This window comes from Adiantum capillus-veneris, chromosome 16, assembly GCF_014529385.1.
Source record: "Adiantum capillus-veneris isolate H3 chromosome 16, ASM1452938v2, whole genome shotgun sequence".
Lineage (NCBI taxonomy): Eukaryota > Viridiplantae > Streptophyta > Polypodiopsida > Polypodiales > Pteridaceae > Adiantum > Adiantum capillus-veneris.
Window position 1 is genome coordinate 130,027,679 of NC_140946.1, and position 72,089 is coordinate 130,099,767.

Below are 72,089 nucleotides of genomic sequence, written 5' to 3' on the forward strand. Positions count from 1 at the left end.
CCAAGGGAGGGATTCATAAGAGTTGGACACCAAACAAGACATCCATGTAAAAATGATTTTGAAGAAGCAACATTATATCTTTATTTCTCTTATGAATTCATCAAACTTCTTTTTTTTTTAAAGATTTGCATACAAGAAGACACGCTTGCGGCGGACTATGTCCCTCGTGCACCACAGAGACTAGCCATCTATTGTGGGAAGGTGTGTAGGCTAAATGTATGGAAACACGCTTGCGACGGACTATATCCCTCATGCACCACCTAGACTAGCCATCTCTTATGCATTCGTTAAAGTTCTTTTTTTTTTAAAGATTTGCATGCAAGAAGACGCACTTGTGGCGGACTATGTCCCTCATGCATCACATAGACTAGCCATAATATTGTGCAAAGGTGTGTAGGCTAAATGTACAGAAACACATTTGAGATAGACTATGTCTTTCAATCACCGAGTAGAGTAGCACCTACTACAGAATTGATGTCGGTGCTCAAATGAGAATCCTTGAGCACCACATCTCTATTTTCTTTAAGATGACTCATAGTTGAGGATGACTATGATGTAAGGGCAAGGTAATGTTGTCAAAAATATATAGGGCTCCATGGAAAACTTGAGTTACTGGAATTCATTTTCTGATATCCTACAAAGTTTCAAGAGAATTAAAATAAATTTTGAGGTTTAAAACATGATTTTATATTTCTAGGCTAGACGGTACTCTGTAAAGCCTAAATCGCAGATACAAATGTAATGGAATGCTTAAGTTAGACTCTAAATGAGCCATATGTTTTTGGAACATTCAAAATCTATAAATAGTATTGTATATCTATGTGATGTATAGCTAATTGGAGTTGAAGTATTAAATATTCGCAGTTAATGCTTACAATGAGTTGCATGAAAGTAATCATTGATGTAAATGTTGCAAAAAGAAATGAAAGAAATTTTTTTCTCTTGCTTGACTTGTTTGTCTAAGTGCTCTTCATTTATGTTTCAAATGTTCCAAAGTGTATGCATACAAAAGGACGCACTGTTGCAATAGGTATGTCTTAAAAATATTACGTAGACTTGCTATCTACTACAAAGTGTGCTAGCTATGATGAATAGATACACTTGTGACAGCTGGTCTCCCAAGCACCAAGTAGATTGATTGATCGTCTATTGTGGAATGGTGTCGATGTGCTAAAAGTGCATCCTTAGCTAAATGCCAACAGACTCAGTTCACCTTCTCTTGTATATGTGCATAGTCAAGGAAGACTATAATTACAAGAGCGAGGTAATGTCACTAAATTTAATTTGATCTACTTAAATGATTTTCTTGCTCTAAAATTGGCCATTTCAAAGAGAGGAAATAAAAAGAGTGGAAGGACCAAGATTACAAAGATGGTTGTAAAGTGTGTCTCAGGACCTTAGGCTGTCGAAAGGGTGAAGCAACCTTCAAACTTTCCAATGTAATCAATATAACATGCATCTAAGGACCTTAGGGTGCCAAAAGGATAATGCAACCTTTAGAAATTCCAATGGAATTGTTTTTGGAATCAAATGTGCTTTTATACGACTAAAATGAATTAAAAGTGGGTCTTGAATGCCTCCAAAAGTGTGTGGGAATGCCAACCAAAACATAGATGTAAGATAGTTTGGTAGTGGGTTAAAAAATAAAGGAATGTCCATAAGCAGCTAAATTGCCAAAAGGAGACAAGAATTTCAAAATATCTCATGATAGAGTTGATCTCTAAAGACAATCCTCTATCTAGATCAGAAATGGCTAGATCTACAACTTTCATGCTGAATACTTTTCAAATATAGGAGCAGGAGAGGATTGTCTTTAGAGTTGATCTCTAAAGACAATCCTCTATCTAGATCAGAAATGGCTAGATCTACAACTTTCATGCTGAATACTTTTCAAATATAGGAGCAGGAGAGGGTGAAAATTGCAAATTACTAACACATAAGAGGCTAATCATAGCTTGTAGAGAAAGGCTTCTTGTAACATTTAATGGCCTAGTAACTTGTGTGTAACGGAAAATAGCATAAACATAGTGAGCATTTCATTAGAATAGATTCCTAATGAGAATAACAAGAGTGCTTGGGTGGAGAGAGCAACAAAAAGCATAACACCTAGTTAGATAGCATGAACAATACTTCAAACGAGAGAGAAATTAAGCTATTGACAACAGTTGAGGACCGGATTTACATGGAGCCAGTCCCCCCTCCAAAGGCTTTGTATTATGGTTTCTCCCATCAAGAGAGACATTTTACAATACAATTCTTTGTGTTCCTTCAATACTAGCTAGTGCAATGAAGATGGAAACTTCAAGCACTAAGAAAAACACTTATTAAACACAACATCAATTCCCTCACGGTCTCAGACCCAAGACGTCACACACCTTCGAAGATGGTGAGAGCTAGCAAGGTATGAGAGTAGATTGAGAGGAAGAAGTAGTCTTACGAGAAAGATGTACATCTCCTCACATAATTACTCATATTAGCATAGCTTAGCTTAGTAGTTAGCATGGTAGAGGAGATGATCATGCATTGAAGCTTGGATCTTTTTTGGATTTGCATCACAAAGCCAAGAGTTGTTGGTGTAGGCCTCCCTTCTCCAAGCTTGGAGTAGGTGATAAGCTTTCCATCAAAGCTTGAGAAGGAGAGAGAGAGAGAGAGATAGATAGATAGATAGTTCTATTATCGTCCTGGGAGGTCAAATATGACATATGGGACCAAATGAACATGTCACGTGGTGTGAGTGGAGTTCATAAGTGACTCTCGATGCTCAAAAATGGCTGAAATGAGCGTCGCAATAGAGAGTCCACATCGTGGTTGGGAGAGGAAGGTATGTAGGGAGAGATCATGGCTGAATATATGGGGAAAAGAGGACCTAATGTGGTCAAAATCTGAGCACTCAAGTAGTGTGTGGTACTCACTCTCTCGCATTTGACGAGGGCATAAGGTGCAAAGTCGATGACACTCCTCGCCAGTCCCCCAACATCCTGTCTCGCAGCGTAGAGAATGGGAGCTAAGACGAATGGAGGCAATGGTGCGGATCGCACTCAACGGGATGGGCTCAAGGATGTAGGAATGGGTTCGGTAACCTCGTTCCGAGAAGAAGAGAGATTTGTAGTTTGGGGCAACGTGTGTGGTGTAATGGCTGAAGCGAGAACCTCCGGATTTCTCCCAAGCCGTGATACATTGGCGTTGTAAGAAGGCCTCATTAACTTGGGAGTCGATCGACGCATCTTTGACCAAGTGACATGCATCCCATCTTCCAAACCATTTTTTGATATCAAGCATCCACCCCGAACTTAATATTTTGCTCTTGCATGTCTTTTGAACCATTTGACTTGCTTCATATGCGATTCTAGGAAGTCGATGCAAAGGGCTACGTTGTGTCTTACGCATGTACTCCACAACCCTTTGCATGCCCAAGACCTCAATGGGAAGCAATCCGGACTCAAGAAGTAAGAGCATGTAGGGTGTTTGTGCCTTGACTTGGAGAAAGTTGGTGAGAAAACGCTTTTGGACATTCTCAAACTCTTTCCAAGTAGACTTCCCGATGCTTCCACCCCACACCTCCACTCCATAAAGAAGCACCGGTGTCACCAATGTGTCAAAGAGGTACTTTTTGAGAGCCCAACACTTGATCTCTCCTGCATTGCACATGTTCTCAAATGCATAATAGGCCCTCTTTCCGGCTTCCAAGCGACGCATTGCACAATCCTTCCATTTATGATTGGATGGAACCTCAAGGCCAAGGTACTTGAAGTGATCTACCACTTCAAGTTTCTCATTGTTATATACAATGCATAGATTTTCATCATTGAGGGTCTTTACAAGCATAACCTTGGTTTTGGATCCATTCACGATCAGCCCGCTATGTAGGCAAAAGCGTTCCAAGACACTCATAAGCTTTTGTGCATCTTCTAAGGTATGTGCCAAGAGCACTACATCATCGGCATAAAGCAAAAGCATGATCACCGCATTTCCGATCTTAACCTCTTCTATGCCTTCTTGCTGCATAAAGTCAAGAACCATGCATTCCAATTCATCAATGAGTAGCCCAAAGAGGGTTGGGGAAAGTGGGCATCCTTGTTTGACACCAATAGTGCTTGCAAAAAATTCTGAAATTCCATCTCCCATACGTAATCGACATATCACTTTTTGGTAGATGCGAAAGACTGCATGCATAAATTCTCTCGGCACTTGAAGGCTTTGCATACGTCTCCAAAGATTTCCTCGCGGTACCATGTCAAAAGCTTTCTTGAAATCCACAAAGCAACAATATAACTTTTTTTCTTTCAATCGAGACGCTTCCATAAGAACTCGAAGAGTGACAAGGTGATCAATAGTGCTATGATGCTTTCGAAAACCTGCTTGGCCAAGTGCACGTTTGCCATTCTTTTCAGCCCATTCACTTATCTTCATCTCCATGATACATCCAAATAACTTTGCCATTAAAAAACCAACCATTATAGTGCGATAGTTGTTCACATTGTTTACATCTCGTCCTTTGTGCAAAGGTTTGATCCAATTTGCACTCCAATCATGAGGCATGCCATACTGAAGTGCAAGGTCAAACATATCGCATATCCAATATCGTGTTTTCTTGCTTGTCCATTTAATCATTTCAGCCTTGACACCTTGAAGGTCACCTGCCTTGCGAGTAGCAAGTTTCTCAAGCACACGGCATACATCTTCAATGGTAAAGAAGGGAGACATAAACGGAAGGGAGCTACAACACTCCATCTTATCAACATTGGGTTGCTCATAGAGGTTCTTACAATGCATATACATATCCTCAAGGGTCAAGTCACCAAAGCTCTCAGCGCGCTTGCCTTTTAGATTTTGACTCTCTCTCTTTTAGAGAGAGAGAGAGAGAGAGAGAGAGAGAGAGAAAGAGAGAGAGAGAGAGAGAGTCTTCTTACTCCACACATGGACTAGTGTGAGTGTGTAAGTGATAATGCCTTGAGAAAATCAGTCCCCCTCTCTCTCTCTCTTGGTCGACCCCTCTTGCTATTTGCTCATACTCACACCCTATTGGCCCTTTCCAGGCTTAGCCAATGAGTATTAAGAAGCATAAGTGATATCCTTATGACATGTGTCCCCCTTTCACCTTTTGTGAGAGCTTTAGGTCATTAATTAATTCAACTAAACTCTCATTCGACCCCTTTGCCTCCTGGCCAATAGGAATCAGGCAAGCCATTGGGCTACTGAATGCTCATTAGACCCCTTGGGAGACTGTCCAATAGTCTTCTAGAGAGATTAATTCTTATTGGTTCTTTTATTAATTGTTTTTAAATTAATTAAACTAGATTTACTCTAGCCTAATTCTCATTGTTCCACCTCCAAGGCCATCCAATAGGATTTGAGTACACCTTGTGGGCATCTGGCCTAGGGAGCTGACATGTGTCCCTCATTCCCTTTGTGTAAAGGGAGCTTGTGTGTGTGTGTGTGTGTGTGTGTGTGTGTGTGCGCGCGCGCACGCGCACACACACACGTGTGCGTGTTTATCTCTCATCTCCTACTTCTAGGGCTCACCCCCTCCTATATAGGGATGCATGAAGACTTTTTGAGCACACACAAAGCATCCAATTTTCCTAGGCTTTTGACCTTTGGACACAACCTTTGAATTTTGGAACCTTAGCATTTTGGAAGTCTTAATGGGCTGAACCTTAGGGTCTTTTAAGCCCATTGTTGCACATTGCTCTTTTGCATATGGCCCCCTCTTTGGATCCCTATTTTCCCTCCTTTGGATCCCTACTGTGGCCGGTCTGCCAACTTAACCAATATTCTAGCTTTTTCTCCCCTGGCACTTCCCCATATTAAATGATCAGTTTAACATGAGAAAATCATTTGGGAGAATTAGATATTAGTTATTATGACACTTCTCCCTCAAAATTCTCTCTCTCTCTCTCTCTCTCTCTCTCTCTCTCTCTCTCTCTCTCTCTCTCTCTCACACACACACACACACACACACACACACACACATAGATCCCCATATCTACTATGCTTGACTATGGCTCTCTTCAAGATCTTTGCATCTAAGGTATCATTGTTGTGGTTTAATCATGTCTACTGGTTTTTGCAACACTATCTTTTCTTGCCAAGTATCCTCATCACTTCCGAAGAAGACAATGGCGAATTTATTTGTATTGCATGAGCCATGCATGGAATTTTGTAAGTAAAACTCTGCCAAAGAGAAGCATGCACATGTTTTTAAGAGCTTGGTATGTTTTTGTGATGCTTCTATAGGATGATGAAGAGATATTGAAGGACGAAGAAGATGATGTTTCTTCAAACAGAGGACTAAAGTGTTGGCTATAGATCAGAGAAGGCCATTATATTGGCACATGATGAAAGTGCCACCTTATGGAAAATTTGATGTATTGTGATTGTATTTAGCTTCATTGTAGGCTTCTGTAATACAAAACAAAAACTGTGGGGGGGTCGGCCATTCTGGCCCTCAATGCTATGTCATCTCTCTTATCCTCTATGTTTAAATTTCTAAGCATGGTTATGTGATTGTGTTATGAATCTATATTGATTATTTTCAAATGATAGAGGTAGTAGAGTACTCGAATTTTGTTACAAGGGGGTCAGAGAAATGGTCTTCAATTAGCTCTTCCATCAAAATCTCCCATCCATTTGGTATTTCATGTGATCTTTTAGACAATGCCTACATCATGACAAAAATGTTGTTAATTAAAATTCATTGGTTGATTTCATTGAACCTCCAAGCTTACCCCATGAACCTATACAAATAATGGGTTCTAACCAATTATAGAAATGACATCATGGTTGTCTTCAAGAGGACAACTAGATCTGAAGCATATGCCACTTGAGGAAACATTGGTGCTCTTAATAATAAATTTCCCATCTTTGTTTTTTAGGACAAAAAATTATTTGCAAGGGGGTAGAGTAGGGTCAAAACTTCTCTCCAAAGGGAGAGTAATCTGAGGATAAGGGTTTTGTGGAGTACAAGTCCAAGATGGTGGCACGGAGACCTCTATTGGTATAAATAGGGGTTGAATGGGAGGCGTGCAAGGCTATCCTACCTTAGTCCTCTCATTGTATATAGTTTATATAGAACTGTTTTCAATTTCTATACCTCCATTGACAGACGTCATGTAGAAATTTTGCAATCTACAACAAGATGTCATAGGACATACAATAATTTAGACACCTGAAGAATAGGGTGTCAATCCTTAATATTTCTCTAAGTGGAGAAATTCATGGGCCTGCATCCACTATATCACATGCATTCAAGGGGTATTATGAAAATTCCTTACGTGAATTTTCTAAGATTATAAGAAACCATTTTCTTATTATATCTACAATTCTTTTTGAAATTCCGTAGGAGATATCCCTTTGCAAGATTCTTTCAAGAGATATCCCTTTGCAACAAAAATTGAGAGTTTTTTTTAATTAAAAATATATTTTGTTGAACCCACATAATAGGCACCTATATTTTAGAGGACCATCACCTCAAGGGGAAACTGGTCATGGTGGAAAGTAGTCTTTGGATGAGGAGATGCTTGATCCAGGATCGATGCACATAGAGGGGTTGCATATGATGACATGAAAAAAGAGGCCTCCACCCCAAAGTATGGAGGAGCAAGGTTGTCTAGATTGAGATGTGCATGGTGCTCTTAAACATGCAAGCAAAGTCTAGGTGGAGTGATGCTACCATCATGGAGCTTTAAGGTGAATTTTGATGCCTTTCTCTCTTATTTTAAACAATGCCTATTCTTCAAAGTTCATCATTGCTTTCTTTTGCAAGCTGCTTGAGCAAAACATATTGCCCTTGACAATGTAATGTAGACTTGAGGGATGTCATAAGAAAGTTTCTACAAACGCTAAGCATGGATTATTATTTCATACATGCTTGCCCTAATGGATGTGCTCTATTCCAAGGCGATAACAAAGAACTAGAGATATGTTTTAAGTGTGGAGTAGATAAATGACCTCAAAGGACAACAAGTCTCATAGAAGGTGCTTAGATATATTCTACTTGTGCCTCACATTCAACGTCTCTTTCAATGCAAATCAAAGGTGGATCTTGAATTATCATCCAAGGCCAATTGACCTACAGATGGCGTGCTAAGAATCCTTGTAGACAGCATGGTGTGGAACTTCACATCGATGACACAAATGAACTTTGTGCAAGACCCAAATAATTTGCAGCTCGGCTTAGCTACGGACAGTGTAAACTCATTTGGAAAACACTCCATATCCTATGGTGTATGGATTGTTGTCATTGTTAACTATAGTCCCACCATGGTTGGTAACAAAGAAGGGACACATGGTTGTACCAAGCTGATACAAAGTGAAGAAGATGGATGTATATCTTCATCTTATGGTAGAAGCGCTACAAAAAATGTGAGAAGGCATAGAAGGAATATACATGAGCTAACAAGCAAGTTGTCTTGGCCCCTTGATAAGCTAATGTGGATAATGCATTGCTTTTCCATGATTTTGTATCATTTGAGAAAGTATACCCAAATGATGTGTGCATCTAATTCCACTGTTGTATATGTAAAAGAATTTAACACTAGACTTGTAATGAGCCACAAAAATGGCTCAAAGCAGGATTGTAGTGAATGGGACATAACTTTTGTATATGACATCCAAACATGAGGAAACTTCTACATATGGGTTTAATGTGGGAGTTAAACACTAGCTCTCTACCTACCTAGCCATGCAGGAGTGATCCCTAGAATTCTCTAGAAACTCACCTTTGAAGCCTACATAAGAGGCTCTCTTCTCATGGTTGTAACAAGTCTTTTTGCTCTAGTAATATAAGGTTTCTTTCCTTTTGTCTAGAGTGTTTCTCTCTCATCTACACACACACACACAAGTATGAATGCTTCACATGTGTATCCACCCTAAATCTCCCAACAACTGGTATCAGAGCATTAAAGACCCTCATGGGCCACTAGCTCACTTTTAGGTAGTGTGTGTGCACTCTTAGCTAAGTGTGGTAGGCACTTTTCTCTCTCTCCCTCTCTCATCCCCCACTTGTCAAAAACGTTTTTGCAATAGGTGGCCAAAAGTCAACAAAGGGAGGCACTTTTCTCTCTCTCTCTCTCATCCCCCACTTGTCAAAAACGTTTTTGCAATAGGTGGCCAAAAGTCAACAAAGGGAGGCAAGTGGCCAAGTGGGTGGCTCACTCTCCTAAGAATAAGGGAAGGAGAAAAAATTCTCTTTCACCTTCTTCCTCAGTTCCCCCAAGATTCCATGGAAAGCTTCTAAGCTCTCCTAAACAGCCCCTAACCATTCCCACCATTTCTCATCATTTTTGGTGCAAATTAGCTCTAGACTAGCTCATTTTCTCTCTCTAATAAGAGGCTTTTCATTTTCTGTTTTAACAGCCCATTAAACTTCATTAGATCATCATTAATCCACTCTTAATCTCGTCATTAGTCTTCTACAAGCTCTACACGACAAAAGGGCAAGACTCGCTAGCTTATGCAACCAAAACTAATCTATTTATACATGTTTTTAATTTTCTGTTTCAAAACAGAGAATTAAAACCTCATTTTCAGCCCTCTAAATCATTGTTCGAGGCTTCCTTAAGCTATTCCAAAGCTTGAGCTACAAGGGCGTTCAATTTGGGCACCATCTACATCGATTTCAGGAGGAAAAGAGCTCATTTCGAAGGCCGTTTTGCTTCAACAAGGACTCAATTTCAAATCAAAGAATTAATTCTCTGTTTTGCACTCATTTTCAGCTTTGTTCATCAAGAGAGAGCTTCTACAAATCATCTCGACACATTGGTATACTTCACGGCACACTTCGGTAACATTTGGAGCTTATTTGTGCATGTTTTGAGCCTTCATTCTTCATTACCGCATACATTGCTTTTGTAAAAGGGTATACACCATTTCGAGAGTTTTGAAATAGGACCCCCTTGCTTACATTATCTAACATTATGGGTAACAATGACGTCTCAATCTTCAATGGAGTTGGCTTCCATACATGGCAAGTCAAGCTCAAGGGCTACTTGATGAAGAAAAGGGCTATGGAGTATGATTACTACCAAAGGGGGGGGGGGGGGGGGGGGGGAAACTAACGGCACAACAACAAAGGGAATTTACACAAAAAGATGTGAAAGCCTTAGGTATTCTACTCACTAGTGTAGCGGATGAGATAGTGCATCACTTAGATCAAGCCACTTCCGCTAAAATTGCATGGGATACACTAGAAAGAACTTTTGGGGTAAAGAGTAAGCATTTTAAGATCTCCCTTAAAATGCAACTCTATTCATTCATTATGCATGACAATGAAACACTATCAAGTGTTGTCAATAGGCTTAAGAGTATTTGCACCCAATTAGCTTACATTCAATGCAACATAGATGAGGATGATAAAGCTCTGCTTCTTAAATCCTTACCTATTACATATGAGCACATAGTCACCGTGCTTAAGAAAAAAGAACCAGTTCCCTCTCTTGAGAGTATCATCCACTCTCTCCAAGAGGAGGAAAACAAGCACACACACACTAAAGAGGCACCCATATCTCAACCATTATACGTCTCTAATTCAAAGAAAGCATGTAAACATTGTGGGAAAACCAACCACTCTTCCAAAAATTGTTTCAAAGTCAAAAAGTGTGTTAAGTGTGGTAAAGTTGGGCATCCACCCCAATTTGGCCTAAAGGCGGCAACGGCGACAACAGCGGCTCTAATGGCGGCAACAATGGCGGCTCTCTCTCCAAAGGACGACACGTTCCGGCTCTAATGGCGGCAACAATGGCGGCTCTCTCTCCAAAGGACGACACGTTCACTACACTCATAGTGATGATGATGATAGTGATGAAAATCACAATATGGCAATGACGACGACAACAACACCAATGAAGGGATACATTTCACCACTTCTCCTCGTGCTTCCTCTTCCTCTTCCGCTTCTAGCACTTTCTTTTCTAATAAAAACCATGTTAAGGGCAGCCCAACTAAAGGCAAAAATGTGTACTACTATAATAGTGGTGATGACATTCTATGATGGGGATATGCTACCTTACCTCTTTGTTGAATCCTTGTTAACTTGTAGTACTTCTATGTGTGAACCGCTTATCACATGATGTTGAATCCTTATGAGAACCATCAATGTTCATAAAGTGATGAATCCCATATGTTTGTAATGTTGGACATAACGTTGAATCCATATGAGAACCGTTATGTACCACATCCTGTTTTCTTTGTGAACCTCAGTTGGTAGACGCATGTGTTTAAGGGGGCATTTGTGGGAGTTAAACACTAGCTCTCTACCTACCTAGCCATGCGGGAGTGATCCCTAAAATTCTCTAGAACCTCACCTTTGAAGCCTACATAAGAGGCTCTCTTCTCATGGTTGTAACAAGTCTTTTTGCTCTAGTAATATAAGGTTGCTTTCCTTTTTTCTAGAGTGTTTCTCTCTCTCATCTACACACACACACAAGTATGAATGCTTCACATGTGTATCCACCCTAAATCTCCCAATATTTAAGATATGAAACAAGTTTTCAAATGCACAATTTACATGAAAGTCTCAAAAATAAGAAAATATTTTTTCTAAAATTAACAAATCACACGTAAAATTGCACTTCATTACTTAACTTGGAGGAATAATAAATGTTGGAAATCTTTAATTTAGATCAAAAAAGCTTGGTATATTTGTCACATGCCAATTGAGGAAGTTTGGCCTATTTTAAAATGATTTGCTTTACTTTCAAAAGAGAATAGAAAAAAATTGTTCGTCTCCACAAATTAGTTGTAAAAGATGGCGCTAGACCTTCATTTAGCTTCGTACTATTTGTTATCAACTCATAATTGAGTGTTGGGCATCATTTCCTAAAAGTATTTTCTATTTAGATTACTTACATAGTGTTGAATTTTTTACAAAAGTCTCTAAAAGAAACAAAAGTGGCTATGTGTTTACAAAACTAGTGTGAATAATAGTGGCTGTAATGCATGGCCCATGTGCAAGCCAAGGTTGTTAAAAAAGCATACCCCTTGAATGCACGTTATATAGGGGAATTCTCAATAGTATGCCCCCCAAGCATCCATCAATCCCTCCAACAAAGTTTTTTAGCAAAATTTTAAGATCCTCCTAAAACTCTTTGAAAAATTCAGTTGTTAGTCCATCCCACCCGGGGGACTTTTCCTTCCCCATTGCCATGATAGTAAAGATCTTAGAAGCACCCTCCATGGGAGCAAAATAAATGTTTTATAGCCACTTTTCAAAAAGGTGAAGGGTGGATAAATTTCTTGGGTCTATCTAGAATGCTAACAAGAGGAGATGAGAATTGCATTTAGAAAAGGAGGCTCGACATATTTGCAAGGGGGGGGGGGGGGACTTGACGCAAGGCAAGGAGCAATACTCAATGAGAATGACTTATGGAACCATGAAATGTACATAAGCGGTTGTTTTTATAGCCCCAATGATGTGTGTCACTGACAAGGTCATTGAATAGTGGCCTAATCTGTTGTGTCAAGTAGAGAGAGCTAGGCTAGAGAGGTATCCCTAAAAGCTACCAATATTCATATTTGCTAGTAGGACCTACAAAGACAAGATGAATTTCAACAAAAATTTGGGGTATCCCATAGGGTTGCTCTAATGGTCTCAAAAAAGGAACTCACTCCTATCACAATCATTATCCACCTATCTCCAAAAACTTGCTAAAAGTTCAGTCAAGGAGACCACTTTATCTTATCTGACAATCTTTTGCAAATCTTGAACCTGAAGAGAATTCTCAACGCAAGATGACACCTTCCTTGGTCATCCTAGTGGATCTATAGGTTCTCAACACTTAAGGCTTTTTCCCCACTACTACACTAGCTCATCCTACATCAAACTATTTGGACTGCCAATAAAGCTAAAGGTTTGGTCTTGGCAATGGTCTTTGCTCAACCATTTCAAGCTAACTAATGAGGTAGTTCTGACTCAGGATATTGGCTGTTGTACTCTCCTAAGAGATTGCAAACACACCACTAGTTCTATGCAGCTCTTTACAAACGATCATAAGATGTTGCTTATGGAATCTACCTCATTCTCATTGGATCCTACTGCCTCATTGCTTATATGCACCGCTTGGCTCGGGAAGCTTACACTTCATATCCAATCACATCACTACCATTTGCCTAAAGTATTTGGTTCCCCTATTAACTATAGCCCCTAATGTTCGGACTTACCTTTGGGCATCTTGTCTCGTAACCTCTTCTTTTTCTTTCAATTCAATTCTGCATCCACAAACCTCATGTTAAGCCCTCCACATGGCATAATGCAAGGCTCATGAAATACATTTGATGAGAGGAAGTCCAACAAAATATTTTTGACAAAGCAAGCCATCCTCTTGATCAACAGAACATAGACTGGTGCTCACATTTTTCAACGGTTACGTTGAGGTGCACACAAGATAAAACATGTGCCCTTGCCGCTCACACATTGATTGGGCAGCCTTTCTTCCAGCTTTAGTAATCAGTAATAGTCACTTCATGCCAGAATGATATCATTCAACTTCAAAAACAGACTATATTTTTCTCCTGAGTTTGTTTTTCAACATTGGAAACTGCAATGGCAGAGGCAAAACTGCCTCATAAAGCCTCTGTGGGCTCTTAAGATCCACAACCCCTCTATCTGCTTCTTTCACTGTTTTGAACTTGCAACCCAACTCCATGTAATACCGTTTTAATGCTGAAATAGACTTTTTCATTTCCACTGCAAGATCATAAGGGTCAGCGTGAAAATTGTCTACCATCAGTCCAAGTACAATGATGTAGCTAATGAGTAGGTCTCTCTTTTCTGCACTTTGAGTCCTTGATGCTTTATCCCGATGAACGGTCGTAAAGCGCTTCAAAATTTTGGCAACCACTGCATCTGGAATATGTGCATAGCTTCTCAGGTCTATTGCATTGGAGCTTTCCAGATTGCCATGAGACCCCATAGGATCTACAATAGAATGAATCGCATGCTTTGGAAGGTTATAAAAAGCCAGAAGATGCCTCATGTACGACAAAATCATTACTCCTCGGTTTTGACGCTCTTCCTGCAACATCACGAGACAATTACTCAGAGAAAGACGAAGCAACAAAGAACACAACAAAGGCATGAATGCTTGATTCAGAGAAGATCGATCAACAAGAACAGTACAACTTGAGATGTTTTAGTTTTTCAGCCAGCTGAAATACTTGCGCCTCCATTTGTACGGAGCAGCAGGCCAATACTGAAGAATCGCGTGATCAGTGGTCTCACACAGTCCCCCTTCTCTATAGTCAGACAAGCAATCGTAATACTATCAAAACAAATCCAGATGAATAATTCTGAGTTCTGCAAAAAGGGTGAATTTATATCTATGTATGTGCAAGTATTTTCACCCTCTTTGTACTGCCACAACCTATCTCAAAGCCCCTTGGGCCTGACTTCAAATCCTACTCTAAAAGGTCTCTGGCAAGTACCCCAGTACTCCCAAATCCCCAAACACAGTAAACCCCGTCACTGTCTGTTTGCCCTAGCAGCCTCAGACAGATTATCTTTGACGTTTGGTCAGAACAGAAAAAAGAAACTGAAAAGTCTTTGTACTCGACTCGACCATCTCGACCAGGAAAGCTAATCAGAGGCAGTCGATATAAAATCCACAAAAGAGTTTAAAAACAAGAAACAAACCTCAATATTTTTCATTATATACAAGCGCTTCAGTACGAATTCTGGGTATGCTTTCTCCTCACGTAGCTGGCTGATCTTCTCTTCCTTCCCAATTGCTGCTTTTAGGAGCTCAATATCGTTGAGACTATTCTGCTCTTCAAGAGTAATAATTTTGTCAAAGATGTAAGCTCTTTCAGGCGTTGTTGCACTCAGATCATATGGAGGTATGTTGCGTTTGACAGCGGCATTAGCTTGCTGCAAAGCTTCTTCAGTGGTGAGCACAGAAGCATTGTCACCTGCTTTCTGGAAAAATCGCCCAATTTCCTCCTTGTCTCCCAAAGCTTCTTCTTTCACCCGACTTCTCTCATACCTGCTTTGCTGCATCCCACAGACCATGAGAACAAAAAACATGAGAGCATTCTTATAGATCGAAACAAAACTATGATGTTGGCAATGAAAAACATACACGCATACCTTAATACGGCTCTTATGAGTTCCAAATGTGGCTGTTAACAAATTTCGTTTCTGAAGCATCATTTCCTTTGACATTTCCACATCTGTAACACCTGATAAGGAGTCAACGTCATAATCTAATCCACGCACTCTTGGCTCCATTCGCAACACCTGACACATCACTCGAGCACACGTCCTTGGACATGAATGTGTTGCATGGGATGGGTGAGTCAACATTTACAATAACAATTCACACATGTTTTCATATGGCTGATGGCTGCCGAAGAAAAAGACGTTAACACAACCCTTTATAAACCAGAACCTGAAGCTGAATTGGAAACGACACAATTTTGTAAAGCAAATCAGTACAAGAAGGTAATACAGTACCAAACCCAAAGCTTATGTGATATTATATAAAAAAACAATCAGCTAACAAACCCAGAAAACTTTTAGCACAATGTGTACACCTTGCATTTGGCAAAATCACCTTTAAAAAAGAGTAGAGGAAAAAAAGTACGGAAAGAAAATACAGGATCCGGAGACTGCTTGTGCCAAGGTAAAGGAGGCTTTGCAGAAGTCTCAAGCACGGCATAAGAAAGCAACAGACAAGCATCGACACGACCTGCAGTTGAAGGAGAATGACTGGGTTTGTCACAAACTGGTGACGTGGCAGAGCCACCCGGACACAAACACATACACCCAGCAGATGGCTGACTGTATGGAATCCTGCTATTTGCACTGACAGGCTGACGTGGCTGTACGGATTTCCGTGATACGTGCTGACTGCTGGCATGGCAGTGTGTACGGACAGGAGGCTGAAGTGGTGCTGTACGGACGTCCGCTTTTTGCGCTGGCAATGTACGGATTTTCCGCAAATTACGCTGACAGCTTTTGACCAGTTGCTTTTGGAGAATGTTTATAAGTGGCCTTAGGGGCTCACTTCTCAGAGCATCTGGACGCAGAGTCTGAGAGCGAGCACCCGTGGGCTCATTTGTATTTTGCTCAAAGATTAATATAAAAATAAATACCGAAAGGGGCACCACTCTTTGGGGCCAGTATCTCTTGGCACGGAATTACGCCGGGCCGTGTCGACTCTCTTTTGTTCTGTGAGTTATTTTGAAGGGAATCTTTGCTGTGTCGTAGCAGAAGCTTGACTTGGGGTGTCCAAGTTTGTTACAGTCCTATCAGAGCACGGCCGATTTCTCTTCTATCGGAAAATCCGATCTCTTATTTCGCGACACTTGTGGATTCCGAAAAGAATCAGTCGACTTCTTCTGCATCCGCTGATGCGGGAAGAGATCACGCAGAAGATTTAAACAAATTAACAGAGGAAGAGTACGGGCCACCTTGGCCTACTCAATATGAACTTCAAGGGATGCAGCATCGACAGCAAGTTGACCACTGCACAAAGCAGATGATTAAATTTGCGAAAGACCCTCAGTTTGCAAAATTTTTGTCTCGGTAATCCATTGCTGAAGTGCACACTCAATGTTAGAAAGCCACCAAACCGCCAAACAAACCGGCAAATCAAGAAACCTCCTTCTCCGAGGATGTTTACAAAACAAGAACTTCAAGAGGTGGTTTAGACTCAGATCAGTCAGCTTTTGGACACGAAACATCAATCCAAAAAGCAATTGAAAAAGCGCAAGAAGGGGACTGACTACCTTGGTTATTTGGGCCGTCAATCTTCTTTTGCATATGCACAAAAGCAGAAGAAGCGTGTACGCTTTGAAGGACTGCCCAATTCTTATTCTTCCTCTTCTTCTCACAATTCTTCTAGCTCTTCTGACTCGAGCGAGAAGGACAGAAAGGGCAAAAAGCGAAGCAAAAAGCAAAGCTTCGGAAAGGGCAAAAAAAAGGCAAAGAAACTCAGATTCTGCCGAGTTTCTGATAGCTCTACGAAGGAGTCATCCTTTGACAATTCGGACTCCAATGACCGTATGTTTTATGCAAAGAAGAAGCACTTCTATAGAGCCAACCAATATGACTTCCTCGAAGACGAGCAAGAAAACAAAAGAATATACAGAAGGTGGACAGTCGATAAAATTTGAATCCTTTTCTTGATTCCGAGATGCTCCGAGGGCTTTGGCCTTCATCCACAAAAGTCGAACTCTATCCAAGAATTAATGGGTCATGCGAAACGGGGATTCTCCATACACTCGGGGAATTTGACTTACCCCATTGATGAGATCTTGACTCAGAGAACCAAACAGACCTCTAACAATGAAAGTAGAAGAAAAAAGAGTTCCCAAGAAAAGAAGGATACACAACCAACACTGACTCTTCGAGAAAGGGCTAACTATATCAAAGAGGGGAAGTGTTTTGGTTGCGGGGAACAAGGGCACATCTCCGCAAAGTGCCCCAAGAAGGCACAGCAAGGACAGAGACTGAAGACAGGCCAGAGAGTTCTAGAGCAACAGAGGAACGTGGTATAAAAAGCAAGATGAAAGCAAGACCGGTACCAAATTGCATGGGTACAGACCCAAGCCACATAGATGAAAGTACATAACTTTGCCGAGCTTGGGGCAAAGTGAAAGATCAAGAAGCCCTTATCTTTTTCGATAGAGGAGCCAAGGCCAACTTCATTTCACCTGAATTGGTGGCCCGGCTCAAGATTACACCCGCCAGGATGGGACCACTAGCAAAGGCAGGTCTAGCGGCGCCCGGACGGGACATAGCCATTACGCCTATCATTGGCAAACTTCGTTTGCATTGTCAGGGGTATTTAGGGCACGAGGACTTTTACATCATGCCTTTGGAAGGGTGTGACATCCTCCTAGGAGTCCCTTGGTACCATAAGAACAATTCCGTGGTCGACTATCGGGCTAAGAAAGCAACTTTGACTAATGAAAAGGGCCGAAAAATTGTGCTTGATGTAAAACTGAAGGGAGAGTCCATCCCTATTGTATCGGCTTCGGCCATTTCCAAATTAATGAAATCCGGTCTCTTTGTTTACTCAATTTTTTAAAAGAGTTAAATGATGAACACACAACGAACATGTCTGACCTTGACAAAGAGCACCAAGATTTTCTCCACACACATGCTGATTGTTTCTCTGAGGGCCTGCCAGGCGAGTTACCCCCCATCTCGTCCTGAGGATCACACTATTGATCTGATTCTTGGAAGCACACCACCGAAGCGGCCACCTTCCGTGTTAGCCGAGCCCAAAATGAAGAGATCATGAACCAAGTGAAAGACCTTCTTGAAAATGGTCTTATCCAGCCGAGTACTCCATCCTACTCCTCTCCGATGTTGTTGAGGCGGATCTTGGAGAATGTGCATTGATTACAGAGCTCTTAATAAAACCACTATCAAAAACAGATTTCCGATTCCAAGAATGGATGATATTCTTGACCGACTTTAGGTTCCTCTTGTTTCAGCAGGATTGATTTGAAAAGCGGATATCATCATATCAGAATCGCTCCGAGAGATGTCTACAAGACAGCCTTTCAGACAAGTTTTGTTTTGTATGAATTTTTGGTGATGCCATTTGGCCTTACCAATGCTCCAACGACTTTCAACCGAATGATGGATAGAATTTTTTGAGAGTATCTATCTTTTGTCAGCACTTTCTTTGATGACATTATAGTCTTCTCCAAGGATGAAGCAGAACATAGACACCATCTGCTACAAGTCTTTCAGGCATTGATCAATGCCTAAAAGAGTGAATTTTTCTTGCCAAAGACACTTTTTGGGACACATCGTCTCAACAACAGGAGTCCACATGGACCCAACCAAGATTGACACTATACGTGACTGGCCAAATTTGAAGAATGTTCATGAATTTAGAAGCTTCTTGGGCTTGTGTTCTTATTACCGGCGGTTCATTCGGAAGTTTGCAGAGGTAGCTTCCCCTTTGCACATAATGACTCAGAAAGGAGTCCCTTTCTTGTGGGGACCGACAGAGGTGACTGCCTTTCAGACACTTAAAGAAAAACTGACTACTGGACCAGTGTTGACTTTGTTGGATTTGCAAAATTCATTTGAAGTATATTGTGATGCTTGTGGTCGTAGTCTGGGAGCGGTCTTAATGCAAGAAGGCCATTTGATTGCCTATGAAAGCCGATTGTTTTCGAGGCCAGAATTGACAGCACAAATTTATGAGAAAGAGCTTTTGGCAGAGATCCATGATCTTACTCAATGGCGACATTACCTACTCGGAGCCGATTTCACGATCTTCACTGGTCATCAAAGTTTACGTTGCTACTTGTCTCGAAAAAGCAAATGCAGTGGACTAACATCTGTCACACTTTCACTTCCAGATTGTCCATGTTCAGGGACAAAAAAACTTGGTGGCAGGATGGGATGTTGCCATTACACCTGTCATAGGCAAACTACGATTGCATTGTCAAGGGTATCTAGGGCATGAGGACTTTTACATCATGCCTTTGGAAGGGTGTGACGTCCTTTTGCGAATCCCCCGGTTCCACAAGAACAACGTTGAAGAATGAGAAGGGTATACATATAGTACTTGATGTAAAATCAAAGGGAGAGTCTGTCCCACTTGTATCTGCTTTCGCTGTTTCCAAATTAATGAATTCCAGACTGTTTGTTTACTTGGTCCACTTAAATGACTTGGATGACAATAAAACGTCAAATTTGTCCGATCTTGAGAAGGAACGACAAGACTTTCAGCAAGCTCAAGCTACTTGTTTCTCTATAACGGGAGAGTTCCCTCTTCAACGCCTTGAAGATCACACCGCAGTATGCCACCAAACCGATCACCTTACCGAGTTATCATAGCCCAAACGAGAAATTATCAATGTCACGTGCACATCTAACCCTATGTGTGCGTGGAGAAGCTACTTCATGTCTTCCCAGCAAGGTTTCGGCACGCGCTTATGGCAATGCCTCTGGGGACGTGAGGGGACCGCTGTAGAGGTGATTTGGCACATTTTCAGGGCAGAAAACAGAGAATTCAGCGTGATGCAGATTCTCGCCAGGTTTTGCAAAGTGTCTGTATGCAACGGGAAAGTCATCTATTGCGTGGGGATATTGTCTGTGAAGCGTCCTAGTACAGTTATGCTGCCGAAATCGGGCAAGAACAGGTGGTTTTCAGCCTAGATTATGCGGCTCATAGGAAATCATAGGTTTTATTCCCTCTGTTAATATATAAAGAAATAGCGAAAGGGGCGCCAATTATGGGACCTACAGGTTGTCGGCGTCTGCTCGCAGCATTCTAGCTTCCGAGCCGTGTGTGCGCTTAAGTGTTAATTCCCGTCACAGGTTCCTTTTGCAAAGTACTCTTTCCCTCTCTATGTGTGTCTAAAGTAAAGAAATTCGGGTGAGAGCCAAAGCCTGCCGCCCCACAAGCCGGTTTCAAGGTTCCGTTGCCGGGACATCAATCACTTTTTCCTCAAGAAGTGTGCCTCGGTTGTTTGGGTAAAGACACAGAGTACAAGAATGCGGGATTACACTATGGCCGACAAAGGGAAGGGCATTATGGAAGAGGGTTCCTCTTCGAAGGACAAGCAGGAAACTCCTATGGTCTTCGAGATTGGCGAGAGCTCACGGCCACGTCAAACTGTACCTCCTGTTGATGTGAATGTCCCTCCAGTAGTACAGATCTTTATGACTGGGCAACTTGAGGATGATGCGTTCAAGACTCAGTTAGTTGCCGCGGTGAATGTCTTTTCACAACTGGTGCAAAATCCAAGGTTTATGTAGTTCTTGCAAGCGCCACCAGTGCAACAGCAAAATAGGCAACCTACACCGCATACAGAGCTTGTTGAGGCTCAAGCCCAAGTACTTCATGCGACTCAGCAGGATAGGGAACACTCGCATGTTGCGGAGTCAGGGGCTCCAAAACAGGTTCCTCCCGTGCTTGAACAGGTGGCTAGAACGCCTATTCCACAGGTTATGCCAGTTCAGCCTGTCACAAAACGGGAGCGTACACGAGCACTTTAAAATCTGAAAATTAAATAACTTTGCAAATGTGAGAGAAGGGAGAAGATCGACAAAGTATTGGGGACCAGAAGATGGGCTGGTCCCCCCCCCCGTCAAGAGTATTCTTTATTCAGGGAGAGTTCGTATACAAGCACAAGAACCCGAGGAAACCCCTCCGTTCTTTAGACTTAGACCCGAGGGTCGTTCCTTCCCGTGAGGGACTTAAGCGTAAAAGCCGCACTTCCCGTGAGGGACTTAGGCGTAAAAGCCATACTTCCTGTAAGGGACTTAGACGCAATGGTCATACTTCCCCTGAGGGACTTAGGCGCAAAGGCCGTACTTCCCGTGAGGGACTTCCCGTAAGGGAGAATTCCTGCAAAACAAACCACACAAAAAAGCGACAACAATTCGTATGGCGAATCCACAATAGATACCTATCGCTCTTGCGCGGGAAAAGCGACTTCCGTGCTTCGTAGTCTCGCGATCTCTTGCGGCAGAGTCTTCTCTTGCTGATGTTGGTACCTCTCGTGAGTGAGGGCATGTGGTGCTTTTATAGCTCCCTGGCCACGGCACGAATAACTGCTCGCGTAGAGATCGCGACCGGTTTTTTTTTTTTTTTTTTTTTTTTTTTGGCGATGTTCTACCCGACATAGAGAGAGAGAGAATTCGCTGGCTGGTTTTGTTGCTTTATCTTCTAAGTGGCTGCCCACTTATTAAGTGGGCGGCCGGCATATTTTAAAATTGGTCTGAACCTGCCTAAAAACTCAATAAAACCTTATAAGTTAAAACCAATGCATTTAACAACACTTCCCAGGCGTCCCTGGATGCAACCACATGCACGAATGCAATGCAAACATAGATTCCTCGCGGGAAAGAGTCTACCTTCCCGCGATTGTTCCTGCTTTTCGTAAAAAGCTTCATTGAACCCATCTTTATTCTTGTGCTTGCATTCTTACGCGTATTTTCTTGCTCAGTTCGGATTTCCTCCTTAGCCTACGGGATGCCCCCTTATTGATGCACCCGTCACCCATCATGTGACGCATCAGGGACACTCGTAACCCAGCCCTTTCCACCGAACTTACGGAAACTCCTTCGCGATGTTTACCGTCACCCATCAAATGACACATCAGAGTTGTCCGTTCCTGATGGCAGCTCCTGTAGCTACAATCTTTTAACAGTTCTTAGTGCACATAATAAAATATCCTTAAAAAAATTAATCATTAAAAATAAGAAAATAGTCCAATTAGCAACACAGCCCGCCACCTTTCAGAGCCCGCATGATGTCTTGAATGGACAAGGAACTGGATACCAAGCAATGCATCCAGTTTTTCCACCACCCACGGTACATCCTGGGTATTTCGGGGGTGGATCTGTGTTCCAAAGTATGGCTGGTTATGCGCCTGGAAGTCAGCCGTACATGCCAGAAACAGTGTTTGGGGGTATGCAAGGCATGATGCCAAACCCCATGTATGGTAGCATCGGCATGCAGCAAGGTTTTCAATGCAACCAGGGCCAGTTTGGGCACAGGGTCATTTTGGTATGGCTGGTTTTTCTGGACAGCAGCCAGATATCGCACCTTTGACGCAAAATGTTAATGGCCAAGATGTGCCAATGATGCCTACTACAATGCCCATGTTGCAGACTATTCCTTATGACAATTTGGGGGCACTGGAGGCTTACAAAGAAGGTGGTACAGCTGTAAAGTTCAACACTTTCAATGGCTTCGAGGATAAAGCAAAGGCTCTCACTTTTCTCCAACAGTTTAATACAACTTATGCAGGAGGGAATTTTACAGAGGCCTCTAAGGTCAGGACAGTTGCCACTTTCTTAAAAGACAATGCGCTTACATGGTGGACGACATTGTTAATGCAAGGACAGGCATATGCCACTTGGGTTTACTTTCAAGAAAATGTTTGCATCTGCTTGGCTGTCAAATGAATTTGAAGCCGCCGTCATGACAGATTGGCACCAGCTTACTTCGGCTACATGCAAGAGCTTGCTGGAGTACAATCGGAGGTTTTGTAAAGCGTTACTCTCAGTGACCTCCTACTGATTTGTGACATTGGCAGAGCAAATAGAGAAGTACTATTGTGGGCTGCCTAAAGGACTTCGGGACTACTGTACCAAGAACAGAGTGGCTACCCTCACTCAGCTTATGGAAGTTGCTAACACTGGTCTTGCCTTGTTGAAAGGAGAGGACACTGGGTTTTCGAGCTACAAAAAGAAGGGCAACAGAAGAAAAATTCAGCGAAGAAGCCCTTTGCGAAAAGGGCTCCTGAAGCGTCACAGGGGTCAGAAAAGGCCACCAAAGACAAGGATTCAACTGGGACTTCTAAAGCGCCGGCAAAGAAACATAAAAGGAAGCCTTTTGTGCGCAAGTCGCTCGAGGAAAAGAAGGTCCTAATGGCTGAAAATAAATGCTTTATATGCGAGCAGCCTGGTCACTTTGCTAACAACTGTCCACAAAGGAAAAGACCAGCTGACTCAGATGATAAAGAGGACCAGAAAAGCAAGAAGCCTAAACCCACGGCAGGTTTGTGCCAGATATGGTGGGTGACAGGCCCAGTATGTAACAGACTGGACACTCCAAGTCAGGAATCAATCACAACAGCACCAAATAACCACTTCAAAACAGTTCACAGTTCACAATAGATTTGCACTGGCCCGGCAAAGTTCCGTGCCTAGAGATATTGGTCCCAAAGACTAGCGCCCATTTCGGTATTTCTTTATGTATTAATCAGTTCAAAGTACAAGAGAGTGGTTAGGGTTTCACTCTCAGACTCTGCGTCCAGATGCTTTGCAAAGTGTGAGCCCTCACCACGTATTTAAATTACAAGGGATGCCAAAAGCATGGCCCCAAAAGCTTCAGATTAAAAGCCTAAATAAAAGCAAAGACTATTTTCTCTCTCAAACTCATCGAGTTTAAAGTAAAGCAAAATATTCTCTTTCCCTTCCTCTTTCTCATACTTTGCGTAGAGAAAAGCTGAAAAGCTGGCCTTTTTCCGTAATTTCCGCCACAAAAAGCGGGCAGTGCCGTACGGTGCCACGTCAGCGGGTCAACGCTTTATCCGGGGGTTCAGCTTGCTGCTAGGGTTAGGTTTAGGGTTTATGACAGCTTTTAGGATTAGGGTTAGGTTAGGTTAGGTTTTTTGGCAGATTTTAGGGTTAGGGTTTGCAGAATTAGGGTTTTCAGTAGCAGTCATGGTTTCGGCGCCCGGGTAGACACGTCATCACTTTGTGACATACCCCCCTCTTGAAAGCATTGTAATCGCCCTCGATTATGCCTGCAAAACAGACAGAGGCCATAAACCGTCTTAGCAGACACTGACTGTTAGTACCTACGTACTAGGAACACACATCTAGCACATGTACCAATCGACAATCACATCACAGGACATCACATGACATTCAACATTCATTCGGATCTTAGACCATGATTTATCTGCAATGTAGCTAGCAATCGCATCTAGATCCAATCGGGACCTCATCGATGACCAATTGACTAACCCCTATTGCAACCATGTCTATTCGAGATCAATCAGACCAAAATGCTGCAGTCATCCGAAGATGGTTCCAAGCAGCTAGTATATCGCATTCATACTCTTGCGTCAACCAAGAAGAAATAAAAAGCTTCTTAAATTTCAGTCATTTAATTGGCACAGTCTTGTTTAAAAGAAGCGTGGAACCAAGTTCGAGCATTCCCCTTAAAGTAAGAGGCAGCTCTCCGAATCTTGGAGTGCTCTGAGTAGCGTCCTCCCGCGAAAGCGATGTCAAACTGTTGTATAAAAGACAAAGCCTTCAAAGCATCTTTGTATCCTGAAAAAGTGTCAAATTTGGTCGACTGTCCACCTTGCTTAAACTCTCGGACTTTCTTGCTTTTATCTTCCAGAAAGTCATACTGGTTGGCTTTATAAAAATTCTTCTTGTTCACATAAAATTTTCCGTCATCGGAGTCTGAACTGTCTGTAGACGAGTCCTCTATAGAACTGTCACTCACTAGGCGAAAATTAGACTTCTTTGCCTTTTTCTTGCCCTTTCCGAAGCGTTGTTTCTTGCTTCGATTTTTGCGCTTTCTGTCTTCTTCGCTCGAATCTGAAGAGCTAGAAGAACTGTCAGAAGAAGAAGAAGAAGAACTAGATACTTCTTCAAATCGAACACGCTTCTTCTGTTTCTTTGCTTCATCAAATGTCGACTGACGACCCAAATAACCTGGGAAGTCGTGCCTTTCTTCTGCTTTTTGCCGTGCTTTTTGGCTTTCTTTTGCGCGTCAAAAAGCTGAGCAATCCGTGCATCAACCACCTCTTCTAATTCCTTCTCTGAATATTGCTTGTGATCAGAAGGTTTCTTGAGAGCGGGTTTCGGGGGTGGTGTTGTGGTTTTCTGCCACTGCGCATGCACTTCCTCAAAAAAAGTCTCGCTCATATATTTTGCCAATTTCGGGTCCTTCGCAAAACTGAGCATCATCTTTGTTGCATCGCCGATCAATTGACGACACTTCATCTCTCTTTGCTCCGCCTGAGTAGGCTGAGGCGGGCCATACTCTCTGCCGGAAACTTCGTTGTGATCCCTGCCCGCATCTCCGGATGCAGAGGGAGTCGACTGATCCTTGCGTGAAGCCATAGGTGCCGTGGAAAAAAAATTGGGGATCAGATTTCCCGTAGAAGAGAAATCGGCCGTGCTCTGAGACCACTGTAACAAACTTGGACACTCCAAGTCAAGAATCAATCACAACAGCACCAAATAACCACTTCAAAACAGTTCACAGTTCACAATAGATTTGCAATGGCCCGGCGGAGTTCCGTACCTAGAGATATTGGCCCCAAAGACTGACGCCCCTTTCGGTATTTCTTTATGTATTAATCAATTCACTCAGACTCTACGTCCAGATACTCTGCCGAATGTGAGCCCTCACCACGTATTTAAATTACAAGCAGAGCCCCAAAAGCTTCAGATCAAAAGCCTAAATAAAAGCAAAGGCTATTTTCTGATGAGCGCGCGGCGGTGTGTGCAAGTGATAGAGCACGCGAAGATGTGCAGGCCTTGAGGCTTGAAGCGGAGGCACTGTGCTGCAGAAGGGAAGCACTAGCAGAACGAAGAGGGAGAGAGAGAGAGAGCTCAAGTTTTTGGGGAAAACTCAATAATTGAGTTTTGGGTTTTCCCACTTTTATTATAAGTGACCTTTAAAAAATGTGTCCAGGTTCAATATGAACCTGGACAAAGTATAAAAATGTACAAAAAGGGGTTATTTAGGCCTTTAACCCAACAACCTCCCACTTGAAGGCATAAATGATGCCTTTAGGTTAACCAACTCCCACCAGCTGTATGCAATGCTCATGTTAAGCCTCAGCAAGACTCTTGGTGAGAACATCTGCACGGTTATCCTTTGTATGGATCTTAGTCAAGCTGACTAGACCATCCTCCAATACTTGTCGTATGAAGTGGTACCACACATCTATGTGTTTGGTACGCGCATGAAACATGGCATTTTTTGCTAAATAGATAGCACTCTGGCTATCACAACCCAGCACGGGTGTATGAGCAGGCATGCCAAGTTCTTTTGCAAGTTTGCCCAACCAAATGGCCTCTTTTGAAGCCTCTGTGGCTGAAATATATTCAGCCTCAGTAGTACTCAATGCCACAATTTTCTGTAACCTAGAACACCAAGAGACTGCACCACCAGCAATGGCAAATACATATCCACTCGTAGATTTCCTGGTATCCATGTCACTTGCCATGTCTGCATCACAATATCCCTGCAACTTTAAGTCACTTTTGCCATAACAGATACACTTTGATTGTGTACTTTTCAAATATCTCAGAATGCATTTGACAGCTTCCCAATGCGCTTTGCCAGGATTCGACATGTATCGTCTAACAACTCCCACTGCATAAGCAATGTCGGGACGAGTGGCAACCATAGCATACATAAGAGAACCACAAGCTGATGCATAAGGGATTCCCTTCATTGCTTTCAATGCCACCTCATCCTTTGGGCAATCTGCTTTGCTAAGCTTAGTGTATGGAGATAAAGGTACTCCAAGAGGCTTAGCATCAGCCATATTAAACATGTCAAGTACTTTTGCAATGTACATTTCTTGAGATAAAAACATGTTTCCCGACAAGCAGCATGTCATCAACATAGAGAACAAGTATGATGGGACTACCATCTTCATGCCTTTTCGTATACAAACAATGATCTGCATGGCTGCGTTTAAAGCCTTGAGACAGCATAAAAGTGTCAAACTCCTTATACCACTGCCGTGATGATTGTCTCAAACCGTACAGAGCCCTTTTCAGTTTGCATACAAGTTCCTCACGTGTAGGAACTACAAAAACTTCAGGTTGTTTCATGTATATGTCCTCTTCAATGTCACCATGCAAAAACGTTGTCTTTATATCCATTTGATTCAATTCCAAATCAAGCACCGCAACGACAACAAAAGGACACGTAAAGTTGTGAGCTTTACAACGGGAGAAAAGATTTCTTGAAAATCAATTCCTTCTTTCTGAGCATATCCTTTTGCAACCAATCTTACCTTGTACTTGGGTTTTCATCCACAATCTTAATCTTATATACCCATTTGTTAGGAAGAGCCTTTCTCTCTTTAGGCAATGGCACAAGATCCCAAGTATCATTTGCATACAAGGATTTCATTTCCTCTTGCATTGCAAGCTCCCACTTACTGCTTCACTCACATGTCTTTGCCTCTTTATACGTAAGAAGCTCTCCCTCATCTGTCAACATAATGTAATGCAAAGAGGGATCATATCTACTCACAGTCCGCCTTGGACGAGTAGACCGCCTCACCCGATGATCCACATTATCTTGTAATGGGTCTACATCAGGTGGCATAATAAAATCATCAATAGTGGGCTGCTGTACATCATTTTCAGCATTGTTTCGTGGTTGCAAATGCCCTTCAGGAGCCTCAATTTGCTGTCCAACATCATCTAGCTCAAACACCACTGAATCATCTACATTTTCAGCCATAGGTGGTGCATCCTGGGAGTCAAAAATAGGCCTAACAAGTGGCTGGTCATGCTGAAATTTGACCCTTTTATGGTCATGATTTGAGGCACAATTGTTTTGAAGCAGCCTTACCTCATTAAAAACAACATCCCGCCTGCGTACAACCCTTTTGAGCTGAGGTAACCAAATTCTATAACCCATTTCGCCTTCTTCACCATATCCCATGAAAAGGCCTTTAATGGATTTGGCATCTAGTTTACTCCTCAACTCGGGTCTGACATGCACAAAAGCCTCGCAACCAAAAATGTGTAAGTGATCATATGAAGCAGGCTTGCCAGACCAAACCTTTTCAGGGATGTCACCTTTCAAAAACATGTGAGGGGATCGATTGCATATATGCACTACAGTTTTCAAAGCTTCTCCCCAAAATCCATGAGAGAGATTAGCTGTGGACAGCATGCATCTCACCCTCTCACAAAGTGTCCTATTGAATCTTTCAACCACACCATTAGAAGAGGGGCTGTATGGCACAGTAAGCTTCCTCTTAATGCCCAAATTTTCACAAAATGTCATAAAATCTAATATCTAATATCTAACCGACCCAAATAATTCTCATATTAAACTGATCACTTAATGTGGGAGAATACACGGGAACAAGGGTTAAGATATAGACATGTGCTTATAGATCTAACTCAACACGGGGCCAATGGTAAAGGGGCCCAAATGAGAGATGGTCTATCAAAGAGCAAGGCTAACCAATAGAGTATAACACCTTAGGGTTAGCTTCATTGAAGACCTCCAATAATGTGTGTAAAAGTCCTTTGACCTTAGGTAAGCTAGGGCTAACCTTGAGGCGCGGAAACCCGACCCAGCTCGAGGTGCTTGTCATGCTTGATGATTGAGGTGCTTGAGATGCTTGAGGTGCTTAATGATTGAGATGCTTGAGGGGCTTGAGGTGTCAAAAAGTCAAATATTCAATCCCTACAAGGAGGGGGCGAGCCCTACATGAGGGGGGATGAGAGAGAACACCTACACACACACGAGGCATGCATGGTACAAAGAAAGCAAAAGGGACACTTGTCAAGTTCCTCCTCATGTTGCCCTCATGGTGTGCCTGAAGCCTATTGGTTGGCCACCCAAGGGGTCCATGATAATTTAGGAGATTTAATTAATTTGATTTTGCATTTATCTAGCTCTCTCTCTCAAAGGGGAAAGGGGGACACTTGTCTCAAGGCTACCCTTGCTGCTTGTAATGCCTCCTGCTTATGATTGGCTAGGCTTGGAGGGGTCCAATGAGCTTCACGCATGAGCTACAAGGGGGGGTCGACCCAAGCAAGCTAGGGGGTTTCTTAGGGGGTATACTCACTCACACACATTCACAAACACTCTCATTGTGTGCTATGCAAAGTGCAAGAGCTCCCTCTCCTTCTCCAAGCAAGTAGAGGTTGAGAGCCTACACCAACACTCTTGGCTATGGAGTGCAAATCCAACCAAGAGCCATGCTTCAATGCTTAAGCTTGTCATCTCCTTCTTCTTCATTACTATGCTATTCTGTATGCTAGCAACAAGAGTTATGATAAGTGAGGAACTAATTCTTTCTCCTACGAAATGTTTCTTCTTCCTCTTCCCTACCCTCATTCCCTGCTAGCGCTCTCCACCTTCGAAGGTGTTTGAGGTCTTGGGACTGAGGCTTGGGATGGTTAAAGCTTTCCTCAAGTTTATGTTATGTTTGTGATGCATGAAGCTTTCCATCTTCATTGCATCACCTAGGTCACAAGGAACACAAAGATTGTATTGTAACAAGTCTCTCTTAATGGGAGAAATCATAATACAAATGCCTATTGGAGGGGGGGACCAGCTCCACATAAATCCGGTCCTCAATTGTTGTCATGTTCTCTAAATTCTCTCTCTTGCAAAAGTATTGTTCATGCCAAGTTAACTAATTGCTATGATTATGTTGCTATCTTCAATTATGTACACCCGCTATGCTTACACAAAGTCATTTCTCAAAAGTACTCTCATTAATTTCCGCTACTCTCAAATTAAATAGGCCAATTCCATTACACAAAATTTGTTAAATTCAGCACTTGGGAACTCCCCCCATTGTCCGTACGCAAGCAGTTTAGCTTTCTACCTGTTTGGGTGGTCACAAATGCATGAAATCTCTTAAACGTAGCAAAGGCTTCATCCTTAGATTTAAGCAAATCAATCGAAATTTTTCTAGAATGATCATCAACAAAGGAGACAAAATAGCATGCACCTCCCATAGACTTAATAGGCATGCTACATATATCAGAATGTACAAGATCAAGCACACAAGATTTGCGAGACACCGGAGTAATATGAACGCTTTACTTGCTTGCCATATTGACATTCATTACAAAAGTCAAGCTTTGTGCCTTTAGCATCAAGCTTGTTCAAAGTACAAAGCTTAGAAAAACCCTTTTGGCTCATATGGCCAAGCCTCTTGTACCACAACTCCATGTGTGAGTTAATTTCAGCCAATGCAATAAACTTGCCCAGCACGGCCTTTCCATGCATGCAGTAAAGTGTCCCTTTCTTTGTGCCCTTTACAATCAGCCTTGAGTCTTTAGTCATTTTCCATGATCCTCTCTCAAACAAGATGTTGTAACCATGCATATCCATCTGACCAACAGAAAGCAAACTCTTCTTGATTCCCGGCACATATCTAAATCATGCAAGACAAGCTCGTTTGTGCCATCTATGGAGAGATGCACAGTGCCAATCCCTTCAATGGAACATGCATGATTGTTTCCAAGGTATACATGGCCACGCTTGCCTGCATCAAAAGTAGAGAAACATCCTTGGTAGGAGTCACATGAAATGAAGCACCGGAATCAACGATCCAAGTCTGGGATAATGCATCATTGACAGTCAACAAAGCATCAATAAGATCACTCTTGGTGATCTGCATGTCCTATGAATTTCATCGCCAAGGACTCGTCCCCGGACACTAGAGAGCTCCCGGCAAGCCAAATTGACCTAAAACAGGCTGAAATCAGGTCAAAATCAGCAAGTTACAGGTTATGACAGCAAGTTACAGGTTTTGCAAATGATGTATTAAGGTGTGGGAACACTTTTGCTAAGTCCCCGCAACCCAAAAACGCTGAAATTGCCGAAAAATAGGTCCTAAAACATGTATTTTCGGCAAATTTCAAATTTACGCAGGTTTTTGCAAGTGTTTTTATGATGCGACTACATTGGGGAAAGTACAAATTGATGCAATCTACGCACGTTTGACAAATTTTGGCTATGTATAACCATTTGTGGCTCAATTTCATGCAATTTGATGCTACAAATTGGGGCTTTTGCTCCTACATGCTTCTAAAGGCAGTGCATTAGCCTTATGTATGTTTTGTAAGGCTAAAAACAACTAAATTTGTTGTTTTCGAGCACAAATTCGCTCGCTGAAATTTCCTGCGCATAAATTTCAGAAATTGTTTTTTGTGTCCAAATCGACCTGTTTTGCCCCAAATTGCTCATGTGACTATTTGGAGTTGTAGTGCACACCTCTGCGAGGCTATACTCCGGTTTTTGTGCATTTTGCCCAAAAATTCAATGTATTAGCCCTCTTATTCGTGCAACTATGGCCTCATCTTCTTCAGATGTGAAGAATCTCTTCGAGATTAGGAGGTTCGATGGAACAGGTTTCGACCTTCGGAAAGACAGGATCCAGGGAATCCTATTTCTTAAGGATTGTAAAGGGACACTTGAACAGGTAAAGCCACAGAATATGACGGATGAAGCATGGGTTAGCCTGAACAGGAAGGCTGTTACATACATTAAAATGGCCGTGACCGATGAGACAGTCATTGATGTGAAAGGTCTCACAAGTGCTTTTGATGTGTGGGAGAAGTTAAAGGGAATGTATGAGAATACAATGCATGTCAACCAAGTGCATTTGATGTGAAAACTTGTTGGCATACAACTAGATGAGTCCAAGAGCGCTGCAGAGTACTTGTCGTTGTTCGCAGGTACTTTGTCGCAGTTACAGGACTCAGGCTTGCCTCCTTTTGATGATAAGCTGAAAGCTATCTTCTTCCTTATGACCTTACCTGAGTCATGGGAAACATTGGTGGTTTCATTATCCAATAACCCCAATTTGACCTTTGATGGTGTTAGGGGTTCTATCTTGAATGAGGAAATCAAGAGGAAAGCAAGTGGAGAGGGAGGCAGCTCTGCCAACATGGTTAGAGGCATGATAGAAAAGAAGAATGCTTATGCACAAAGGAGTAAGAGTAAGAGTAAGGAAAGAGGAAATGCCAGCAAAGGCAAGGGTGATGTGACTTGCTATCAGTGTGGCAGGAAAGGTCACAAGAAACCCGATTGCAAGTACTATAAAACTGACTTAGAACGGAAAAAGAAGGGCGGAGACAAAAAGAAAGAGAAGAAGGAAGTCAAGGCAGATGCACAGGATAGCTCAAAGGACAAAGAGAAGGCCAATGTGGCTTCTAGTGTTGTGATTGAGGAGCTGTTAGATGTAGAGAACATCTTGTGTGCCACTTTGTCAGATGATGATGCTTATGACTTTGATGCCTCTCTTAATGTTCATTCACAGGACATGCAAATAACCAAGATGATCTTATTGATGCTTTGTTGACTATCAATGATGTATTATCCCAGACTTGGATTGTTGATTCCGGTGCTTCATTTCATGTGACTCCTATCAAGGAGTGTTTCTCTACTTTTGATGCAGGCAAGCGTGACCATGTATACATTGGAAACAATCATGCGTGTTCCATTGAGGGTATTGGAACTGTGCATCTCTCCATAGATGGCACAAATGAGCTTGTCTTGCATGATATTAGATATATGCCGAGAATCAAGAAGAATCTGCTTTCTATTGGTCAGATGGATATGCATGGTTACAACATCTTGTTTGAGAGAGGATCATGGAAAATGACTAAATGCTCAAGGCTAATTGTAAAGGGCACAAAGAAAGGGACACTTTACTGCATGCATGGAAAGGCCGTGTTGGGCAAGTTTATTGCATTGGCTGAAATTAACTCACACATGGAGTTGTGGCACAAGAGGCTTGGCCATATGAGCCAAAAGGGCCTTTCTAAGCTTTGTACTTTGAACAAGCTTGATGCTAAAGGCACAAAGCTCGACTTTTGTAATGAATGTCAATATGGCAAGCAAGTAAAGCGTTCTTATTACTCTGGTGTCTCTCGTAAATCTTGTGTACTTGATCTTGTACATTCTGATGTATGTAGCATGCCTACTAAGTCTATGGGAGGTGCATGTTATTTTGTCTCCTTTGTTGATGATCATTCTAGGAAAATTTGGGTTTATTTGCTTTGTCACGTGACACATCCAACCCTATGTATCCGTGGACAAGCTACAGCATGATCAGGGTTCAATCAATCTAGTCAATCTAGATTAGAAGTGATCTGGCACTTTTGTGAGTCTATTCGTAGACCGTGCATGCCCAGTCACTTAGTGTAGATGCATATCCTCTGGTTGCACACAGCATGATCATAAGCATTCCTATCAGAATCCATCAGAATCAGTCAGGGAAATTTTCCAGTGATTTTAGCCTATTTTCCTTATTTTTGACATTTTTCACTTATTAATTTAAGTGACTTTCCAACAAAAGTAGGTAGGGCAATTTTGCTAAGTTTGTATATAAGCAAACCCAAGTTAGCACTAAATGGTAGAAGAGGCAGCAAGAGCTCCACGCTCAACAGGCACCTTCTCAGCAAGAACCATCAAGGACCCATCAGACTTGGTGTTTTTCCAACAACCCTTCAAGCTAGCGTTTTTTGGACTTCGTCACCACCTCCCCTTGACCCTAGCGTTTTCAGTTTTCCCTCATCGCCGCAGTCCTATAGCGTTTTCAGTTTTCCCTCATCGCCGCAGTCCTATAGCGTTTTCAGCTTTGCAGACATCGCCAACCTTCACAAATCCCTAGCATTTTTGCTAGCGCTACACAAGGACATCAACGTTTTTCATTTTCAGCCTTAAGTGCAGTAAATGCAGCAACGTTTTCAGCCTTAAGAACAGCAGCAGATTCAGCCCTAAGCACCTGCAGATACCCCCATTTTCAGCCTCCCAAAAACGCAGCAAACCAGCGTTTTTTTGCAGTCTGAATCAGCCCCAAAATTCAGCAGATAGAAAGACCGCAGATTTCAGCCCTAGAGTCGTCGTCGTCGTCACCGGCATAGTCCCAAGTTGCGTCAGTTTCCATGCATCATCATTGTACCACTTTGTGCAATCATAAGTAGACCACTCTCGCCGACGAGAGTGGGGCCTTCGGAGGAGGGTTTTACGTCTCTGGTGCCGTATCTCTCTTCTCTCTCTATCTCTCAGTCTTATACACTTGCACGCACAGTGTCCATTCACTTTGTTTGTGATCATAGCATTTTCCATTCGGAGGACTCATCTTGAGCAAAGCGCAAACAATCATTCCGTTGCACCTAAGATTGGTGTCAGAGCTTTGGTAGTGTTCTGTATCACTCAAGGAAAGAACCACAAGAATTTTTTTTGTTAGTTGCGGTCGCACGAACCCAAGTTCGCTTGGGTGTGTCGATTCCTAATCGTGTTTTTTGAAGAGTGACAAGAATCCCAGGAAAGAAGGGCATGTCCAGCCTCCCCTTGTGTCTCTTTTCACTCATTGAGAGCGGACCGTGCACTTAGCGGCCGGCCAATCGACGTGAGGTGGGAAAAAGCAACCTTGGTGTGAGCAAAGGCCGCCAAGGGGTGCGCCTGCGAAAAAGAGTAGAACTCAAGTGAAGAGAAGATCCTTCTCAAACGCGATTTGCAAGCAAAAGAAAACCTCAAGAACTTCAAGAACCTCAAGATCCTCAAGAACCCCAGAACTCAAGAACCTCAAGACCCTCAAGAACCCAAGTTCCTCGTGAACTTAAGAACCAAAGATCATAGTGCACGGTCGTCACCCGAAGCGGAATGGATACTTTGCATACAGGTGATGAGCATGAGAGAGGCGGCAAAGATTTTTTCCCACCAGGAGATTTTTTCGACCCTCCCCATTCGCCATCTACGCCACGAGTTGTACTAACTCCTATGGAGATGATGGTCAAGTCAATGATGGACATGATGCTGGCACAACAAGAACAAAATGAAAGAAATGCAATACAACAACAAGAAGCGAATCGAGTTGCGTTGGCACAACAAGACACCAATCACCTTGCTTTCGAATACGAGCGCAATGAAAGAAATGAACGAAAAGCAAAAAGGGAGGCCGAGCGTGCAGCTCAAAGAGAGCTACGCACTCGAGAATTGCTTCGACAAGTGCTAGCCACGAAGACCGAACCACCCAAAGATCGTGGGAGTTCCTCAAGTGGCGGAAGCCACGATGCGGATTCCAACCATCCAGTCACAGAGAAGTTGACTTTCAATAAGTATGACGGTAAAATGGATGCTACGGTTACTCATTCTTGGTTGCATCAATTCAATGTTTATTTTGCGACAACTAAGAAGACACGAAATAGCAAAGTTTTGACGGCAGCTATGTACCTTGCCAGTGATGCCATCAATTGGTACCACGCATGGCAAGAGGCATAGTTAGTCGCGCACCTAGAGGAAGCCGACGAATTCACGCCCCTTTCTCTTAATTGGGCTGATTTCCAAGACAAGCTCAAGGCGCGGTTTATGCCACCTCAGTACCTCGCACGATTGAAGGACGATTGGCGCGCTCTCAAGCAAAATGGTATGCCGGTTATGTCTTTTTCTAATCGTGTTTTGCAGCTAGGTACCCAATTACGCAAGTCGGATGATGAGCGCAAGGAGGCATTCCTTTATGGATTGGATGCGTATATCAAGTACCATGTCGAGGTGTTCGATCCAATCGATCTCAACAAGGCGGTAGCGATTGCTCTCGCGCAGGAGATGAAGCACAACAAGGGAAAGCCTAAGGAGAACAAGACTTCCACAAGTACCTCGCAGACTTCTCATGCAAAATCTTTTAAAGTTGTTCTCAAATATTGATTGATTCTTACACGGGCTCAGACTCACGATCAACTAAAGATCCAGATTCCAGAATTTCCTAGCACTCTCCCATTATCCATGAACTGCAAGCTCCCCTCGAGAGTCCCTTGGGAAACCTCTAGGTTGTGAGTCCAAATGACTCCAGAGTTTACGATTGCAAAGGTCCTTCAAGCCTCAAGGCTCCTTCACAAATCATGATCCACATAGTGCTAGCCTCCTGGTTTGTTAGGCATGCTCCCAAAGCCTATTTATAGGAACCCCTACTTATCACTTCATCATTTTTAAGATGGCACCATGTGTAATGATTAGGATGCTATAGTTTATGTTGTTATATAATATTATGAGGATCTTATTTTTTGCCGTTGGTGATTCTTAGGCGACGAGAACGACTTAAGAGGGAACTTGGAAGCTGAAGTTTGAAGAGATGTCTACCCTAGCTTCACAGACAGAATAGTGATAGCAATAACTTCATGATCTCAAAATGGGAGGTTTGTAACTCGGGAGGAGACTCTTCATGGTTACAATTCTAGCAAACGGCAATCCCAACAAAAATCAAGATATATGATGTCGTCATTGCAGCTGCATTGCAGGTCATTTCAAGTTCCAAGGATTTGCATGTTCCATTTACAACTTACTACTTCTCTTGCTCATTGTGTATCTTGTAGAAAATGATTTTTTAGTACTGCTACGCAATGTTTCAAAAGTGCACCCTTTCTCATTGTCCTTTAAAATTTTCTTTACAAGTTACAGTCGTTCAAAAACACATGCGAAAAAAATTAGATTTTGGTAAAGATTTGATCGAAGGGAAGGAAAAATTTTGCCCTTCATTTTGAAGATCGAAATGCCAAACAACCCTTCCCATGGGACGGGCACTCTTGAAAATTTCCCTTCCCTAGGATGGGTGCCCTGCAATTTTCAGGCCTGGTGGTATCAGAGCATCAGGCATGTGCTTTTCTGAAAGCATACCGGTCCTACAAAAGAGCAGATAGAGCTATTGGAATTTTATTTGAGGCATCTTCACCCTCCAACCCGGACTTAATAGCCACCCCCACCGTTACTTCATCGCGCATCAGGCGCGCTCCCATCTTCACCGCTCATGTCTTGCAGGGGATAAGCCATTAAGATCACTTGCAAAGAAGGATTCAATATTTGTTTCGAGTCATTGTTTTTCTCAAAAGCAGTGCCATGTAGATGTTGATGTCTATAGCTACCAAGCCGCACACTCCAAGTACTTGGCAGCTTTCAAGGAAAAAAAAATGCCCGAAGTTATATCGTTTCTGACATCTTCCTTCGCAGTGCAACTTCTAGCAGAGTGGGGTATCCTGAAATTCCATGGAAACCCTAGCAGATTATATCTTGAAATTTCTCGACATCTCTCAGTAGATGTCTCTTCACGAGCAGATGACCTTGGAGGTTTAGTGCAATGCTATCTTGGGACTACCATCGCCGCCAAAGCAACACTTTTTATCCAAGAGCTGACGGACCATGTTGTGCTCGGCTACGACCTCATGGAAGAAACCTAACCCTAATTTTTGGTGCAGGTTTCAAGATGGAAAGTCAATCGACTTTTCGAGCTCGACTAATGTCGAGATTGCTTTTTAAGTTTGAGTTCTGTTTGATCATGTTTGGTGATCCTGCTTGGAATTTGTTTGAAATGGATGGTATCTTAAATATGAGGTTAGGGCTCATTCTCTGGCATGCTTCCTGGAGAAGGTGCAGAGTCTGGAGTACCGGCGTGTAATGTGTTGATGCAATATAAAGAAATACCGAAAGGGGCGCCAAGGTTTGGGGCCAATACTCTCTGGGATGAAATTCCGCCACTCCGTGTCGCGTGTTGTCTCTCTCTATTTCAGTTCAGTTGTTATTGAAGTGCTAAAAGTCTGTTCAATCTGTTCTTTTCTATTGGCACGTGGTGCCCGTTTTGTGACACTTTCACTCTCAATGTCAAAAGTGACTCTCCCATTGTCATTCGTGGAGAGGAAGTTGTTCATTCTCCCTCTCTCATTGCTAATGTGCAGGACAAGATTGAATGGATTCAGGAGAAGGAGACTCTCTCAGTCTCTTCTTCTCCAAAGCCTGACACAGGATTTGCATGATCAAGATGTGATTTCTCACAAGCATGATGATCAAGATGTGATTTCTCACGAGCATAATGATTTGCATGAAGATGATGTGATTGTTCACAAAGATGATGTGTTAGTTGCTACTTTTTCTAGTGAAGCTAACCTCATTGCAGATTCGATCAGTCACGAAGAATCGATCTTGGCTCTCGAGCCTAGGTCCAAAGACCCCTCACAGGAAGTATTATGTATTCGCATGATTCATCCGCACGCATTGTTCGAGTGTTTCATTCGTGATCGGTTCCTGTACTTTCGTAAAGGATCTTTATGTGATCCCTTTTACTAGGCATGACATATTGTCCGTTGAGCACGTTTCGCTCATGAATGAGCACGAATGTATGTGGATTGTTCATTAAAAGCTGAAAAGTATGCATTCAAGGAAGTCACATTTCATGTCCCTTCCTTGGCATGACACAGTCGTAGCAAGAGCACAAGAAAGCATAGGCATGTCCGTTGTGAATTGCCACAGTTGACTGCTCTAGATCATAAGAGAAAGATTCGATCTCATTGTTTGCGTGTGTGTGGTGAACGGTTTGGCACTCCGTCTCTTTGTTCATCTACATTGCATATACAGTCTTTGAGGAAGACAAGATTTTTTCCACTCACTTTACATTGAATAGGTTAGGTATGTTCATGGTTTTGTGTTGGAAATGGTTTCAGGAATTTTCAGCCATGGAGATTCTTGAAGAAGAAAGAAGCATGACTCTAGACGAAATTGAAGCATCAAGACGGAGCCACAGGAGACTTTGTGTCGCTTTCGGCGCGGCCCAAAGAAGCAAGCGTTGTAGACCTTTCTGAAGTTCAAGTATCGCACGACCCGCACATCAAAGTGGGCCGGCGAAGAGTCCCTTCTAGGATTCCGGATGCTATTGGCGATCTTCCTCGACGCCGTACAGTTCGGTATCAGTACCTCACTTTCAAAAGGAGGGGATGTTACGTGACACATCCAACCCTATGTGTCCGTGGACAAGCTACAGCATGATTAGGGTTCAGTTCAGTCAAGTCAATCTAGATTAGAAGTGATCTGGCACTTTTGTAAGTCTATTCGTAGACCGTGCATGCCCAGTCACTTAGTGTAGATGCATATCCTCTGGTTGCACACAGCATGATCATAAGCATTCCCATCAGAATCCATCAAAATCTTTCAGGGGAATTTTCTAGTGCATTTAACCTATTTTACCTATTTTTGACATTTTTCACTTATTATTTTTAAGTGACTTTTGTTGGAAAGTAGGTAGGGCAATTTTGCTAAGTTTGTATATAAGCAAACTAGAGCTAGCACTATTTGGCAGCAAAGGCAACAGGAGCCAAGCTCAACAGGCAACTTCTCAAGTAAGACCTTGGTGGTTCTCCCCTCCAAGCAAGAAGGACTCAACCTAGCATTTTTCTCATATGCATCAGCCTTGTGTTTTCAGCATTTGCATCATTGCCAACAAGTCCCAGTCCTTGGCATTTTTGCATCAGGATATCATCGCCACACCTACCCCAGCATCTAGCGTTTTGAAGACCTGCAGCCCTAGCGTTTTGGAGACTCTGGCGATTGCAGTTTTCAGCAGATACAACCTCAGCCATGCAACGTTTTTCAGCCATGAAGCACCTGCAAATTCAACCCTAAAAGAATAGCAGATTCAGTCCAAAGATTATCAGTTTTCAGCCCTACAGTAGATGCAGATTTTCAGCCCTAAAGACCCGCAAAATCAGCGTTTTCCTTAGCGTTTTCGGCAACATCAAATTTCAGCCCATAGCGTTTTTGGACAGTAGATAAAAGATTGCAGATTTCAGCCCCTAGGTCGGTGTCGTCATCCTCGTCGTCGTCACCGACATAGCCTAGATTTGCATCAGTCACATGCATTCCCATTGTACCAGTTTGTGCAATCAATAGTAGACCACTCTCGCCAACGAGAGTGGGGCTTTCTGAGGAGGGTTTTACAATAGTCACTGGTGTCGTATTTCTCTTCTCTCTCTATCTCTCAGTCTCATACACTTGCACGCACAATGTCCATTCACTTTGTTTGTGATCATAGTATTCTCTCATTAAGAACGGAAGGCTCTCCCTCCCATAAGAACAAAAGGAACCTTGAGCAAAGTTCGGAGCACTCATCTTGAGCAAAGCGCAAACATTCATTCCACTGCACCTAACATGTCTCCCAATAGCGCTCAAGACACAAGATCAATACCACATGGCATCAAAAGAACCCCAACAAAACCACAACTCAAAGACAAGTGATCCCTTGGAAATTTACAAGCACACGCCCACCCAAAAGACCACCATGGAAGCTAGGAAACACCTGCCCTGGCATGGATTTATAGCACACACCAACCAATGCACTTGAGGAATAGAGCTTCTCCCTTCACCAAATAACTCTTCAAAACCACAATTTTGAAGTGTAGACACACCACCAAACAAGGGAGTTTTCACAACCTACCATATACCAAACTGCCTGTGGGCTACCATATCCTATATCCTGCGAGAAATAGATAGTATTTTCCAAACCACAACTCCAAAAAGGATGCTTTCAAGCCTCAAAAAAATTCTCTGCATTTTTTGCAACAAAAGTTCTGAAGACCACAATTTCAAATCCATGCACCTCTATGTGCAAAATTCGCGCGAACGGCAAGCTGCCATGGCCCGAGTACACATAGGCAAGGCTAGTCGAGGGCAAAAAACTGCATGAAAGAGCAAGAAGAAGACATCGAGCAAAAACCTGCAAAGTTCTAATATTTGGCTGAAATTTTTTATGTTTGTACACAAGTTAAGTTATCTACAAACGACACTTCAAAAAACTCACTTGCAGACACCTAAGGCAACCCACAATTAGCGTTACACTAGCGACGTGCATTGCATGTGCATGTGCTTGCTCTTAAAAATGAACAAAAAGAAAGCCCACACAGCCTTCTGGCATTGGGCGTCAAGTCCATATGTACAAATTTACAAAAAACGGGGTGTTCGAAATGCGCTCAACGGCGTGAACAAACCATTTATGCAAGAGGGTTCCAAAACTCGAAAACCTAATCTAATGGACTACTTCGGGCATGTAGATCTTGCGAACAGGCTCACAAAATTTTCGATACTAATCCTCCTAGGATTCTAGACACTCCTATCTAGGAAGAAGAGAAAAACTGGCTCTGGAAGTCAATGAAGCATGTCCACGTGGCACACCGAGCTATGTGCACGTGACATGTGAAGTGGATTTTCAAGCTTAAGTTTCATTCAAATGCTCTCCGTTGAGTTCTTGGTTTCACAATTCTGACAACTAAAGCGGAAGTTATGCGCGTTTTAGTGAAGGTCTCTTCTATATTAAAAGGTTCTATGAGATGAGTCAACTATCAGTATACATAACGCCCTTTTTTATCCTTTTTTTAGTTTTTGACTTCTTTAATTAGCAACCACTCAATCTCTTTCGATAACTTTAGAATAATGCTTACCACACATGCCAACCAAACATGTGAGAACTTCAATTGTAAAAATCAAGCTTCTAGTCTACTCAAATGTTATATTGGATAGATTCTTGCTCGTAAAATCGTCCTTTTAAAGAGAATATTAAAAAGCACTCTCGCATTTCAAAACTGATCATGCATACTAAATAGCAAAAAAAAGAAAAGAGAGCTTAAACTGTAAAAAGCAAGCCTTTAACCTACTCAAATTTCACAGATTTCACATATGATAAATTCACAAAATCATCCTCTTGGAGAAATTTCAAGAAGCATGCTTTCTTCGCAATAGCACTTTCTACTTTTAAAAAGCAAATTTCTTTTACACAAAAAATGACCAAAGATATCATAAAATTCTGATAAAAAGTATACCATAACATGCATAATCGACAACACAAACAATCTCTGCATGGAACTCGGCAAGAAGCTGCACACTTTTCACAATCTAAAAAACCTTGAGTAACGAGTCCTATCCATTTAAGCGCTCTATATTCATAGATAATGCCTCAAGAAATCACAAGCTTCTGAACAATCATTTGCAACTAGCTATCCTGTAAACCAAGATGAGCCGGGAAAAACACTCGATTCACTTTAGTTGAATTGCAAGCTATAGAACTCATGGAAGTCAAATACAAGTAAATAATTACACATCTGCATCATGCATAGTATTCAGTATTTACTATTGACCTCTGCACGAACGACATCAATACCCAATAGTGGCTGTAGAACTATATATACGTTCCTTGCACGTGCACGTTCACATGCACGAGCATACGTTGACCAATATCAATGGAAAGGTCTGTTTATTGAGTTTGTAATGTGCTTACGTGTCCTGAACAACATCTTTTCACTTTAATATGGACATTTTTTACTCAGCAGTAACAACTGTCCAAAAATCCATTTCATTAAAAATACATTTTCTACTCTTTCCATTGCCAAAAATGCCCTAACATTCTAAGTGATCAAGAATATAACACACCTTGGTTCCTGATAGAGGCAAGAGCTGCAATGTAAGAGACTCCTTGTCAAAGACGCCAAGAACATAGTTACCAGGTTGCCACATTGCACCCTCGCCAAGATAGTTGGTGCCCACAAAGTCCAGAGTCGTATCAGGAGGGGTAACAACGACCTGGTGCTGTCTGGTCTTGTACTTCTCAGTATTCTGGTAAGCAGACACCTTCAACCTGCCAGGATCCTCTTGCTCGCTCTGTGTTTCATGCTCTTGTTTGAACTGCAAGGGGTCGAAGCCGGAGGGAAAATAGCCCACAAATGGACAGGCGTGCCCTTCTTTTGCTGGTACAAAATCTAAGGAAACATCCATCTTTTTCCTTTTCTTCCTTTTCCGGCTATGGTTAGGACTGTGTGGCGCTTCTTCCATTAGAGAGACCCCAAAGAAGCTCTGACTGTGAGAGAGGGAGAGAAAGAGAGAGAGAGAGAGAGAGAGACTGAGTTGTTCGTAAAATAGTTCCTTGTTTATGGGCATGGCTCGATGGGATCAATGGCCGACACCCATTTAGGGGATCGGGTGCGATATGAGCCATCCGATGCGACTCTTGTAAATTCGGAAGAACAGGGCGCACCAAAACTTGTAAATTCGGATGCCCCCCTCCTCCTCTCATCCCCTGGACTTGAACCCTGGACACCACCTTTGCAAGCCTATCACCTTAACCATTTCACATGTGCGTGCTCGTTGAAAGCAATGGGAGAAGGGGGAGTTTTATGATAAACCCGTCACGCTGTGTAAATTCGGGGCGGCTTTAGTAAATTCGGGCAAACTGGTAAATTCGGGCGCGCCGTGAGATCAACAGCCCACGATGCCCATGCTCCACAAAAAACTCTGTGGGCCATTGATCCCATCCAACCCATGCTTGTGTGAGATAGTGCTGAGGGGGGGTTTGGGGGTGTTTGGGTTTGTAAATGATGCTAGAGTAGTGGGATTGACGGAGAGAATCCCGGACACAAAAGGAGAGGCATGCGACTCTTCGATTCTAAAAAGTAAACTCGGACCCAAAAAGTAAACTCGGACATTGAGGCAATAAACTTGAACCACTTTTATCAACTTGTGAACTCGCTTATGAGGCAAGAAAATACACATGCTTGGGTGCTCAAAACACCAGATTATCATGCGCAAGGTCGCAAGTTCAAATCCTTGGTCACATGGGACAAGTCAACGCTGTTGAATTTTTAAAAATTGTTCACACACCGCAAGGTTACATGCTTCAACCACCACCATAGATCCCACAGTTGGGGTTCATTTAAGACCCCGTGGCACATATTGTCATGGCCCCTCTCCTTCTAGTAAATCCCTAATTTTCTTGGTTGCCTTTCCTCATTATGCATTTATATCATGAACTTTATGTCCAAAAACTTGCACTCGTTTGTATGCTATGATAATTTCTATGCCTACTAGTAAAGCTCTATCATCATCACTTTTCATTTTGGATAAAGCATGACCCTTTGTCTCTTTTGGCAAGCCCAATTTGTTCACACATAAAAACAGCACTTGAGCATAGCACTTTGCTTCCTTGCCACAGCCATGTTGGGCATATCCAACAATCAATGTGCTCCAAGAGATTTCCCAAAAAGGATAGCCCTTGCTAGGCATATACTCCTTTTGTAAGAAACGTCATTTCACATTTCATTAAAATAGACGGAGCTTCCTTTCCCTAGCCATGATCAACATATCTTGCAACCAACTCGCTCCAGGAGATGTTATCCTTGCCAAGCTAGGCATATCCTACAATCGACATGTCCCAAGAGACAACATTTCATATAGAAAGCCCATCAAGAAAGTCTTTTGCACTTTCATAAGGGCACCACATTTGGCGTACATATCAATTAGCACATTTCCATGCACAACATGCTTCTGCAATCGCCTGATTGATAGGTGATTGCATTTGAAGAAAGGCCTTTCCTTTGCACATGGTGAAAACATCTCAGTGCTTCCTTGCCACAACCATGTTGGACATATCTGGTGAAAACACCTTAGCCGTGAAGAAAGGCCTTTCCTTTGCATCGGGTGAAATAATCTTAATGCTTCCTTGCCACAGCCATGTTGGGCATATCTTGCAGCGAATACATTCCAAGAGATGACATTTTGAATAGAAAGCTCACCAAGAACTTTATGTCTTTTCATAAGGACCCCACATTTGACATACATATCGACTGAAGCATTGCCAAGCACATTTTTCTCCAATAGCCCATATGTAGGAATCTCATCGTGAATTCCCCATGTGAAGATCTCGCAAAAGGTTAGAGGCCTTCAAGGTGCAAGCATAGGAGATTGCATTTATAGAGAGGCCTTCCCTACCAAGAACAACATCTTTTTGAACCAACCTTGCCAAGTTAGGCATATCCTACAATCAACATGTCCCAAGAGACCACATTTGAAACAGAAAGCCCATCAAGAAAGTCTTTTGCGCTTTCATAAGGGCACCACATTTGGCATACATATCAACCATCACATTACCACACACAACATGTTTCTCCAACATCCCCTTCACATCATCTGAGGAGGAAAGGTGACGTAGGCTGAGGTTGCACAAGGCGGAGGGAGACTACGATCGCAGGCAAATATATCCAGAGGATGATGGATCTTCCACGATGGTTTGTGAAACCATATTTTGGATTCTGATTTACCATAACAACATCCTACAAGAGTCTAAAATAGTAGGAGCTATATTAAACAACAAATTGTTTGAAAAACTCTGCCACATGGGTTACTGAGAGGCCATAGTTTTGAATATGCATTAGGAAAAGTTTGGACTCAAAAATGGGCCTTGTAAGAAATGCCAAGTCAGCGTAGAGAGAGATAATAAAAAGTCCCTAATTTCATTTTTGATATTCACTTTCAAAAAAACTCGGATATCAGATTTGGGGGGTACGTTTATTAAAACTCTCAAAAAGTGCTCAGACAATGATAACATACGATGGCTCTGAATTGAACGCCGATTATCTCAATCTTTTGGATTTTTCAAAACTAAGATTTGGCACTCAACGAGGTGCATTGAATGTTATTCTTCTTCTCAGTTTTGCATCTCTCTTGCTTTCCGCCTGCGCGTAGTCTCTTCCCTTGAGCTCTCTTCCATTTGCTCCACTCTTGCGCTCTCCTCTGTTTTGAGCTTTCTCATTCACCAAGTCGTCTCAATGTCATTATCATCTTCACACAGAACTCAGACGAGGAGTCAAAACGATGTGTACTCATATGCATATCGAAGTGTCCAGAGAATACGAGCCCCTCCAGAAGAAGAATAAGCGAGGCATCCTTTCCGAAGCTTCAAAAGAGAACTTCAGACTTCAAGGTAAAAAAAGCGTCGATCTTTGGGTGGATGGTAGGATGTATCCTGAGCATCCTATCACCAACTCAACTCCACCGTTAAGAAACATAACATCATTGTTGAACTACGTAGGAGACGATTATTCTGGCAGACGACCCTAGAAACTTTAGCGTGCAATCCGAAAACAATATTTTCTTATTAGCCACATTCAAGGTTTGATATCAAGAAGTTTTTTCTTTAAAAATTGGTTAGACATGTTTCATTTGATTGGTTTGGTTTTCCCATTTCAGGTGCCTGCAGAGAATTTCGATATTCTTAACTCGGTTTTCCATCAAACAAGTATTCCTAAAGTCATAAGCGAATAGAGAAATGGAAAGACACTCGATGTATTAGGCATGGGTTCATACACAGTAGAGTGGCATATGGCTGGAGATCTCAAAACCCTAAAGTGTATGTACAACATCTCAAAAGGAGCAACAAGTAAAAGCCCTTGTTTGTATTGCATGGGAGGAGTCATTGATCTTGACAAAAGAAATTGGAGGAGAGCATCGGACAGGCACTTGCAGGACCTTACCTTCCGCCCAGTGTTGGATATTCCACTATCCAGAGTACATATTTGCACGATGCATGCACTCTGCAGAATCATTGAGAAACTTATGTTTCTGTACATTTGTTTTGCTTGGACCACTCGGCCAGCATCAGCAAAACAAAGGGCTATATTATCATTGGAAACAGTTTTCTCAGATATGGGCTTGCATGGAGGACATTTGAAAATAGAGCAGGACGAGAAGAGGTCTAAGAATGGTCGAAATGTGCCAAAGAAGTTGTCTATTGGCAGTTAGAAAGCCCGTCTCTTCTTGTCGATGCCAACAAGTGGCAGACAACGCAAAAGCCAAAGTGCTCAGGAAAGGTTGACATTGAGATACAACCGGTGGAGAAACCTGCACAATGCAGTGGTTGACCACGCAGACAATGGTGCAGCAAGGACTCGCAAAGCAAACGTGTGGAAAAGTTTGGATTCCATATTCAAGTTTTGTGAGGTCAATACTTGGAGAGATACTGACTATACATTGTTTCAAGACGCTTTGGAGACCTTCTACAGGTCTTTCATAGCTGCATGGACAAATCAACACATAACTCATTACATGGTATATTACTTTATTTGATAAAATTGTGATTATATATTTACATATAAACAATAGGCTGGTCCTTTTTGTAGCATATCATATGCAACCACATGCCTTGGTTTGCTAAGCAGTATGGTAGCTTGGCTATATGGTCTACACAAGGTATGGAAAAAACTCACTACCAAGCCCATACTGGCTATTTCAGCCACACTCGTCACACGGAGGTGGTGCAAACAAAGCCAACAGTTTGGAGGAACTACATCAATGGACTTATCAAAAACTTATGCATAGAACACACCGAAAGGAATGTGTCAAAGACAGTCAGATTGGCCAAGCAATGAGATTAGCAAGCAAACGACGGAAGAAGGAAATATGGGAGGCATCTGTTGGGGTATAAAGCCCAATGTGGTCGCCCAGGTAAGTGGGCGGGCCTCCAGGTATGTACACATATTCTTTTGTAAAAACCTAATAAGAACTCACTGTGCTCTACACATTACAGTAGAGCGAGTTCACCATATCGTCGTGCTCTTCTTCTCGAACTCTCTCTCGCGTCGCACTTCCGCTCGTACTCCTTCAACTGGTATCAGAGCTCAGATCGAGGCTCGGGGCAGCATTTGCAGGTAGCCAGAGTCACCTGCTCAGATTGGAGTGAGATTCGACGGGCGAAGACACGGCCCCAAATCTTGTGGGATAGTTCGAAGGGCTCGGTGTTCTCAGAATTTCATTCTGAGGTCATCTCGGCCACCGTTCGGCTTCGACAAAGTTCTGCGCATGCCATTTTCGACTACGTGGTCTCAGCGGGTGCAGATCCGACTCTGTGAATTTGGGGTTTCGGCCTACGACTGCAGGTGCTGAGGATATCGGCACTCCCAGAGTGTTGATTTGTGGCTGTCTACACATAGAAGGACGGCTCACAGCTCTTGGAGGCGTGTCACATACGACACGGGCGCATCTACACATAGACTGTAGGCGACATCCACTAGTTCATCAGGTAGCTTGTGTTTGCTGCTTGATATTCCAGATTTCATCCTGACATTGCAGGTACTTCCACATGGGATGTATTGTCAGAGATGATGTATGTCTGTTGAGGGTTTGCTGGCTGTGAGTCACGTAGCAAACAACCGCCGCAGCGGTTACAGCATATAGTGGGAAATTTGTGGATGTATGATTTTGTGGGAAGTCTATGTATTGTCAGATTCACTGCAGCCTTTGTTGAGGGTCGAGTGAGGTTTTATTGAGCTGGGGGATTCTCGAATGTTGAGATCCTTTCGGTGATACAGGTCTTGGAGCGATCCCTCGAGCACCCTTAGATAGGCAGCTAGGATGTATTGACTGTGAGTTAGACAGTTGGGATTGCATCTTTGCTTTACTGCCGTTGAGGCATTGTCGCAGTCTATGCTTACAGGACAGTGAGAGACAGTACAGGTGCAGGACAGGATTACCCGCAGTTTACGGTGTCAGAGAGACAGTGTTTTTTGAGCTGTTTTTTGGTCTATTTTTTAGTACACCAGAGCCATTTTACAAAGGAGACTCTGTCGAAATTTCTGCAGAATCAAACTGAAGCTTTCTTGGTTCATTTGACAGGTTGATATTGGTTCAGAGGTCAGTTTACAGGGGAAACTCTTTCGAATTTTTCCCAGGAAAGTAAACTACTGTGAAGCGTAGCTATGGCTGGATCACTACTGCTCTTTACAATATCAAGAAGCTGGATGGAACCAATTTCCCATTGTGGAAGAAGCAGATTTGGCACGTGTTGGTACAAAAGAAGCAGATAAAACCTATAAAGCTCAAGGGGATAAAACCACAAGATATGGACAAAGATGAACGGAGCGAAATGGATGAATTGGCACTTTCTACCATTATGCTGACTTTGGGAGAAAGCGTTTACTTCAATGTAGCGGACGAGATGTTGGCTTATCAAGCATGGACGAAGATGAGTGATCTTTATGAGAAGCAGAGTGCAGCTTCACAGGTATACTGGCTTAAGAAGCTTGTTGACTTGAAGATGAAAGAAGGGACCCTATGTCCAATTATCTGAATGAATTCGACACCATCTACAGTCGGGTTATCAGCTCAACGTGTCAAGTTTGATGAACCTGTTAGAGCTATGTTCCTATTGATCACATTGCCGGAAAGTTGGGACACTTTTCGCACAACTTTGAGTAATTCTACACCTCCAGATGGTTTGACCATAGCAGGTGTAGAAGGCAGTCTGCTTACTGAAGAAACCAACAGAAAGACAAAGGCAAAGGAACAGCCTTAGTTGTCAGGGGAAGGACCAAAGAAAAGTACAAAGGTGGAAAGAGGAATCAGTCTCATAGCAAGTCCCATAGTGCTAAAGGCAAGAGTGACATAGAATGCTACCAGTGTGGCAAGAAGGGTCACATGAAAAGAGACTGCAGAGAATGGAAAGCAGAAAAAGGCAAAGAGAAAGCTCAAAACCATGGTGAGAAGAACAAGTCCTCAGTGAAGATTCAAGAAATAAATGTGACAAACATTGTTGCAGAGGATGACAGTCTAGTGTTAGGAGACATCTACTTCTTGAAGAATACAATGGACTCAGCTCTTCTTACAGTATCTTATGCAAATGCACTGAGTGACTGGATTATAGACTCAGGGGCATCACTTCATGTGTCTCCAAACAAGGAGTGGTCTACCTCTTATGTGACCACTAAAGATCATGTTCGGCTAGGCAATGGGCAGACATGTGAGATCTTAGGTGTTGGAGATGTTCAATTGAAGTTTCAGAATGGCTCTTCTTTCACGTTGAAGAATGTGAGACATGTTCCCGCAATTACAAAGAGCTTGATCAGCACAGGTTTACTTGATGATGCTGGCTATGTCACCACTTTTGGACAAAACATGTGGAATATATCCAAGGGTTCGATGACAGTAGCACATGGAGTAAAGTCTGGAGGACTTTACATGATTTATGTATCAAATGTCTCTAAAAATGTAATCAATGTAACCGAGCAACCGAACGTTTCTTTGTGGCATAGCCAGTTAGGACATATGTCCAAGAAGGGAATGGAAATCTTGTCTCGTTCTGGTTATTTGCCTGGCTTTTCATTTAATGATTTTGAATTCTGTGAACATTGTCTGTATGTGTAAGCAAACACAGCAGCCACATAAGCATAGAAGCAGTACAAGAGATACACAGTTGGCACTTGTTCATAGTGATTTGTGTGGACCTATGCCTAACCTATCTCTAGGGGGAGCTTCTTACTTTATGACATTTATAGATGATTACTCGAGGAAAGTATGGGTTTACTTTCTCAAGCACAAGGATGAAGCGTTTAGTGTTTTCAAAACATTTGTGACACTTGTGGAGAATCAGAGTGGCAAGAAGCTTAAATGCTTACGCACTGACAATGGTGGAGAGTATGTTTCAAAGACCTTTCAGGACTTTTGTGAGTCAAAAGGTATAAAATGAGAACTTACTGCTCCTTACAATCCTCCTCAAAATGGTGTTGCTGAGAGGATGAATAGGACCATACAAGAGAAGGTCAGAAGTATGTTGTCTAATGCACAGTTGCCAAATGGGTTTTGGGCTGAAGTTGTATCAACAGCTGTTCATCTTATAAATAGATCTCCTAGCAAGGTTTTGGAGAAGGATTCAGTGCCAGAGATGGTATGGTCAGGAAAAATGCCCTCATACAAGCATCTCAGAGTCTTTGGCTGTGAGGCATATACTCACGTTCCAAAGGAATTTAGGAACCAACTTGAGCCAAAGAGTAGAAAGTGCATCTTTCTAGGCTATGGTAATTCTGGTGAGATGGGGTACAGACTTTGGGATCCTGAATCCAGAAAGGTTATCCGCAGCAATGATGTTCACTTTAATGAATCCAAATATCATTCTAAACCAGAGAGGGTTGAGGAGATTAGAAGAGTTGTCTTCCAAGAAGATGGACCTGCACGTGCAAGACAAAATGTCAGGGCTCAAGAGGAGCATGGACAGGATAGATTGGAACCACAGAGTGTGGCTGAGCCTGAGCCACCTATTTTGCGTAGATCTGGACGTATCACGCGACCTCCTGATCGGTTTTTTCCATCTATGAACTATGTCATGTTGACTGATTGCAATGAGCCTTCATGTTACAAGAAAGCAGTGCAAATGAAGGACTCCGGGAATTGGCAATTGGCCATGCAGTCAGAGATGAAAGCTCTGCATAAAAACCAGACATGGAATCTACTTAAATTACCACAGGGCAAAAAGGCTCTACCTTGTAAATGGGTTTACAGGTATAAGATCAGCGCTCATGATAGTCAGCCAAAGTACAAAGCAAGGCTTGTTGCCAAGGGCTTTAAGCAAGAACAAGGCATTGACTTTGATGAAGTCTTCTCTCCGGTGGTCAAGATGACTACATTGAGATGCTTTCTTGCATTGGTTGCCATATTAGATTTGGTGTTGCACCAAATGGATGTCAAGACAGCGTTCTTGCATGGTGATTTAGATGTGGAAATTTACATGCAGCAGCCAGAAGGGTTTGTTGAGAAAGGCAAGGAAGATTTGGTATGCCAGTTGTTAAAGAGTCTTTATGGCTTAAAACAATCACCGAGGGCATGGTACCATAAGTTCCACAAGTTTATGCTTTCTCAAGGCTACAAATGTAGTGAGTTCGATCACTATCTATATACAAAGAAGGCTAAGGATGGCAGTTGGTTGATCCTTATTTTGTATGTGGATGACATGTTGATTGCTGGCAAGCACCTGGAAGAAATTTCAGCTTTGAAGTCAAAGATGGCAAAATCATTTGACATGAAAGACATGGGTGAGGCAAGTCATATACTTGGTATGCGCATTGAGAGAGACAGATCAAAGAAGTTGATTTGGTTATCTCAAACAGAGTATATTGACAAAGTTTTGCAACGTTTCAATATGGAGAAGGGAAAGGCATTGAGTGTTCCATTGCCACCATATGTGAAACTTAGCAAACAAGATTGTCCTGTGTTTGAGGAAGAACATGCTGAAATGGATAAGATTCCATATGCGTCTGCAGTGGGTAGTTTGATGTATGCAATGATTGCTACTCGCCCAGACATTGCATTTGCAGTGGGAGTAGTAAGTCGATACATGTCAAACCCAAGCAAGAAACATTGGGAGGCAGTGAAAGGAATATTGAGATACCTGAAATCTACAAAGAGTATGCGTATATGCTATGGGAGTCAGGAGCTAAGTGTAAAGGGTTTTACAGACTCAGATTATGCAGGTGACTTAGACAACCGAAGGTCTACGTCAGGGTATGTCTTTACATTGGCTGGTGGAGTAGTATCATGGTGTTCTAGATTACAAGATTGTGTTACTCAGTCTACTACAGAGGCTGACTATGTTGCAACATCAGAGGCATGCAAAGAATCAATTTGGCTTAATCGACTAGTAACAGATTTGGGAATCAAAGAAGAGATGCTTGTGTTATATTGTGATAGTCAAAGTGCTATACAATTGGCTCGCAATCCAGTTTATCACTCAAAGACAAAGCATGTGGATGTGAAGTATCATTTCATCAGGGAAATGCTCGAGGATAAGCAACTTCAGCTTGTCAAAGTTCACACCACAGAAAATCCTGTTGATCTACTTATAAAAGGACTTCCCTCAGAGAGCTTTGCTCATTTTCGCAAGCAGTTAGGTGTAGGGTAGTACATCACTTCTCTACATCTCTTGTATATTAGCTTGTATAGTAGCTTCTCTGACACTTAAAGTACCACATTGGACTTTAAGTGGGAGGTTGTTGGGGTATAAAGCCCAATGTGGTCGCCCAGGTAAGTGGGCGGGCCTCCAGGTATGTACACATATTCTTTTGTAAAAACCTAATAAGAACTCACTATGCTCTACACATTACAGTAGAGCGAGTTCACCATATCGTCGTGCTCTTCTTCTCGCACTCTCTCTCGCGTCGAACTTCGGCAAGGCAATAGTCCTCTCGAAGGTCAAAATGCTCCATAATGTCTTTGAGCATGACATACTGCAAATCACCAATAGGTATGGTAGGTAGAACACTAGTAGGCAAAGCACCCTCCTGAAGCTGGACTCCCTCTGAAACCTGCAAGGCAAGGCTTCCCCGAGACTTGGGCTCTTGACCCTTCCCAGTCTGATCCTCTAGCGAGGCCTCTGCAGCATCAACTTGCCCATCCAAAATTAAATGCAAATATGAAATAAAACCTGCATAATATTTAGCCACTCGACACTTGCGGTTATGAAGTGTACACTTGTAGTCTGTTATCCGCAAGTGCACTGGCAGCTTAAGGCAACTCCTAGAAAATATGTGTTTCTTGGAGGAGTCCGAATTGATATCCTTCATGTGAACAAAAAGAACTCCTTGTATCTCGACAGTGCCACCAGACGTTTCTGCTGGTAGGTCTGCTCAAAACCTGATAGGTAATGTTGCGCGGGGACAATCCACTCATGCAAAGAAAAATCTAGATTGAACATCGACCTGATCTCTATCTCGCGCTGCTGAAGCCCAATGCGGTATAGAAAATGAGATAGTTTGTCTTGGGGGGCATCTTGAGAGCAAGGCACTTCCTCCTCTGCTTCAACATTGAAGGGGTCCATAACAGAAATTCAAAAGCGAAGATAGACGAGAGAGCAGAACATCCAAACAAAGGGCAAATGGGGGAGCAAGTCATATTTATAGGACTCCCGAGGACATTGATGACATCGATTGACGTGCATCATGGGGCCGCCGTGCATCATGCAGTCGTCGTGATGTTTACGCCACATGTCAGCCGCCGTGGAACGGTCGCGCCACAACGCGAAACTGGTGCCGCCACTCCACAAAAGCATCGCTATCGCGTTTTGACGCGACAGCTCGTTGTCGCGTCATAACGCGATACGGCCAATCCAGAGTACTTAGGAACACCCCGTATCGTGTTGTGACGTGACGCCTTTTTGTCGTGCCACAGCGCGATACTTGTGGTCAAACTAACCGAAACCTTACTTATCGCGTTTTGACGCGACAACATTTTGTCTTGCCACAACGCGAACATTGCAATTCGGAACCATCAGGGTCTGCCTCCTCGCGTTGTGCCACGACATACTGTTGTTGCTAGTTGGGGCACTTCTTTCCTCGTCGTGCCACACCGCGAATAGGCAGTGACACTAATTTTGGCACCACCAATATTGCGTTGAGTCTCGATGTGCCACGTGGCGCGTAATCATTATGCTCGCACGCTTCCCGTCATACCTCACAATGTCATGATTAATGCAGTCGCCTCTTCTCATGATTAAGATGTGATTATACTTATTCCGCTAATATAAACACTCCCCCCCCCCCCCCTTTTTTCTGATCGTTTTTTCCGAAGTGTCTCTAGTCACTCTGCGTTTTAACCCACATCCAGATTTCCATATTTCCTCGCATTCTCCTCGTTCAGGTCATGGCCCGCACAAAGCAAACAGCAAGGAAGGTTTATCCTGGCCAGTCTGGTCCGTAGGGCCAGGCTAGCTCGTCTGTAGTGCAACCGTCAACATCGCAGGTGATTCCCGGCAAGACCATGCTGTAGTTACGGGCAACAATGTGAAGAAGAAGATATGAGCAGAATAGGAGCGTTCTACTTGAACTTCGTAAGCTCCAAAAGCACATTTCATTGGCAATACCTAAATTTCCATTCCAAAGAGTTGTTTGCGAGATTTGCGAGCAACACAACCTGGATTTCCGGTGGTCTCGAAGTGCAATGGGGTGCTTGCACGAGACCGCCGAGGATTTTTTTGTAGAGATTTTCCAGGACAGCTACATTCTCTTGGCCCACGCCCATAGGGCAACATTGATGCCGCGAGACATCAACACACTTCGCCTTCTCAGGTTCAGGTATGACAAACAATATCGCCTGCCGGTATTTCAGACCGAAAGATGGACAATATTCTTAGAATACCACCTATTGACAAGGTCAAAGTTCATGAAGTGCCTACACAAATGCATCGATACAGCACACGTCTCAACACCGAGCGGGACACAACAAAAGACGATAGTGAAAGATTGGAGAAGTTACGCCTTGAGATGATGGAGGAACAAATGGCAGATGCCATCAACGACGCCAACGCTGATGATTTGTCATTGCTGTTTCCCTATTTCCATGTTGGCCTTCCTCTGTGGGGACGCATTCTGTATTTTCCCTATCACCCCCATGACATTGCAATTTTACAGAACCGGACGAGGGAACTCACAGACTCAATCATCAATTGCTTGCTTTGGTGTGTGCTATTCTTTTTTTCATAATAAATTCTTTTAATATATTGAATTTTGTATGAAATGAATTTCTTTATAGTTTTGTAGTTTCAAATTTGCCTTGGAATAGCAAAATGATGTCGCCGTCCGTGACTCAAACCTCTCGGTCGTTTTGACGGCCGAGAATACATCTTTAGTGGAAGTAGTTGACTGGTTCTAGTCAGTGAACATGGAGGCATCAAATTTTATTTTTTTCTGGCTTATCATGAAGGGTACGCAATGTTTTCAATAGTAAAATTATTTTATCTTGAACTCTAATTTGTTGTGATGACATATGTTTTGCTTATGTTTATTTGTAACAACGCTCATTGGAGTCTTGTTCTCTTACACCTTGAACGAAACCAGTGCTACCTTGCTAATTCATCCCATGGATTTCATGGTGAAGTACATAGGTAAGAGGTTTTGTATTTTGTTCGACATTGCATAAAATTTTGTTAAAAGTCGCTTATGAAATTTAATTGTATTTTGCGCAGATCTGTTCGGAAGCTTGTGTCTGCTCTTGAAGCTTTAACGCAAGAGCATATATATGATAATCTTACGATTATTAGTTGCAAAGTCCCTAAGCAGGACGATGCCTACTCTTGTGGATGGAGGGTCTTAATCAATGCAGAAATTTTGTTAGGGGTCATGCTTGATGGAAGTCGTAGAAGTGTAAGCATTTGACACTCGTTTACAGATTTGTATCTTAATAAGTTAGTAGCTATGTTAATAAACATGATGTTCTTAACGCAGGTAAGAAATTTGGTAGATTATTCAAAGGTTGATGTTTCTTCGTTTAGAAACAGAATGATTGAAAACTTGATCAATTGCGCGACCATGCGTCCAGACGGAGCACGTGATGCTTTTATCCCGCCAGCACCAAGGCCCATGCCTAGGCCTCCGCCGACAAGATACCCCTTGTCTGCCATACCAACACAAGCACATATCAATATCTCCCCAGATGCCTCCCCAACCCAAGCTCCCACCAGCTCTCGTCCTCAAGAAACAGCTCCAGAACCCTCAAACCCCCCACCCAGCACCTCTCCTACTCATGAAGCAGCTCCAGAGCCCCCAAACTCCCCACCCAGCACCTCTCCTACTCATGAAGCAGCTCCATAGTCCCCAAACCCCCAAGCCACCACCTCTCCTCAACCTCAACCAACAGCCCCCACACACCGCACGCACAAGATTAGAAAGAGATTATGAAATGTACTTTTGACAAATTGATTACAAGAAGTGGATCGAAATTTGACTTTTGTTTTGATTATGGTTCAAAGTTTACAAAATGTTGTGTACAGCTTTCCAAAAAAATGGAAGAGTGAGGATCCAATGGTGTTTGGTAATGTAGAGAGCTTCCTTTGTCGAGTAATCTTTGAGAACAGTATTTGAATCATTGTGTACAATTAGTTCACTATTTCAAGTCTATCTCGCTGGTAATCTGTGCACAAACAGTCGTATTTTCTTGTCTGAGGAGGTACCTGCAATGCAACGTACGCTGTCAAGAAGTAGGCGGTCTTGCCAGGAAGGCACCGGGCCTCTTGCTGTGAGAGTTTGTGAGGAAGCTCAAGGGTTATGAGAAAGAGCTAAGATGTAGATAACATAGCTTCTAGAGCTAAAGAAGAGTAGCCAAAGAAGCCGCTCACTTTTCCTTACAAACACACACGTGATGGAGAGAACTCATGAAAGATAGTCAGAACAAAACAAAAATAAAAACATCGAGATTACGATCATATTGTATCATGGGTAGGATAAAAGGGTTAATGGATGAGTTAATGATATTTAATCTTTGTTGTCCAAATAAGCTGCGGATTGCTCTTTGGAACTGTAGCTTTGTGCTTACTATAATGTATATGTTTTGTCTAGCGATTGGGATTAGTTGTGAGTACAAATCCTCTTGATTCATAATAAAATAACCACATTCATATCAAAAGAGAAGTCATAGTCAATAATAGGTAGTATGATGGGATCTGGTGAGAGAAGTATTTCGTTGAGCCTTTTAGGACCAAATAGAAACACTATGCGTTGCTGAAAGTGAATCTTTCGACTAATCCAAATGTTGACCCTAATAGATTGCATTGAATGGAATTGAAAGAAATTACCTCTATGTGGATTATGGTTATTCATCAATGATATACTTAGTATGTTCAAAGATAAAGGTGTGAAAGAAGTGAAAGGAGAAGAAGAAGAGAGTTTCTCTCCCAAGCCCTATTGTTGCCCTTAGGTAATAAGGATACTGCGGGGAGAGAAGTACCTGTAACAAGGAGATTCTAGAGTTTGTGGAAGAGAATGAGAACCTTAAGAGAGAGAGATGCTTGTGGAAGATGAAGATATGGTTACTAACCTTGTGCTCATAATTGTTTCCCGCAAGAAGGTTGTACCCATTACATTGACAAGGTTGCTGATTGAATACCTTCCAATGAAACAATTAGGACACAACAAGAGAGATCAAAAGAGGAGTAATATAGAATTAGAGATAGATCTAAGTGTGGTGGTGGTATTTAAGATAGATAATGAGAGATAGAGATAGAGTTAGAGACAAGTATTGGACTAGATATGCAAATGAAAGTAAAACTAGCAACATATATCTTACATGAGAGCAATCGCCACCACCTTAATGGAGAGAGAAGATGAGGCAAGACTTCAGTCCTTCTTCAAGAGAAAGTGTGGTACTAAGATGAGTGTGTCACTATGGAATTGAGATATTCGCACTCACTCATAACTTGCCCCAATGAAGAGAAGGTTGCCCTTTTTATATATGAGGGAGCCATGTTTTACATAATCACTTGATTATGCTAAAGGGTTAGCCCAAATAAAATGTTCTTTGGATATTTCTTAAAATGGGCAATATAAGGACTCAAAATATCATGAAATTCAGCATTTTTGGTCGTTGAGGCTCCATGTGGGTGCATGATGTATGTGGGCTCCACCTAGGCATCTTCTGTGTGGCTCCAACAGGGGGTGCCAACTTGTGTGTCTTGTTCTTCAAGGCATCTTTGAGGTGTCACATTCACATGCTTATGTCTTTTATCCTCCAAATATCTTATTTTATGGAAAAAGACCAAGATTACCTCTTTTCATTTGATTCACATGTTTACCATCTCTTCTTGCAGTGTAGTTGTGAGAGGGTTTTTCACTGGTTTCCCTGTAACTTTTGACCTGTAACTCGGATTGACATGCTTCAAAAAGCAAAATTGGCCTACTAAAAGAGCTTGACTTGGTTTTGGCCATTTCTCCACGCCCTTAGGTCAAAATTTTCAAATTGGGATGGTCCAAGAAGCTTTGGATCTTCTTTTTCATAAAGTCTTCTAGTAGGCCCTTCCCTCTTGTATGTATCCAAGAAGGTATGCATTATTGAAGGGTTATATTATTAGATAAATGTGAAAAGAAGAAAATAATTTATATATGGTAGGGTATAGCTGAGATATTAGAAGAAATATACAAATGCTTTTCCCCCAGACAAAAAGAGGCACAATCATTGATACTTTTCTTGCAGTACTTTTTAATAGTAATGTACATTTATATTACTTCAAAGGTAAATACTAAGGTATGGTAGAAAGCTTTTATTTATGCATATGAGTATTATATCAAGTATACTTATGCGTCAAAAATTCACAAGATAAATCGTTTAATACCCGTTCCCACTATATACGTGCCACAGCACGACATCCACCCCCTCTAAACCTGCACATCCTCTGGTATGTGCCATATTGTCTCTTTGTAAGATCGACCGTCTTGTATATCTTCCTTGCTATCTTCTTCACTGGATGATTCCAAAGCTTCATCTTCACTTTGATCTTTACCTATGGTTTGCTCTTCTTCCTCATCAACGTCTTCTGGATCATTGTCTCCTCTTCTCTTAAACATTTTGATCCTTTTTCCTGCAATGGAATCTTTACTTCTGTACCATCTAGTTCAGACAAGCTGTAAGTAGCATTTTTATGCACATGCTTTACAACATACGGTCCAAACCATATTTTTGAAAACTTACGCATGAGTGTGTGCTGCTTATCAAGGCTACTATCATACACCAAAACCCAGTCACGTTTGTCAATTGCTTTGCTCCTGAGTCGATGTCACTTATCAAAGTAGTCCTTGTTTTTCAACCTTGCATTTTTGAGTCGTTCTTTTGCAGCTTTAATGTCTCCAGGTCTTCTCTTTGGTTGCCTTATACGCAGTGCAAGGAGATCTTCCTTGCTAAGCCCCTCTTGCCAAGGTAGTACATTCCATGTGGGAATTGTATCTTCAATCGGCATCACTAGCTTTTGACCATACATTAGCTCTGCAGGCATGTAGCCAGTTACTGAGATATGTGTTGTACGATCAGCCCATAAAGCATATGGTAACAATTTTGGCCACTCACCAACTCTTCCTTCGCAAGCCTTGGCCAAAGCTTTAATGATAGGAGGATGCCCTCTTTCACTCTTACCATTGCCTTCAGGGTTGTAAGCTGTAGTAAGAGAAAGCTTGATTCCTAATCTAGAAAAGAACTCCCTTGCTTCTTCGGCATCCAACTCACCTCTATCTGCAGTGATCTTTCCCACACAACCATAACGGCAGATCACCTCATCAAGAAGGAATTTGCACACAGCTTCTGTGGTTTTAGCTCTTAATGCTCTTCCTTCAACCTGATTAGTTAGGTCCTCTCGTGCAAGAACCAAGTATCTCATCTGCTAGAGTCCTAAAGGCATTGTGACTAGATCCACAACCCATTTATAGTGCATGGCTAGTGGATATGTAGGGTGCAATCCATCACGATGTCGAACATTTGAATACATTTGACAAGTTACACATGACTCTACAAACTGAGATACATCTTTATACATACCCTTCCACCAGTATTTTTCTTTCAACTTGGAAAAGGTTGCCCACACACCCCTGTGTCCAGCCCATAGACTCTCATGAAACTCTTGCATGAGCTTTACTTGAGTCTTTTTTTTACATATAACCGGTTGTGGTGTAGCACCCTTTTGTTTAGGATGCTTCCACAAGTAACCATCCCTTAAAAAGTACACATATGCTTTCCTGCGTATCCTCTTGAATTCTTGTTCAGACCAATCATCCTGTTTTGTTAGAGTACTCAAGTAGCTTCCAATAGAAAGTCAATCACCTTCATAAAGATCTTTCAAGAACAATTCAAGTGAATTAGTCATGCAGACATTGTTACCTTTGACATGAGAGATAGAATAGAACCTTGTGCCTACATCATCTCCCTCATCAATCATTTGTGACTCATCTTCATACCTTGCCCTTGATAGCATATCTGCCACTGTATTTTCTTTACCTGCAATGTGCTTAAACTCGGGATTTAAGGACTTAATGTAGGCAATCCACTGCAACATAGCAATGTCTGGCGTTGAGCAGCTTGTAATCATTCCAAGAAGTGGTAGACAATCTGTTTCTACAACCACACATGCACCAATTAGGTACTCTTTCCCACTTTTCAAGGCTGTAACCATGCCCCATAAATCTCTCTTTATCTGTGGATAGTTTCTTTGGCATGAACTTAGTACCTTTGCTCCAAATCTTACCACATACCTGCGTCCTTCTTTGTCATCTTGCCCTATTGCCCATCCAAACCCTGTAGGACTAGTGTCTACTGTCACAATTACTGGCCTTTGACACTCATAGTCTACCTTTCTCAAAGTTGTTGCTGACTGGAGCAACTCCTTTAGCTTTTTCATGGATTTTACACGTGCTTCTGTCCATTTAAACTTTTGATTCTTTCTAAGCAGCTGATAAAGAGGATCAGCTACATGTGCATAATGTGGAATCCAAATAACATAGAAGACACATGCTCCCAGAAACCCTCTAACCTCAGTGATGCTAGTGCATGTTTCTTTCATTCTTTGGATGGCATCTACCTTTGCTGGACAAGGTTTCCTACCATATGGCCCGCACATGTGCCCTATAATGAGCACTTCATTGACACCAAACATAGACTTTTTCCCTGACAATGTAAGATTCACTTCTTCCAACCTAGACAAAATTTTATCACAATCATTTATGTGATTTACCACAAACCTGCGACATCCCTTGAGATCCAAAGCTTCATCTTTGTCACTTTCTTCACATCCTTTGATAGGCAAATCATTAATGAAAGGCATTGTGATTTGAGGAATAAAGTCATGTAAGACCTTATTCATCCCATTCATCATATGTGCAACCGAGTTGGTTGCTCCCTGTGGCAAGGTACACATCCTTACCAAACCCAAAGGTGTCCTCATGGTTGTCAAGTCTCTGCTTTTGATTGCAAGCTGAAATTGATCATACCCTGAGTAGAGATCTCCCATTGAGTAGATTGCCCTCCCTGCAAACGCCTCTGCAAACTTATCCACAATTGGACCTGTACCTACATTTCTAATTGCGACCTTGTTCACTGGTTGCATATCTTGGATGAAGCGTAGAGAACCATTCTTCTTTGGAACCATGAACCACCTGATTGAGTATGGAGCACAAGAAGGCTCCAAAATTCCCATTTTGATCTTCTCATTCAGTAGCTCTACTAACTTTGGCAAATGAGCCTTTGGAACCGGAATAGGCCGGAGATTCCAAGGCACATGAGGTATTGTGAAAATTACCATAGGAGCTACAATAGAAGGATCAACACATCCTATCTTATGTGGCTCAAATGCAAAAGACTAACCATGCTTTGAAAGCATTTCTTTGAAGAACTTTGTGTCCTCCTGTGTTAGAAACTCCTCGCGACCAAACTGCAACTCTTGGAAAGACTCCTTTGTGAAGGTATGCCCAATCTTTTTAGGATTCCTCAAACTTGGTTGTAAAGAAGCCTGCTCAATCTTTTCCCTATTGTTGGGTGGTAAGGGTGAAGCTACTGGTTTCACCTTCTTTGCTACACTCTTGTATTTAGTTTCAACATGGACTTCTGGGCCAACTGTTTGGTTTTCTTTAAAGGCTTCTATTACTTGATACATTTCCATAGAGCAAACTTCCACAACTTCATTTTCCAGATGCAAACTAGACCCCATTATAGCATCAAGCTTTCACACCTGGACATGCTGCATACAATTCATTGGATGATCTGTTTGCCACTTTTACCATCCAACCATGATTTGTGTCCATCGGCCATTTGCACTTGTTGTAGAGACTCTTTGACATTATGTTTATTTCTGAACCATGGTCAATCAAGGCAACAAATGGCTCTTCAAGGTCACCTACCTTGACCAAAGTTTCTGTAGTAGCCCTTGCCCAGTGACTTTGTGAATAGTAGCTCCTAGGAATAGCTTCAACTTCTTCTTCATCATTTGAGAAATGCACTTGCTTCACTCTCCCACTAGATTGGTAGCATCCTACCACAGCTCCATCATCCTCCTTATTTTGAAGCAGCATTCCTTGTGTCTTCGAGGTTTCCCCTTCACCCTGTGGACGAGAAACTTCAGCAAGGGTTTGCCTCTTCCTCTTGATGATGTCAATGATCTCCTTGTGGAATTCACGTTTTGCAATGCCAAGAACTTCTCCCAGAGTAAACTCAATCTTGCTGCTCAAGATCCTTTCCTCCAAGACTTTCTTTAAATCTATAGCAACCTCAATATCAGATTGTAGTTTATAAGTTGGGCCTTTTGTCTTACCTTTTGTTGGCTCTTTCTTCTTTCCTATTGTAGACTCCTCCATGAGTACTTCAGGTGGAGATGCTCCTTTTGTTGAAGGTGTTTGAGAAGGCATTGACTCGCTTCTTCCCCCACTTCTAGAAGCTCTTTTTGATGGTCCTTCATCAGCATTCTCACGTCTGCGCTTCTCTTCTACAATTGCCTCATTTTGTTGGCATTTTGTAATGTAAGCATGCACTGACAATGAGTCCACTGGATCATTCCATCCTGTTTCTAGACGTATGCAATCACCTGCTTCATGTAGAATCTCTTTTGTAAGATTTCTCTTTTTAGCTAATTGCATGACATTTGGCCAAATTTGACCATGATGGTCACTCACCTCTTCATCACAAAAATGTTCAATTTTTACTCCATAAGTAGCTGCCTCAACTGAAGAGGTGGCATGCTTAGTTTCCATATCTTCAACTAAGGTTTGCTTTCCCCCCTTCCCAAAGTTAGTTCTCAAGGGTAGACCTGTCTCTCTTAAGTGGATTTCACCATCCTTAAAAAAGACAACATCTTTTGACAAAGCATCACTAAAATCATCACAATCCCTTCTTACATGGTCTCTACTATCACACCAAATACATCTATTGACAAACCCTTCTTTGGGCTCTTGTCTTTGCCTAGGAAGTGGCCCTCATGGTTGGCCTTTTTCTTCAAGCTTTGCAAGCTTCACCTTCAAGTCACGCATTCCCTTCACAAGCTCATCTAGCATGGACTCATCAAACTTAGGAGCGATAAAAGTAGGCTTTACCATTTTGTCAGAAGTTGAGGTTGAAGGACTTGTAGTGTTTACTACCATCTTGTCCCTTCTTCTTTGTCGTTTGGCAAGCAATGAGACAACACCTTCAACTTCATTCCAGTCGGTATTTAGTCCTTGCTCAGCATCTTTATCTTCAAGAAGAAGCTCCAAATTTTCTTGAAACTCTTTACCTGCAGCTTGTAAGAAAAGATATGTCTTCTCTGCATCTAGTGTGGCCCTTTCTGTCCTTGTGAGTTGTGCATAGCGCTGCTCAAATTCCCTAAGTAGCTCTGTTATTGATAGTCCTTGCTTTGGCTTGAATACCCATTCTAAGAATGTCCTTTTGGTTACTCTCTCAGAGTCCTCCATGAAATATTCCTCCTTTAAAGCTACTTTGAGTTCTTCCCAATTTCTCCCATGCCCATCTTTAATTGCCCTAACATACTCCCTAATTTCTGGAGCAACAACTAGCTCAAAGCTTTGAATCATCTCACCTTCTGACACGCGATGCAGCTCCATCTCCTTCACATACTCGCGTAAGTACTTGGTTACATCTTTGCCATTGAATTGATCCATTCTATTGACGACCGTTTGTATGGCCTTCGTTGCTGAAATCTCCCTTCTTTCAATGGCATGTTGTTGTTGCATGAACATTGCAAATGCTTGAAACATTTGCATTGTTGTTGGGTCAAAATGCATACCCTCTTGCACAACATGATCACCCATGGTTACGCACAAACTCTCACCCTGGCAATTTCGCGTCGGGTTCACCCAAAATATGTCAAGAAGTAGGCGGTCTTGCCAGGAAGGCACCGGGCCTCTTGCTGTGAGAGTTTGTGAGGAAGCTCAAGGGTTATGAGAAAGAGCTAAGATGTAGATAACATAGCTTCTAGAGCTAAAGAAGAAATGTAGCCAAAGAAGCCGCTCACTTTTCCTTACAAACACACACGTGATGGAGAGAACTCATGAAAGATAGTCAGAACAAAACAAAAATGAAAACATCGAGATTACGATCATATCGTATCATGGGTAGGATAAAAGGGTTAATGGATGAGTTAATGATATTTAATCTTTGTTGTCCAAATAAGCTGCGGATTTCTCTTTGGAACTGTAGCTTTGTGCTTACTATAATGTATATGTTTTGTCTAGAGATTGGGATTAGTTGTGAGTACAAATCCTCTTGATTCATAATAAAATAACCACATTCACATCAAAAGAGAAGTCATAGTCAATAATAGGTAGTATGATGGGATCTGGTGAGAGAAGTATTTCGTTGAGCCTTTTAGGACCAAATAGAAACACTATGCGTTGCTGAAAGTGAATCTTTCGACTAATCCAAATGTTGACCCTAATAGATTACACTGAATGGAATTGAAAGAAATTACCTCTATGTGGATTATGGTTATTCATCAATGATTTACTTAGTATGTTCAAAGATAAAGGTGTGAAAGAAGTGAAAGGAGAAGAAGAAGAGAGTTTCTCTCCCAAGCCCTATTGTTGCCCTTAGGCAATAAGGATACTACGGGGAGAGAAGTACCAGTAGCAAGGAGATTCTAGAGTTTGTGGAAGAGAATGAGAACCTTAAGCGAGAGAGATGCTTGTGGAAGATGATGATATGGTTACTAACCTTGTGCTCATAATTGTTTCCCGCAAGAAGGTTGTACCCATTACATTGACAAGGTTGCTGATTGAATACCTTCCAATGAAACAATTAGGACACAACAAGAGAGATCAAAGGAGGAGTAAGATAGAATTAGAGATAGATCTAAGTGTGGTGGTGGTATTTAAGATAGATAATGAGAGATAGAGATAGAGTTAGAGACAAGTATTGGACTAGATATGCAAATGAAAGTAAAACTAGCAACATATATCTTATATGAGAGCAATCGCCACCACCTTAATGGAGAGAGAAGATGAGGCAAGACTTCAGTCTTTCTTCAAGAGAAAGTGTGGCACTAAGATGAGTGTGTCACTATGGAATTGAGCTATTCTCACTCACTCATAACTTGCCCCAATGAAGAGAAGGTTGCCCTTTTTATAGATGAGGGAGCCATGTTTTACATAATCACTTGATTAGGCTAAAGAGTTAGCCCAAATAAAATGTTCTTTGGATATTTCTTAAAATGGGCAATATTAGGACTCAAAATATCATGAAATTCAGCATTTTTGGTCGTTGAGGCTCCATGTGGGTGCATGATGTATGTGGGCTCCACCTAGGCATCTTCTGTGTGGCTCCAACAGCGGGTCCCAACTTGTGTGTCTTGTCCTTCAAGGCATCTTTGAGGTGTCACATTCACATGCTTATGTATTTTATCCTTCAAATATCTTATTTTATGGAAAAAGACCAAGATTACCTCTTTTCACTTGATTCACATGTTTACCATCTCTTCTTGCAGTGTAGTTGTGAGAGGGTTTTTCACTGGTTTCCCTGTAACTTTTGACCTGTAACTCGGATTGACATGCTTCAAAAAGCAAAATTGGCCTACTAAAAGAGCTTGACTTGGTTTTAGTCTTTTCTCCACGCCCTTAGGTCAAAAGTTTCAAATTGGGATGGTCCAAGAAGCTTTGGATCTTCTTTTTCATAAAGTCTTAGAACTAGTAGGCCCTTCCCTCTTGTATGTATCCAAGAAGGTATGCATTATTGAAGGGTTATATTATTAGATAAATGTGAAAAGAAGAAATAATTTATATATGGTAGGGTATAGCTGAGATATTAGAAGAAATATACAAATGCTTTTCCCCCAGACAAAAAGAGGCACAATCATTGATACTTTTGTTGCATTACTTTCTAATAGTAATGTACATTTATATTACTTCAAAGGTAAATACTAAGGTATGGTAGAAAGCTTTTATTTATGCATATGAGTATTATATGAAGTATACTTATGCGTCAAAAAGTCACAAGATAAATCGTTTAATGCCCGTTCCCACTATATACGTGCCACAACACGACGACGCGATAAGACATTGGGATACATGAGCACGATAGAAACATCAACGTATAAAAGTAATACATGTAGCTTAGTACCTTTCGCATGTTACACTTGAAAATAAATTTTGAAGGCAAATTGAGATCGAACTCATTTAACAGATCCTCTCGAACCCGTCTTAAAGTGACATTTGATCTGACCACAACAACTGTAAGCAAATAATTTGAAAACCATATGTCGATGGACATCAAGGGATTAAAAGCATTGTCACTTAAATCTTGATCCATAGCTACGAACTGACCATTCACTCGATGCCACCTCATGTAGTAGAAAGAGACTATAAAATTCTGTGATGCTATCATACACTTGCACACAACCGAGCGCTTGTCAACTTTGCACAAAATGCCTTCAGAATCACTGACATCCCAATTATCATCCAAAAAATCAAGGCAAGTTTGCAGATGAACATGGTTTCTGTTTTTCTAACCTTCTCATCGAAGAAGAAATCTATAAAGACATGTAATGGCATAAATAGACTGACTCGTACTTGCCTGCTTGCAATGTTTGGTCGCAAACACTTCAAAATTTCCTGATGAAGCTTGAGTCTAAAACACTCAGAGGTTTCTGAAGTTGGAACTGGCCACTTTGGGGAATCTTGTTGGGAAAGAGGGAAAGGTTTCAAAGTGCCAAATCCATGGACAGAGCAAGGGGTGTTGTAAAAGTAGTCGTAAAAGAAAACTCCCCTCTCTGCGAGAGCTCTTCTCACACTAGTTCTGTACATAAGTTCTCCCACCGAAGCATGAAAAGCATCAAAAATACCAATTATGCACTCAACTGGTTGCCAGTCTTCTTTGTTAGAAGGATAAATATCTGCAAAAACAAAAGATAAGACAATGGTCACAAGAAATAGTCAACAAAATAACTTGAAGGATCTTTAAAGACTTTTTAGCAATATAGTTGTCACATAGTTTGGTCTATGAGCAGGAAACCCCAAAGGTGACTATGGTAGTCGTAGTTCGGAGTGCATATATGCATGCTCAATGAGCACCTCTTTCACTGTCTTTCCCGTTTGAGACAAGCGAAAATCTTTCACACGTCCTTTGTAGCTGTTGATGAATTCATTTGACATCCGTTTTCTTCTTCTTGTTTGAAGCAGAACCCAACTACCAATGGTGACTGTGTTAGACATCCAACGACCATGGTCTAAGTCAAAGCTGTTGAATAGTTCCACAGATTTAATATGACGGATGGTCATCGTGGTCGTCTTCCTTCCATCTCTGCTTCTATTAGCTGTGAAGTGACATTACGCAAAAACGATAGAAGAAAAGAGGCTCACTAGTTTACACAAGAAGTAGTAGCTTGAAAAGTGTTCATCAAAAGGTGTGCCTCATTGAATGTGAGTTATGGCACATTCGGCACTCGTCGGCCATGGCAGGGGAATAATTTGCACAAATCGCGTCGTATCTTCTTATTTAGATCTTTTTAACAGAAAAAAACTCTTTTTTGAAACGCAAAAATTTGAGATAAAAATCAAATAAATTGGAGCTACCGTTGTGGTGACTCAAACTCTATTGGTCGAACATCATTCTCTCTCTAACGCCAAAAAGTCATTTTTGGAGTCCAAACTTTTCCTAATGTCTATATGTTAACAAAGTAAAAACTTTATTTTGAATATACACACAAAAGGTTTTGTGTCTAAAGGGTAGGAAGATTATATAAATGACGAATTTCAAACATAACAACAAGGCAATAACATATTTTTGTGACTCATGTTGTATGTGCAATACATGCTTCAAACTTAAAGTTATGATGCTAACGGACTAAGGAGGTTTAGGATTAAAAATACCCCAATCTTGTCAAGCCAATGGCTAGAGGCCATTGGCTTGCAGAGGCCAGGGGCTAGTCTGAACCAAGCTCGGGGGTTGCCTATATAAGGGGTAGAGGTTGGAGGAGAGATGGGTTCTAGACACTCTAGTCTCACACCGGTAATAGAGGTAAGTTTATCAGGTCATGGAGCTAATTTTGGAAACGCTTGCATGAGACCTCTCTCTCTCTCTCTCTCTCTCTCTCTCTCTCTCTCTCTCTCTCTCTCTCTCTCTCTCTCTCTCTCTCTCAACTCTCATGCATGCACGACCGCTTGGATGTGGGGGAGAAGACACAGTGACCTACACAAAATTGTATACGATTGGGCCCGTTGGGAGCACCTCGGGGATATTGTGGTCCTTCAACACATAGAAAACTCACTTTGAATAACCTCATGCAGCATGAATTACACAGACAACACTTCACTCATAACAAGAGATTACACAAACAACTTCAGAGCACAACACAAAGTAGACTCACTCATAATAGAAAACCTAGCAGTGATTTGATTGATGAAGAAGTTACATCAACTTAGAATACGACTACATGACACACTAATGCCCTCGCAAGGAATAATCTACTCCCATGAAGTAACTATCACTAGAAAATTATAACTACTCAAAATAAGTTCTTGGCAAAACATTTGATTGAGCAGTTTTGACTCAACACATCCAATTCATCAAGTCTGACATAGTCATTCTTAGCATACAATGTTCAGTTAACACATGGCATGCCTCGTTGGTGGATTTCAAAGAAATCCAACCCGAACTTACATGTCCCTTGATCAAAAAGTACAAACAAAAACCCAAAAAGTAATCCTATGACCAAACTACCTAATCACTTGTTGCTTCACCATTCACATGCTCTATCTGCATCTCTACAACACTCTTCAAATCAGTCATCACTGATATTTCAGACTCAACAACCAGCTTCTCAAGTACCTCCACAACTGCTTCTCCAATTTGATCCTTTGCAATTTCCTGCTTTTTTTAATTGATCATAGGTGCTACTGATCCTTCTCTTGCTTTGGAACATTTTTGACCTGCTCAGAATCCTGCTGCTTCTGATAAGAAACCTGCTTCCCCAATTCTTTGGCTCTATATTCTTGAACCTGCCTCATCCAAAACTCCCTTTCCTTCTTCAACTGATCTACCTCATGTTGCAAATTTGCTTCATGAATACTAATAAAACCTGTCTTTACAGCCTCATATGGATGTTTGACCACAATTGTCACCTTTCCAAACTTCCTGCATGCTTTCCACCATCTGCTCTTTAACTCACCCTTAGACATCAATACTCCATTCACATCTGCATCCTCCTATCCTAAAGCTTGCTTCTCAAGCTCCAACAATGGTTGAAGCCTCTGATTTATATCTCATTTTGCACTTGTAATTCTGTGTTTCCGTTGGCCAAATGTTCCAACTCAGACTTTACTTTCATCTCCAAAGCTTCAATCCAGTCCTTAAACAAGAGGACATCTTGACCTTTGTTACTTTAGTCTTATGCCGAGTAAGAATATTTTGAATTTCCTGCTTATGTTGTTTTGCCATCACTCTCATGTCCAACTTCATGCTGGTAAGTAGTTGAGTTTGCTCCTATAACATTACCTTTGACACAGTAGTCTGCCACGCTGCATTTGATTCTCCATCATATTTTGTTGTTGTCCAATAAATTCCTGCATAGCCATCAACATTTTTGCTTCCATGCCACCATCCTGCATAGTAACGTTCCCTTGCTATGAAGGTCTCCAAAATCCAAATGCTTGGACACATTGGCTACATCTGAATCAATCTTCCTCTTCTTGAAAAGAGTAAATGCTTTGCCCAGCCTTGTTGATGTCCGATTGACCTTGTTAGGCGTTAAAACAACAATGTCCCACTCTTTCAAGGAATCCACCAATTTTGGGGTACCAACACACCTCAGAGATTCTTCCTCTGTATACCCCACTTATACCAAGCTTTTGTAGGCATCCAATTTTGCCTTATCACCTTCAAGACTGGTTGGTACTTCAATCTTGTGGCTTGACAAATCTGCAGCCTTCTCCCACGTGGTTTAGTTGGAGAATTGGCTTTACTTGATCCTCATCATCACTCTGCTCCACGCTATCAGTTTTTTAGTATAGCCAAAAAGGGTTGCTAAATAAGCACTCAGCCTGTTGTTAGTGTGAGCCTTCCTCTTATTCAACAGATACACCTCTGCAAAAATCAAATTATACAGCTTTCTTGCCTAGGTGATAGAGACCCCTTGCTCAACAAAACACAAATGTGCAAAGTTTTCCTTGGACATATAATCAAATTCAACCAAAAAGCATAACCTCTCCAAATACCACTTTAGCTGCTCCCTTCTAGCATATTCTACATTCTTAAGCATGTTAGTATTGTTTGCCACCTTCCCTGACCACGAATTCCTTCTTCAATAAAAACTCAAAACACTTTGGGATAACAGTGACATCAGTTAGAAGTCGGGAAACCTCTGCAACTGCTTCAGGGCTTAATGAAGCATGCTCTAAAATCATAGCTTTGATCTTTCGCAAAATCTCCAACTGAGACTTGGCATACTAGTTATTTCTCCATTTAGCCCAAGGCAGCAAAGCAAATGACAACAAATTTGTTGTCAATTTTGACTTTGAAATCCACAAAGGGCGACATGAGTGGCTGCTGTATCTTAGCTTTTATAGGAGGTGTAGGTGGCTCATCCTCCTCAGCAGACTCATCCACTAATTTCTACTTAGGGCTATTGTCGTTCACAGTCACCACACCGCGTCTGAGTGGTCGGAGTTTTTGCGGAGCCTCCTCCTCAACGCTTGGTTGCATGGCACTCACTTGCTTTAATTTTGCCATCTCTTGTTCCTTTTGCATGGCTGCTATGTACTTAAAGTGCTTAGAGGAGAACATTACCGTGCGTACGTAACAAAGTGACGGTCCTTTGATTTGTGCAAGGCCACTATGAAATCTGTGGGATTCACTTCAAGTGACTCGCACTTTCATCATTAAGCTTAGCGAGCTGTCAATGATCAAGGCAAGGTTAATTTGAAAAATTTCCCCCTTAAAATATCTGACCTCTTAGACTCCACTCCGACCAAATCCGACTAAGCAGTCTTGACCCTGATATTCCAGCCACTCAAAAATTTGCTACCTTAGATCATACAATAGACTCAATACCATCTAAAATTGGTCAGCAATTGTACTATTACACCTTTCTCCTTGTATTGGGCCATAGGGAATAACACACTTGCTCTTTTCCTCATGGTCATTACCATGCTGTTGACAACAAAATCCGACTTTCCTACTTTTTGCAATCTTTGCAGGCTCCACCAAACCTGCGATTGGCCAGTTTAAGTGAGGGGTTTACCCTGAAACTTTTTCAACGTGAATCCATTAATAGGCTTCTCAACCCTAGTACCAAAAACGTAAGCTACAATAAATGTACCTTGGCCCAAATCTTGGACAATATGATATGGACCTTTATACCTCAAAGTCAATTTACCTTGATGTAGCCCTAGCCTAGAATTGTATAGCGTTACCCAATCTCCAACCTGAAAGACCTTAACATTCATACTGACCCAAGATTTTCTCCTTCTTTGAATCACCTTACTGATGGAGGAATTGACCAACCTATCCTCTTCCAATTGCATCAGATATTTGCTTTTGTATTTGATTGATAATTTGGGACTCGTTTTTTTTGCACTCGCTCTGAGACTTGGCACTACAACCATGGGAACTACAACTTTAAGGCCATACACCAATTTGAATGAAGTCATACTTGTTGTTACCTTAAAAGCTATTCTAAAAGACCACAATGTAGAATCCAACTTGTGATCCCAATCCTTTTGATTTTCCTAAACAATCTTCTTGCCTGAGGATGATAAGCTATAGATTTCTTCAGCATGATCATGTGAGTTT

The 72,089-nt window shown here is 42.0% G+C and overlaps 1 protein-coding gene across 1 annotated transcript; it reads right to left on the reverse strand.

Annotated features, from left to right (window-relative positions):
• Positions 1-13,221: 13,221 nt before the first annotated feature.
• Positions 13,222-42,926, reverse strand: LOC147439866 (DNA binding / DNA-directed RNA polymerase). The gene is made up of 4 exons (XM_086485595.1): positions 42,420-42,926; positions 15,083-15,232; positions 14,630-14,986; positions 13,222-14,012 (listed from the first exon to the last, which is right to left on the reverse strand). Exons 1-4 carry the CDS (start codon positions 42,921-42,923, stop codon positions 13,497-13,499), a joined length of 1,527 nt encoding a protein of 508 aa, XP_086341721.1. The 5' UTR covers positions 42,924-42,926; the 3' UTR covers positions 13,222-13,496.
• Between the last annotated feature and the right edge of the window lie 29,163 nt (positions 42,927-72,089).

Excerpts from the sequence above, each read along its gene's own strand:
- LOC147439866 (XM_086485595.1), bottom strand. The coding sequence starts at position 42,923 with ATGCCCATAAACAAGGAACTATTTTACGAACAACTCAGTCTCTCTCTC. Across the intron at positions 14,987-15,082 it reads CTCATAAGAGCCGTATTAAG|CAAAGCAGGTATGAGAGAAG; the intron begins GTATGCGTGTAT and ends TGTGGGATGCAG. Across the intron at positions 14,013-14,629 it reads ATATAATGAAAAATATTGAG|GAAGAGCGTCAAAACCGAGG; the intron begins GTTTGTTTCTTG and ends GTGATGTTGCAG.